Below are 58994 nucleotides of genomic sequence, written 5' to 3'. Positions count from 1 at the left end.
GTACCCTAGGATGTATTTATCTGAAACTGGAGTTCAGAACACATTAAAAGTTACTAGATGCTTTTACTTTTATTTTCCCAACTTTGATTTCTGTTACTTTTTAAAATGTATTTTATTCTTAATTTACAGAATAAAATAAGTATTTCCACAATACAGTATAATTTTTAAAAGATGGTTGCACATGGAACTGCAAATCTATTGCGTACAACTTGATATTCCTTTGAAATACACAATAAAGTTATCATGTAAATTTCTTTTTCTTTTCCTTATAAATTGTGTTTTTCAACCTCCCAAGTTTAAAGATTTGTTTCCCTGATGGAGAAATTTTAAAACAAAATAGAAATTAAGTACTTCTGCTTTTTGTTAATCTATTAATATAGTACAAACACCAGGCCTATCTATTCCTTATTTTTCTTGTTCTGGACATGCCTTAATTTTTTTTTTATCATCTTCACTGTGTTTCCAAAGATCCAGTTTATTCTAGACTTTTGCTTTCTGAATTTTTTCTTAAGAGACTGATGTTCCTATTTCATGTACATATGTTCATCCTTAACTTAAAAGTTCTCATATATAGATATAGATATATAGATATACACACACATATACAATATACACATATATATGTATATATATATTTTTAAAAAACATAATATATATATACATACACACATATATATATATATAAAAGTTTATATGTATACATTCATCAGAGGACTCTTCACGTATCTATATTAGTCTCTTTAGAAGCCTATTCCTTTTCTCCATCAGGATTATACATCATTAAGACTAGGAAATTCATTTTTAAGAATCAATTCCTCTTACTCATTCCTTCTCCTTTGAAAGCCATAGTGATAAGTAATTTCTATTTTTTTTTTTGAAAATTTATTTGCTCAAAGTCAAAGCTCCATACCATACTATCCCTCATGGTCTCTTCTTTGACCTCAAGATATGTCCTTTACCTCTGAGATTCCCATTGCTTTTTTATTCAATTCAAGTAATGAATGTTAATTGCCTATGATGTGCAAGACAGTACTTGTATACCCAAAGGTTCTTAATTTTTTGTGAGTCATGGGCTCTTTGGAGCCCTCACCCCTTCTCAGTTTTTTATCATATAAAATAAAAATACATGGTGTTAAAATAAAATACACAGGTTTACAAAGAAAAACAATTATATTAAAATATAATTATTGACATAAAGTAAGTTCACAAACCCTAGGTTAAGGATCCCTCCCTCCAAGGTCAGAAGGGAAGGAGGGAGGGAAGAAGGGAAAAACAAAGGGATAAGAAACAGAGAGGAAGAAAAGAGGGAAGGAAAGGAAGAGACACAAGGAGAGGGAGAGAAAGGGGAGAGGAAGAGAGAGAGAGAGACAGAGACAGAGAGACAGAGAGAGAAATCAAGGGATCTCTCAAATTATTCACATTTTCTCCATCATTTTCTTTAGTCTAAACAATCAGCAGCACAATAAATCAAGTCCTGATCTGTAGCAATTGCCAATTCCATTCAGCATAAATGCTGATACTGAAAATTTAAGAGTTTTCTCTAACAAGAGCTGGCTCCAAGAACTCACCACTTAATGTGAGGGTAAAAAGGAGAAACAGCATTTTCCAAAAATTTTCCTCCAGTCCTTGAAAATGATCCTGATCTGAGATTACAAAATCACCCAATCTGAATCTGGAATGTCAGTATATTCCAACTACCCACCCACTATTTTTGCCCCTCTGATAATAAGCTACATTGGTGAGTTAAAAGATTAACTTCTGGCTTTAAAGAAGGCATTCTGGACTAATGCTTTGGTATTTGACTTGAAGCTACAAGGAGAGTGGAAACACTGGACATAAATTTTGAAGAGGAAATAAGTCTTTCCAAATGCAAAATCGTGTTTTTTTTATTGTTGTCATTATTAGAAATAGGCACTTTAAAGCAAAGGCAGTTGATCATAAAATCACTGAGGAGCCCATCACACAAATCAGCAGAGTTCTGGATTTTTGCAATATGTCTTTTGTAATTCTTGGCAGAGGAGTCGTTCCACAAAAGAAAAATACATGACTCTACTGTATTTGGTCCATCCCCATCCGCAACAATACCTTCCATTTGACCTAAGTTGCATAGCCACTGCATTCAGCCATGAAGAAACAGCCCATCCACGCAAAGGACTGGGGAATAGCAGGCAGTACCTAATGGCAACATCTCCCCATTGGTGCTGATTGGCACTCTGGGTGCCCATAATACATCCAGTGGGTGGGACAATTCCACTGGCCAATGAAGAATGTTGAATGCTGCAAGAAACAAAACCTGAACACCAACAGCTTTGACATCTGTGACGTATGTGGCTTTCAGTCCCAACAAGGACAAGCATTGTCTGCACCCCACCCCCAGATCACTGCTCCATGTTTGATAGTGACTAACCCCAAGTGAGTCTCATCTTTTCCTGATCTGCTGTAGTGTTTCAGAGACTGAATGATATAATTTAGGGCTTACCTATTTGTTGTCTTATATCCTAGTGTCTGAATGAAGCCATGTGGAAGTTTGGGATTTGTTAAAGACCTAGATTCAAACGTGAACTGCGTCACCAAGGACAAATTAAAGCCTCAAGTTGGGTAGAGTAATACATTAAATATTAGGGATAATAGAGTTGTTGAGAGAATCAAATATTAACAATAACTAGCATTCTATTAAGGTGAGCAAAGTGCTTCACAAGTTAGCTCATTTACATACATATGTGTGTGTGTATATATATATATATATATAAATTATCTTAAAGGAGATTATGTCAACTGCTTTACAAACTTCATGTAAAGTATGAGTATTGCTTTATTTCATGCATAGATGGGTGTGTTTCCCACTATACTTGTGACTCCTAAGGGGCACAGACTGGACACAGATTTGTCCAGTATACTCTCAAAAGAAAATAATTCTGTAGTGATATCCAAGCAATGAACATTACCCGTGCTATTTCTAAATCCAACTTACATCAGGGGTTTTATAGCTGTGCTACCAGAATGCAACTTCTGGCTAAAAAAGCTCAAGACATAAATTACACGGTCAACTAGACTGTATGTATGGCTTATCTACGAGAACAGGAGCTCCTCCCGAGCTTTGTATACACATTTGCATGTCTTCTCTCTATATATCATAAGCTCCTCAAGGAGTACAGAGTGAATTCAGGGAAGGCTAGCACCTCTGGTGTGAGGGTCTGCCAAGCCCTTTTCAGGGCTGCTCCTCTACCTTTGGTGTCTAACCAGCACTTAACTCTCACCCATGGGTCCAAGATTTTATAACATGTATAGTGACCTCCAACCTGTAAAACTATCTCCACAGATGGGTAACTAATGGGCTTCAAACTCAGAATTGAGTTAGAGGATTGTCCACCCCAAACATGTGAGAGCTTCCCTGATGGAATGGGAGGTTGAGAATGGTCTGCTCCTATGGCCATGAAGGTGGTTGACTAGAGAACATAGAGCTTGGTCCAACATCAAAGAAGCCAAGGTCATCCACTGCATCCCAGGACAATGCCAGCATCTTCAATTTTGTCTTGCCACTGGATGTCTAAGAACAGAGCGAAGTTGACAACTTTATGCAACTTACTTAAATCCAATTCACACACAAGTCTCCATGATGTCCTTGTTCCTCTTCTAAAATGAAGGGCCAGCAACAAGAAGCAAAATAAGCCACACATTATCTTTAGCCTCTTTTTGTGACCCTGGCACTTAGCACAGTATCTGTGATATAGCATGTGCTTAATAAATGATTAATAATAAATTATTGAATGAATATTGAAAAGGTTTGTCTCAAATTGTTGGCTTTTTTCCAGTGGCAGGGGGAGAATTACCAACCCAATAAATTATTAACATCTGAAAGGGTTATATTTGCATAGGAGGAAAAAAAAAAAACATTCACACTAATGAAATCAAGAATCCTAGAATGTAAAAGGTTATATGTAAGTAAAAGGTTTATCAGTCTTTAAGTGATAGGAAAATGGGACTTCACCATGATGCTTTCCAGTTCCTTATAATACAGCACAGACTGCAGCATTATTACCAAGTCTCTCCTTGCTTCACTTTACATTTGCTGAAATAAGGCAGTGGATCATAGATTTAGAGGTGTGACAAGGACCTTAGAGCTTAGTTAGTCCAACATTCCCCTTCCACAGACTGTAAAACTGAGCCCCAAAGAAGTGATTTGCACAGAGTAACATGTCACATGTATCAGAGTTGTGACAGATCCAAAAACAGCAAAAATTCCAGGAGTGAAATCAAAGATGCAACTTTTTTGCAAACAGTAAAAGTATAATGTACAAAAAAACCATCTAGAAAATAAGGAGACCAAAAGAAACTAAGAAAAAAAGGACTTTGTACTGTCCATGTTCAAATCACATGAAAGCCAAAGAAACTGTTAGTTCACAAGAAGGGAAGGAAGGAAAGGCTCACAATGAGCTTGGAGCATGGACCAAAACCAAGAGAAACTTAACACATCACAGTGGAAGTTTTGAGTGCGAACTTTTAAACAGATGAACAAGTTGAGTGGTAGAAGCAGGAGGCATGAATGTCACGGTCCAGCAAACAACTGCTAATCAAATGACACTTCTCAGTCTCTGGCAATGTCAGCAGGCCAGCATGTGTCAGGAAGTGGAAAGACTTGTTCTCATAAAAGCCTCTGCCCTGCACGTTATTTAAGGATAAGATGACAGGGACCAGTGCCTCAAAAATCCTAGCTGTTTACCATTCTGTTAACTGCTAAGGACTTTATTGGGTGTTAAGCCCCTTTTCCTATTCAATCACATAATTTCATAATTGCTTGGGTTACCAGGCTTTCAGTAAATTAACGGATACTCCCAGGTTTCCCCATAGTGTTTTGGAAGTAGGGTAGTGTGAAGAAATAATACTGTATGTTCTTCTCACAAGGTTGGGAGAAAAGTATTTTGTTAAGTTGTTAATCAATACACATTGAAATTTTTAAAATTTATTTTTATATTTAGTGAAGAAAGGATCAGTTTGAATTTATCTTAGGTACTTTCCCTTTACTGTCTTTGAAACCACTGGACTCTGCTATTGACACATGAGAAATGCTTTTGCTGTGTTTAAACTTTTCTTCAAGAGTGAAGATCACTGGTTCCTTTTTCCCTTTCCAGCCTATGGAGAGTGATAAGAGCACCCAAAATTCACAGCTGTTTGAGGAGACTGCTGATCTGTGGAAGGAGCTCTTAGCACACACAACCTGGCCTGTTTACATGCAGTAGTGACAATTTCGTTCTCTCCTCAACAGAAGCCCCATGTGAATCATATTACCCTGGGAATGGATGAAAGCCCAGGAGATTCAGTACTGCTGAATTTGGGACTGATGTCGGGGAAAGGCGGGAAGAATGTATTGATAGATACAAAATTTGTATGTACACACATGTAATATATACATATGCATATTATGTGCTTATATATAAATATGCATTTAAATATATACATACACACATCTACCTATATATGCACACACACATATAGGACTAGCAGGATGCTAACCTAAATGACTAATAGAATATAATCCTTTAGAACAGGCAGGTGATGAGCCTGCTCTATTTTAAGACAATCTCAACCATTTCAGGTCTGGATGATAAAGGTAGCAGCCATTATCCTGTCAAAACTGTCAGTCAATACCTGGGCTTCAATTGATTTATTTTTCATTGAAGCACAGAGAGAAAAAACACTATAAGATGGGTGTGAATAAGTTTGTTGAAGTCTGCATTTCAGTCTATTTGTAAAATGGGATAATGGCTACACTGCCATACAAAGTTATATAAGGAGAAGAGTTAGAAAAATCACCATGCTTTTAAAAGTATTATAGAGAAAATCATGATAACAATTGACATGCACAAAGTGCTTTAAGGTAAGCAAAGACAGTGAGTGCCCTGGAGCCTGTTGTCTCATGTAATCAAGGCAAGGTATTATGGTGCTTTAAGCTTATACCTAAAAAGCTTTTCCTAAAAGCTTTTTCCTAAAAATGATTTGGGGGCCATGTATCAGGCCATCATCATGGATCAGAAGGAACTCAACTCCAGCTTATTATCTCCTATCGTTAGCAAGTCAGTTTGAAGGTGATAGTTGAAAATAATATTCCTATCTTCATATTAGTATGAGATGATTTGGAATAATGGCTTCAGGAAGTATGATGTCAGTTTCCAAAGGCCCTGAATTGCAAAAGGTTGGGAACAACATAAGGATTCGTTTTCTCCCTTATCTTGTGTCAATGAGATCTTTCAGGGAGTTTTTAACTCCCCAATATCAAGAATTCAGCCAAAAAACTAACAATGCAAGCTAAATTGGCCACTGGGTGAAAGTTGCTGATCAACACAGGTCAATAAGCTATCATCGTGTTCTACACAATGGTAAGAAAAGGGCCAACAAAAAAGTCAAAGAATTGGCTAGTCTCTGGAGAGGTCAAAATAGATGCACACAAAAGCTTTTTGTAGGGTAATGAGCAGGAGATCTCCTGCCAGGACCTAACTGGCTGGACATTGCAGCAGGTTTGCCAGTAACACTTATGTACCAGTATATAATGGTTAGTACTAGTTAACTAACATAGCATTCATCAACATAGGACTAGTTAACTAGCATAATACTAAACTAGTTACCAGGCAAAGTCTGAAAGTTTCTGCTGGCCAAAATATGAGGCATTCGAGATACAACACCTAGAATTTAAATATGATCCATAAAGCATAAACAGGTGATTCAGAATGACCAGAATGTGAAAGTGTTATTTATCCACAATAAAAATGCATAGTAATATTGTCCACTGTATTCACGTGAGTAAAAACACAATTGACAAAGTCTTTAAAATATATCTTTATTTCTCAATAAACTCAAAAGCTTATTTTTTTATAAAGTTTTAACACATTTTGCATTGACAAAAGAAAGTGATTTCATCCATATGACTGAGAAGGCTAGTGACCATTAACAAAGAAGTATTTCCATACATCTTGAATGGCTAACAAATCAAGAATTTCAATGGCTAGTCGCTACGCAAATTTAGAAAACTGAAAAGAATTTCCTATTTTGCCTAATAGTCAAAAGGTGGGTCTTTTTCCTCATCTATTTATATATTAATTTGGAAACAAAAATTAAAAAAAAAACACCTACTTTTAAAAAGTTAGGAGTTTTTTTTAATCTTTAAATAAAATAAGTTTCAGACAAAAAGAAAACCCACGAAAATTCACATCATTTAATTTATCTACTTCATTAGTAAATGGTCTTTTAACCTTCCCATACACACACAGGAGATGTCTGCTCTGTACCTTGTTCCAACTACCACATTTGGCATTTTTTAATATTACACTTAAATTATTAGAAAAATAAGTGATAAACAAGATTTAGGCACTTGAAATATCTGGTTTCAGCAATATTGGCCTTTCTTTTTTCTTAATTTGCTCTATAAACCACTCTGAAAAATTTTCGTAATATCTTCCCAGGCCTCCTTTGGTCCTCTTAATGTTAATTAGGAAAATTGGAATTTGTTCCACAACCAGCTATGACCAGAGTAGATACGATGTTCTGGTCTCTGCCGGCTTAAGGATATCTGGCTCTAAGCTTAGATATCTGAGTGTTTCTTCTCTCAACTTCTAAGAAAAGAATGTTTGTACCTAAGAAAGGTTGATACACACACCAGTGGATTCTCTCTGGTCCAGAGTTAATAGATAACCACTGAGAATGGTAATGGCTCATAGTAATATATGCTTTCTCCCACCCTGTGATAACGTTTTAATTATGTTTTAACATTACCTTATTATGGAAGAAAAGGTTTAAAGATTCTAACTTGGGTCCCAAATAAAGACTAGTCCATTGGGGGGGGGAGGGCGGGGGGGCGGGGGGGAGAAAAGGTACTAGCCAAAAGGGAATTATTGTGCTTAAAAGGAAGGGAATAACCTGACAACTTGAGTGGTACTTCTAACACAGTGAGGCTAGAGAAAATTCTATTCAACTACTGCTACTACAACTAACTACCACAATTACCATCACCACCACTAATGCTACTACTATGACTATTACTATACTATTACTACAAAGGTAAAGACTAGATGTGGGTGTGAGGGGGTTACCACAATGGAGAAGAAGAAATTCAATTCAGGTCTTTGACCATTGGATCATAGTAACCATAAGAAGCAAAAGATTCAGAAGAAAGCCAAGCTGAAAATTCATGCTCCAGTAGGAAGTTGCCCAACTGCTTCTGTACCAAGATCCAAGAAGCATTTCTTCTTTTCCTCAACCCTAGTGGAAATCTTCTACTTACAAGCTACCCAGTTTCCCCATAGATGCCTAATTTATATGAGCTATACTGATTGAGATGGTGTTCCTGTGAAATGTTTTAAGTGTTTACCAGTGAATTTGAAGGTGGGATACTATCTGCCAAAGATCATAAAGGAGATCTGAAAGTTTGAGGCCCAGGAATTTAATGCAGTTACCTCTGCCAGTATGAAGAAAAAGGTCCAATTCTTATCTCAGCTAACCACTCAAAGCTGATTCTGAGAAATAAGTTAAGAATACACTGCATGTTTGTAAAAAGAGGAGGGGGAAGAACATCTTAGGGACCCAACATAAATGAGGTACACTATTTAAATTTAGATTAGAATTCATACTTGAACTTTTAATTCCCTTCGTGAACACCAAAGCTTCCAATGTTACTCAACACTAGGAAAAAAAAAAAAAAAAAAAGAAGGAGGAACTCCCGGATTTGGTATAAATGCAGACCACAGTGACCACTTCCATGGTCTCCAAAGGCACATTTTTAAGTAGAATGTCCAGACATCTGAATTTAGACGTTACTTGGTATATCATTAAGCTGGTGAAGGACTCTCTTAGCAGGTAAACTATACAACCGAGCCAGGGATTAGGTTTTAGTGACCCAGTTTTGTTCTTTACTATCCAAACAGTCTATGCCATATGGCATGCTTAACTTGGAGGGGGGTAGGCAGTTTTACTAGCTCCTGAACAAGCTTCTACTTGCAAACTACAAAAAGTTTGACCAGAATAATCTTAGCTAAAATGATAATTCCACAAGGTGGGGCCCCCCAGTGTAAGTGAAGGTGTGTATGGGAGGTGATGAGCAAAGAGGAGCAAAAAGCTCCAGAAATGTTATCTGGGACCCTTGCTTGGATACTTTTCTGTCCCCTGTGGTCTCTCCAAGACTCCTATTTTGAGACAAAATAGAGCACAATAGTTAACTAGATTATCTAAAGTGGTACACCGCAAACATTCTTGAGGACCTAAAATACAAATCTAAAAATGTTGGTATTATTTAAGGAGATGAAATAAAAGCAAGTTTTTGCATATGGGAACAGAAGTGGTCCTCCTACCTCCTCCCCCACCTGCCCCCCCAGACCACCCTGTAATTAGGATATTAATACCAGAGAGAAACAAGAGGTATAAGCAGAATGAGCTTTCAAAAAGGACAAACTGGGAATTTAATTATTTAAGCTAAGGGTGTTGTCCTGAGGTTCCCCCACCACCCTCACCCCCAAACTTATCTGGCAAGCAAACAGAAACCAACCACCACAAGTGAATAATTTTAGTGCAAACATATTGCCATTATCCCTCCAAACACAGCTTATCATAAGTCACAGACAATCAAGTGGTTCGATAAATTCACATTCGGTCTGTGTCACACCTGAAATACTACTGAAGAACCTCAAACCAATCCCGTTCAGACCTAAGCCCAGCCGTATAACTTAGCTTAGATTTAAAAGCAAGGAGTTCAACATAATTTTCCAAGGTCTTCTAAAGAAGCAAATGCAAATTATACTGCTAAGGTGGCCTTTTATTCACCTTTCTGAAGTTAATACATTATGAGCAACACCCAAAGGGGAAAACAAAACCAAGCTCACCCATCTGTTTGACCTGAAAAGAGGGCCCCAAGACACAACATTCCAGACAGAGCACACCAAACATCTCTTAGCTTTCTCTTGGATAGAGAAGTCATTGATTTTCAAGTATTCTTTCATTAAGTGAGCTTTGCTAAGGCCCAGGATTTCTACGGCCAGAGCAGTGTCAAATTCAGGTCTTGGATTTGAAAAAATCCCTTTGAAATCTGCCAACTAGGCTATCATTTTTCTAGTCAACTAAAATTGTTTCTCTGAAGTGGGAGGCCCTATAAAAATCTGCAACATGAAATTCCTTCTCTGTAGGGAAGAATCTACATAACCCTGGAACTCTCAACCAGGCCAAGCAACAGAACACTCAGTAAAGATAAACACTGTCTTTCCCTAAAGTGCAGAATACAACACTAAGTACAACAAAACAGCTAAGGAAGATCCAGTAGCTCTTCATTCACTAGAATGAACTGGGAGAACTGGCAACTTCCTTTACAAAAAACATCATCCAAACGAGGAGCTTCGACTCCTTCCACGTCAGACTTTTTTCCTAAACCAAGCCTTCATCCAGACATGAGAAAGATTCAGAATAGCAGTCTAAATTCCTAGTGCAATTTCTTGAAGCCATAAGCACTCATTCAAGCAGCCTATTCCATTCAAAAAGATCTCTCCACACATCATTTAAAACTACAAATGAAGCTATCCTACTGACCCAAATTCCTATCCAAATAAGCATTCTGAATTCATTTGTTGTGAACAGAAAGTCAGGGAAGTAGTTACACTCCTGAAATCTTTTTGAGGAACAAAAAATAGAACAAAACGTTAGCACTCAACATATTTCAAATAGAGAAATTAAGTTGTCATATTTGGCAATGAGATCAAAAGGGGCATCGCATCTTACTACTACAAGACAGACATGAAGAAGTCTGCATAGGTCATCGTAATAAGAAAATGAAACAACTGCCCAACTTACATCTTAAAAACAGAACAACAAAAAACAAGTCATCCATGGGGGAAAAAAAGACTGAATGGGGAAAACCACCAAAAATTCCATTCATTAAGAATGCCTTAAAGAAAGTGTCATTTGAACATTAATTCTCTAGTCACAACCATCACCCACCACCACCAATTTTTTTCTACTTTAACATTGTCTTACATTTTATTTTGTTTTTGAGTTACATTTCCAAGAAACCTTTTAGGTCATGCTTTAGCAGTAACCTCTCAGAATTCTTTGGGATAGCACAGCATCTAAAGCCACATATGCCACTTCTAACCAGGCCTCAATTCTGAAGCTGTTGGCTTTGGTTTAATTGAGGAAGGAAACCTTCAGCTCTGCTGAAAGGGGATAAGTCAGCAAACATAAGCAATTTTGGCCTTTACTCAAAATCCCCTTGGAACAAGAACAAAAGCACCCAAGAAGACCCTCACACCTTTGTCATTCGGCATGGATTCAAGAAAAACGATTCTGCCCAAGCCTTAGCTGCTAAGGACTCTGGACAAGGGCTAAAACACAGCCTAGTTTAGATGCAAGATTGAAGTGAGAAGACAAGTTGGCTTAAGGCTTCTCATACACTGCCCAAGTTATTTCCCATTCTAAATAACTGCACTGCAACGGGGCTCAAATCCACAAGTTCGTAAGGTTCAGGACCATAAAGTGTTAAGTGTGTTTCGGACAGGTCAGTTTCCAAAGTGGCACTGTAATAAGGGTCCCTTTAAAAAGTTTTCTCATGCTAGACTGTAGACCCATTCGATGGGTACACAAAGAAAATAAGCAGAATCAGAGCTGAGTTCCCCTTTAAAAGCCAAACACCTGCATCTAGAAAGGCTCCCCTACCTCCTGAAAGCCCTTGCCCTTTTGAGGTTTCCTTTTCAGAAATCCTCAAGTCAAGAGATTAGTTAGTTACAGGGCAGCCAGGTGGGATATGGCTGGCTGTAGGGCATTGGAGTGTTAGCAACATAGTAGTTGTTGAAGTTGCCATCACTGACGTAGGGAGCAGGCTGGTAGTAACAAGTGACGTTGGTGGCGTTCGGGATGATGTTCTGCTCCGCCAGCACACGCAGGGCCAGGAGGGAGATGAGGTTGAGGGTCTGCCTCCGTTCGTGTCCCATGAGACACACAGTGCTCTCGTTCACGACCCGGCGAAGGATCATGAGGTAGTCGTACTTGCTTCTCTCCTCTTCAGCGAAGTGGTTCTGGAGGTAGGTCTCCAACTTCCTCTGTTGCTCCAGAATGTCTGGAAAGTCGATGAAGAACCTGGAACACATGTAACGCTCCAGGGTCTTGATTTCTTCTTGGTCTGTGGGTCTGAAATCCCGTACCAGAAGGTTACTATACTTCAGGAGTCCCCCGCCCCTGATTTCTTCTGGGTTCTTGGTAGCAATCAGTCTGTTCTGGAGGTGGTCAAAGGCTGCCTCAAAGTCGCCATACACACTCTCCCCAATCACAGTGGGGTGGAAGTGTTCAGACATGGGATTGCTTGAACAGTCATAGTACAAAAGCAAAGAGTCCAGAATGATTTGGAAGGAGTCCACGCTAAATTCAAACTGACGGCGAATGGAATCTACAAACTTGAGTTCCACATTCCTTCCATTCTTATTGGAGAGGGAGATCAGGCTCCAACGGTCAGTGTCCGTGCAGACCTTTACCAGCTTCTGGACATAGGCCTCCTTAAGAGTCACTGGACTGATTTTTAGCTTGTTGACTCCCTCTGGCAAGAAGTTCAGAAGAGAACACAGAACGACATCTCGAACAAGCTGAAACTCTGCCTCTGTTGGAAGAGCCACATGAAAAATTAGGTCCAGGTCTTTACAACCCAAGCCATTGTCTTTGACCAAGACGTGACCAGCTGCAGAGCCATTCAGTCGAACATCCTGCACCTTGATTCCTGCCTCCTCCAGCCTGCTGCGGACAGTCTGAACAATATCCTTCAGTGTGATCTTCAGGGTGGGGAAGTTGCCCCGTCCGTGGATTGGTACAACCTCAGTCAAAACTTCATTCAACCGACTGACCTGATCCCAGTTCAGCACACTGAAGGACATGCAATCCCTGGTGTTTGTCTCATCTGCCATCTTGGGGGTTTAGTCTTTCCAGGGAAACTGAAAGGAGGGGTAAGAAATGAAAGTTAGCATTTACTTCCATGCAGCAAAAAAAAAAAAGTTCAAATGCACTTATAATAGTTACTTATGACACATTCATTTCCTTCTAACATCACCTTAAATTAAGACTATTTTCTCAATGAGGGAGGAAGATCAGTGTGGAGAAAAGCCACCTAAATTACACATACATTATAATCAGTTAAGAGCTCAAAGCTCAGCAAAGACATCTTGTCATTCCTTCTTGCTTTACTCCATTCCCTAGAGTGACCCCTACATACTTCTCCCACTTAAAAAACAAATTCAGTCCCATAGTTACTCAACAGATCCTCATGTTCTTGTATTATGTTTTGAAACAGTAGGGGACTTGGCTACAATCTCTACAGATAATTTTAAAATATTAGAAAAATAAGGACCATACTCTTATCTTTATTTGGGCATAAGCATTAGATTTAGAGTCAGAATCTTAACCCTGCCATACTGCTCGACTGTGACAGCAAGTCCCTCCCTTTGACATCTTTCCCTACAACCCTCTAATCAACTTTTAAGTGAGGATGGGGGTGGTGTTGGGAAAAGTCTGCTGGCTCTTAGGGTCAAATCCTACTTGTGGCCCCAGCCACGTCACCACTTCCTTAGGTCCTAGTTCCTTGAGACAGACAGAGGGTGAGAGACCAAGGGACGGACAGAGGGCAAGAGATAGACAGAGGGCGAGAGACCATAGGCAAAAGAGGGCACAAGAGTAAGGGAGCATGTGAGAAAACACAAGAACACAGGAGTGTGCTGGACTAAATTGAAATCCCATCCAGAACTTAGATCCATGATCCATCATAGTTTGGGAATGGTGGTCTGTTCAACCAAATATTTATGTTAACAGTTGCTCCTCAATCCATGCATGAAGTTAAAACTTCCATATTGAGAATCCCTGACACAAAGGGAGGGATGCCTTTGGTGCTCCTGAGCTCAGTCTAGCTATACCTAAATGGTTTTCATTTGATCTTCCAAATACTATTTTAAGAAATAATAGAAAAGAATGTCTCTAGTGTTGTAGAATGGATCCAGAGAGAAAGCCAATGTTACTCTCCCCAAAGCTTTGCATAGAAAATTCTGCCATCCTGCCATCTAGGGGAGGGGGTGGGGGGGTAAGAGGTGAAAAATTGGAACAAGAGGTTTGGCAATTGTTAATGCTGTAAAGTTACCCATGCATATATCCTGTAAATAAAAGGCTATTAAATAAAAAAAAATAAGATATTTTTATCGAAATCAATGAAAAATAAATAAATAGAAATTTAAACTACAATAAAAAATAAAAAGCTAGATATAGTTCTGAAAACAACAGGGCACTACAAAGTACTTGGCAAAGTATTAAATTAGTGATTTTTTAAAAATAAATCTCATTTGGTCTCTATATCTCCCGAATAAATCTTGACTATTGAATCTACAGAAGAAGAAAACAGAAATGGAAAAGAAACAGGTTAAAGTATAGTGTATGTAGTTAATCTGACCAGCAATAACTTACAATGATTTTACGTATCTGCTGTGAACATGAGAAGTTTACCACCCAGCTAATTTAGGGCTCAATTGATATATGCAAAACCTTTCCAAGGTTTTTAGAGCATTTTTCTTTTCTTGAAAACCTACAATAAATAACAATCATTGGGCTAAGGTTATTCTCAGACTTTTCACCCTAACTATAGTGCCACTGATTTTGATTTTGAAAATGACCATGAAGTGAATGAAATTATGATTGCCAATCATTTCACAAATTTGTATTGACCACAAATTCTATTGACCAGAATGCTTATGTGCACCATGGTTTTAGGTATCCTGTGAATACAAATGTCTTAAAAAGAGGAGTCCTTTACTTCAAAGAACTTATGATAGGGGGCAGAAGACACATAATTATCAGCTATGAAACTATGTTTCATTATATATACACAGTATATATACTGTACCAGGAATAGTACAAAATTTCGGAGAGGAGAGAGAGAGAGAGAGAGGGAGAGGAGAGAGAGGGAGAGAGAGAGAGAGAGAGAGAGAGAGAGAGAGAGAGAGAGAGAGAGAGAGAGAGGGAGAGGAGGAGAGAGAGAGGGAGAGGGAGAGGAGAGAGGGAGCGAGAGAGAGAGGGAGAGGAGAGAGGGAGAGGAGAGAGGGAGAGGAGAGAGAGAGGGAGAGGAGAGAGAGAGGGAGAGGAGAGAGAGAGAGGGAGAGGAGAGAGAGAGAGGCAGAGGAGAGAGAGAGAGGCAGAGGAGAGAGGGAGAGGGAGAGGAGGGAGGGAGAGGGAGGAGAGAGGAGAGGGAGGGAGGAGGGAGAGGGAGGGAGAGGGAGGGAGGGAGAGGGAGGGAGAGAGGGGAGGGAGAGAGGGAGGAGAGGAGGGAGGGAGAGGGGAGAGGGGGGGAGGGGGGGAGGGAGGGGGGGAGAGAGGGGGAGTGGGGAGAGAGGGAGGGAGGGGGAGAGGGAGGGAGGGGAGAGAGGGAGGGAGTGGGGAGAGAGGGAGGGAGGGGGAGAGAGGAGGGAGGGGAGAGAGGGAGGGAGTGGGGAGAGAGGGAGGGAGTGGGGAGAGAGGGAGGGAGTGGGGAGAGAGGGAGGGAGTGGGGAGAGGGAGGGAGGGGGAGAGAGGAGGGAGGGAGGGGGAGAGAGGGAGGGAGGAGGGAGGAGAGAGGGAGGGGAGAGAGAGGGAGGGAGAGAGGAGGGAGGGAGAGAGAGGGAGGGAGAGAGAGGGAGAGGGAGGAGAGAGGAGGGAGAGAGGGAGGGGAGAGAGGGGAGGGAGAGAGGGAGGGGAGGAGAGGAGGGGAGGAGAGAGGAGGGGGAGAGAGGGAGGGGGAGAGGGAGGGGGGGAGAGGGGGGAGAGAGGGAGGGGGAGAGAGGGAGGGGAGAGGGAGGGGAGAGAGGGAGGGAGAGGAGGGAGGGAGAGAGGAGATAGTATAAGAGAGACTAGGGAGGAAGATGGAGAGAGTAGAGAGAGAGAAAAGCAATAGTCTATAAAGTCCAGATTCAGAGCAATGTAGATAAAGCATGAAAGATCTGCAAAATGTCAGCTAAATCATTTATTTCAGTAACAATGAGTGAGAAGAATTATAAGAGATTCCTGAACAAGGATAATAAGCAGATCAATAATCTATACTGTCAAGACCAATCTGACATAGAAGTATGATTTATAAAAGGAATTTCTAGAAAGGTTTTTTTTATTCTTTTAATAAGACATCTATACGATTTTCCAATTATTTTGACTGTCCTACCCAGATTTAAATAAATGTTATCAGTGATCCATGCATGTATTTAGCAATAGACAATTAAATTGTATTTTATATTTACTATAGGTACAATATTATAGATAATCAAGGTGACTACTACTTGTACTACTCTAATAAGACAATTATACTATTTTCCCGTTTCTATTTTTGACCTGTCTTATCTAAGATTTGAAATAAAGTTATCAGTGAGAAATCCAATGGCAGATTGCTAATTTCAAATGACATCATTCTACACTTTCCATTTCTTTCAACTCTTTCAGATTCCAAAAGTTTTCACCCCAATTCCTTGACATGTTTGTGCAAAGAACCAATGAAGAAATAAATCCAACCCAAACAGATCTTCCAGGTAAATATGCATTTGAGTTATTAGTTGTATAGATTTATTAAACTAATTCTTCCAATATCCATATAGTTTCAATGAAACTGGTTTACCTGTAATCTGATAGCTTCACCCACTAATCCATCTTGCTCAGAGTTAACAAAAAAAAAATAAGAGATTACACTGAAAAACACTAGAAATTAGTGAAGGAACTCAAGTAGAGACAAGTTTACAAATCTCCCAACGCTTTCTAAACAGAATTTAGTTTGTTCACCTCGGGTCAGAGATACCATAGAATAGCTATTGTCTTAATAAGATCTCTATCTTTCTAAAAATCCTAAATTCTTTCCAATATTACCATAATGCTTTTACAACTAAAGACATGGTATTATGGTCACATCATGGAATGAGGCCTTCACCCAACGTACAACCCACTTTCAGCATTTTAACATAGCAAGTTAAGGAGATTACACTTGGAAAAAACACTTGAGTAACAATTTTAGTGTAGAAACTAGTTAAAGAAGTTTAAAAAATTAATAAGCATTTACTAAACAGTAACTTCAAAGTTTAGATTCAAGACCTTTCCTTTCAGGATGTGATACCATAGAACAGCTCTTCCTCCTAATTCTCCTAAATTTCCATAAAAATTATCATACCAGCTCTGATAATGAGATAAGGAAAAAGAAAGAAATGAAAGCCCCCAAAAGCTCTCTCAGTCTTCTCCATGTACTCTCCCCCTACTTGCATAGTTTCCAGTTGTTACTACAGATGGCTCCCACATGTAGCTAAGACCTCCTTCCTCCTCCTTAGTAATATTTAACTGCTTGTTTGACATCTTTTTTCTTTTTAAAATATGCTTTATATGAGTATTAATTTTTCTTTTAAATTTTGAGTTCCAAATTCTCTTCTTCTCTCCAGTCTCTCTCCTACCCATTCATTGAGAAGGTTTGCTGAACTAAAATTAAAGATGTCAAATTAAACTTTTCTCCCAACTTGTTTGCTGATTATATATATATATATATATATATATAATTTCTTAAGTCACCCAAGTTTAAAGCCTCAAGTGTCATTCTGCCATTTTCTTTCACGTGCCTCACAACTAACCCCAGAATATCTTTAATCTGTCCCATCTTTTCAATTTGCTGCCATCAACTACCCCAGACTTGGCCTTCAACTCCTTGCTTAATGTAATCATCTCCTAATTTGTCTCTGCCTTCTGTCTATCCTAATACAAAGATCTCACTCTGTCAATTCTCTGAACAAAAGTCTTTATGCCTCCCTTTTGTCCATAAGATAAAATACTCTACTCCTCAGTCTGGCTTCTAAAGTCTGCTCTAATAGAGTACCAACCTACTTTTCCAGCCAGATTAGATTATGAGCTATTTCCTTATTTCATTCTGTACTAGATTACCCTTCTACTACTTGCCTCCCACCTCCACGTCTGGGCTGGGCGCTTTCTACACTTCTACTAGCTTCACTTCAAACCAACATAAGCATTTAATCAACAACATCCACAACTCAGTGCTGAATCTAAGGATGAAAAGGGAAAAATTTAAAAGTTTCCTTTCAATGGGCTCCTTAAAGTCCCTAGTCTGGTGTACTCATACAACCTTCACAAAGCCTTTCTAGCCTCTTTGGTGTCTCCCTCCCCTCACTCCACACCAGTCCAAAGTTTCATATGATGCCTTCTGAGCCACCTCCCTGTGTCCTCATGCATTCTCCTGTATTAGTCTGGGTACACATGTATCTCCTTTACCACCTAGCTCATAGTCTAGAAAGGATTGTAACCATTAATGTCTAAATGTTTTGTACTAAGTTATTACCTCTAAAAGATAATTTATCTTTGCATTCCTGACATGGAACCTAACACACAGCTTGAGCCATACTTTTGAGGGATTGAATTTTCTACTTCCATGCTTCACAACAAATAGATTGCATGACTTTCACAGACAGTTCCCACCACCAACAAACATTAATTTTTTTTAATCATCATCCTAGGTATGTTGGAGATCAAAATTCTTTTTTCCCAGGATGATCTTTGGTCAAGTCTACCCATTGTTATCCTAATTCCATTCTCTATTTATTATTAAATGCTCTGTATTCCTGAGAACCTTTGCAGTTTTACTTGATTGCTAATCCTCATTCTGAGATATAGATATTAGCCAGTTCTTGAATAAATGTACCCCCCCCAGTTTATTTTTTTAAGTAATGTTCTAAGCATTGTCCTCTCTCTGAAATATAGTATCTTTGTGACTTTTTGGGCAGGTCACTTTACCAGAGTACTCCAAGCAGCTAAATTTAAGTTAGAGAAAAGGTGTCCAATGGTACTAGTAGAAGAAATTTCCTCATATGAGAAGCCACAGGTCTATCCTCTGTCTCTATCTCTATTTTGTTAGTTAGAAGATGATTTAGAGAGAGTAATATGCTGAACAACTCTTAGGTTGCCTCAATATTCATCCTAGAAAATAATTATCCATGCTTATATTTATATTTATAATTACATAATATGTTTATCATAAAGTTTTTCAAAGGATCTTGTCTTGCAGTTACTAATAATAAGCAGTAGTATCAAGAGGCAGCTAGGTGATACAGTGGATAGAGGACTGAGCTGAATTCAAATCTTACATATTTACTAGCTATGTGATCTTCTAAGTCTTTTAAACCTATTTGCCCCAGTTTCCTTAATTGTAAAAATGGATGTGATAACAGCACCTACTTCTCAGGGTTGGTTTGAAGCTCAAATGAGATTAACTTGCCAAGCACTTAGCATATACTGCCTGGCACATAATAGGCACTATGTATTTCACAATAGGCATTACTGTGAATATAATCATGTTATTAATGATACTGTTCAAATTAAATTCCACTTATTAGAGGCTCAAAGGTTCTAAGACAACTTCTTTTGAGTCCCAAAGAGTGATTTTCCAGGTCATATCTAGCCTTTCATAACTACATTCCTACAAGAGTATAAATAATTTCTAACCATTGTCAGGTTATATTTCCCATTTTTCATCATTCTCACAACAAAATATTTAAAATACAAAAGCTGCTCAAGAAAAAAAGATTAATTTCACACTAAGCCATAGTACAATCAACAATTACTACTCCTTGTTAGATGAAAAATAACTTCTCTTAATACCCATCCTTTCCCTTACTATCACAGTAACATTTTGCATACTTAAATCAACTTAAATAAAATAAAAATTACAACTTAAATCAATCAACAATGATAATATTAGGGTAGATTTCAGAGAATATGCCAAAAAAATGAACTCAGCTAAGAGTTTTGGTTCTAACTACTTTGGGTCAACAGTAAGATAATCCCTGACTAAATGAGTCATGTGAAACACTCCAATACTCCCAGCTCACTAACAGGAGAATTCCAATTAACAGGATTAATATTTGAAATAGTGACCAGATTTAAGAGTCTGAAGTCAAGTAGATTCACATGAACTAAAACTTAGTTCACTGCTATTTCCATACTGCTTAAAGAACCCCTATAATCAAATTAAATCAAATTAAACATTTACTCACAATGAGGTGAGAAGCCAACTATTTTAATCAACTCATGCATGGATCCTTATCAGATACATTATCTTTCTTTATCATAAAATTAGAGGGTAACCAAGCTGCAGCTTAATTGCCAAGCAACATAGATCCTATCTACAGTTGATACAACTCTGTGTAAATCTGTTCAGCCAATAACCAAGTTTAAATCCAGCCTCAAGATACTTAACAGCTACACAATCCTTTAAAAGTTAATAACCTCTGTGCCTCAGTTTCCTCAATGGTAATAATAAAGCACCTACTTCCAAGGGTTATATAGACTAAATGATACATAGTAGGTATTTAATTAATGCTTATTTCCTTAATTTCTTCCAGATTTCTTTACATATCTGTACCCTCCTTTTCCCTCACCCCCATTTACTAGCACCATCTTGCATTGGTAAGGGAAATGATCATGTAAGAGACTGAGCCACAAGAAAGTAGGTTCAGGCTCTAGACCCTACTAAGACATTTTACTAAGGATTACTAAGACATTTTTCCCCAATTTCTAACTCGTCAAAATCTGAAACACTTTAGAAGTTGTAAGAGCCCAAAAGGACTGAAAAAACAGAACATGGCAAGTATAAGGATGGATAAATACTTCAATCAGGGGACTAAGTCTAGTCAATGATTTATTGAGTAATATCTACTATCAATCCTTTGGGTGATTTTTTTTTAAATGAGAGATATGGTCTTTGTAGTCAAAGAGTCTACAAAAAATAAGAAAATCCATCTGTGTACATGAAATGAAGAGGAGTATATAAACTAAACACTTGATTTCATGAATTACAATATATACTACAGGAATTTAGTCTGTGATTATAACTCTCAGATGATGACAAGTTCATACTGGAAGTAAAGCTTCCAGTTTGAAAATATTTAGTTCCATCAGCAACTAAAGGATTCAATCAATCTTTTACTCTTTTTACATTTTTAACTCATGTCAACAAACACAATATATATATATATATATATATATATTATATATATATACATTCAACTGTATTAGATGCTTTATAGGATTTAGAGGGAAGACCTAAACCTTATTAAAAGAATTTTTAATAGAGAAGACTAACATGAGTATAGAACATTTAAGAGTAGCTTAAAAGGCAAGATCACAATATCAAGTCTATTACTGATCAAAAAAGACATACTGAAAAAAATAGGATTCCAGAGCAAGCCAGTGAGAGCTCTGGAGAGGCAGAGGAAGACATTCTAGCTTTAGGTGGAAACCAATTAGAATAGAGTTGAAACTAGACAGGAGTATAAGGATGAGAAAGTATTTTCTGAAATCTCTATGTAAACTGATATATCATAAAGAGAATAATGATAATAATAGTAAAATGAAGAGACAACCCTGACTATAAGAGAGTTTATACGTGGAAAGAATGGAGGAAACAGTTAAGCAAGGATACTAAGGGTCATACACAGAGGGTTTTAAAAGCCAGGCAAAGCAGCAGAGATTTAATAGTGTAGGTAACAGGAAGCTATTGAAAGTTTCAAAGAGCTCCTTTTCCCAAGTAGTTAAAAAAAATCCCTCTTAAGAACAAAACAAAACAAAACACTAGATTCAGGGGCATATTCAGCCTAGCTGGAGCCAGAAAATTTAACTATAATTAGAAATAAAGATGTGAGTGTTTCTATTCTTCATTTAAAGAAACAATGACTAAGAGATGAAGTCTGAAAACCGGAGTTCCTTTAAGAGGGAATATGACAAATCCTAACAGGAGCATCAAATAATTCAGGGAAGATCAGCTGAGGGACTTCAAGAAATGCAGAAAGAGGCAAGAATCCAGATGACCAGATAATAAAGGGGCTGGGATAATATGCCTCCTAAGAAGACAATAAGAAAGTAGACAAACACTGCTCAGAGAAATATGGGAATTAAGAGGAAAGGATTAGGTTAATTTGTAGAAAATCAGTAAGGTGTTATAAATTCTAAGCAAGAAAATTAGAATTTATATGGGTGGAATCATCAGGATAGCCAATACCAACTGAATTGGAATTTCATATAACTTTGATAAGAGTATTTTTTTGTCTGAGGCCAAGGCATTAGACCTAGATTCCCAGAAAAATAACATGACCCTAAGTTTGAGGCAAGAAGAAAGGGTTTTTACTACCTCTTTTTGAAAATTCTATTTAATGACTACCAAAAATTATCCACAAAGAAGTGACAACAGAAAAAAAAAATATCTCTCCTTTTTGGAAACTCCTGTGGGAATGCTCCCTACCTGATGGCCTTAGCACCATATCACACCAAACTCCCCCAACCATACAGGTCTCTCCAAAAACATCTTGTTGTTTTGCATAAGCTACATAAAATTGTGCTCTTAGTACTTGATAGGTTAAGGCTCATTTAGTATTTTATTCAATTTCTTATTCCTGCCTATCCCCAGGAGAGACAGGAATGTGAGTTTCCCCACTTGATTAAGTTTTAATTTAAATAAATAAAAAAGTTTACCTACTAATCTACATACACACTTGGAAAAACATGTTTGCAAGACAAGGGGAATAATTCATCCCATTTTCATATTTCAGGCATTGCTCCCAAAGATCTCACTAGTGAAGTTCATTAATTTTCCCTCCCTTTCCCTATTCTTTTTAAATCTAAAAAGGCAATTAAGAGGGACAAGGGCAGAGAAAAATCAGGAGTCTTCCTCCCAAGACGGTTTACTGTGTCCTCCAGTCCCACTTCTGTGAGGATTACGCTACCCCTTGCAAATATATTAGTAATTCTCAATGAAAGCCCAACGAAACAAAGGAAATAGAAGCAGGATGGGGAAAATTTGCACCCAAAGGACTGGTGATGCAGATAGGCAAAGAAGATATTAACAAAAAAAAAAAAAACAAGTAATAGTGACCCAAGGGTTAATTTAACCCCCAAAGTTCAAAATTCTGGCATTTAAGCATTCAATCTGAAAAACAGTGTAGCTGGTGTTATGGTTTTAAATTAGCTCAGGCTGTGGGCAAGTGTAGGCAGAGCACAAAAGTTCACAATTGCTACTTGGGCTGAGGTCTACCCAGTCTGTGGTGGGGAGAGCAGGGTGATCTTTACAAAACAGTGAGAGAATGCTATTACTAGGAGAGGAAGTAAGGAACAAGGAAGAGAAGGGGGATCTTGATTTCCCTATTCTGTTTGTGTGGGGAGGTGGAGTTTAAAGGGAAGGGAGAGTTGGCAAAACATTTTTTCCAAAGCATATCTCCTTGATCCCTCCCCTCCTTCCCAACCTCCACCAGCTCTATATAGAACATACTTTTTATACCTCAAATTCCCAACTTCTCTGACTTTTCTTTATACTTATGTTGCCTTTTTTCTGTAGCAGAAATTAGTAACAATAATAATAGCTAACATTTGCATAGCATTTATAAGTGTCCAGCACTGCACTAAATACTTTACAGCTATCTCATTTGAGATTATTTACCTTTAATAAGAGTAGATTTCTTCCCAAAAGTTTAAAAAAATTTCCTTTTAGTATGTTATTTTATTTAGATTACTTTTAAGCTATCAGTTTAATGGGGGGGGGGTTTCCCCTTTCAGAGAACTAATTTTAGGGAGTGTAGTCCAATTTGGTATCTAATCTATAGCCCCCACCCAGATACTCACTTTCAAATTTTTAATATAAGTGACTTGTGACATATGATACTCATTTTTTATAAGACAAATTATTTTGATTATTGGGAATGAAGAAGCAAAAAGAACACACTTTGCATTCCCTCTAGTCTCCCTCTTTAAAAACTAAGTTAGTTGACCCATTCTGACTGAATGTTTCTCACCACTTTTCCAGGAAGCTCATGTTCCACAATTACCCACCTAAATGCCCCAAACTCATGTTCCACATTCCCAAGAAGCAGTTCCCCATATAATAAAGCAATGCATTGTGGGGAAAAAAGGTCTGCCTAAGTACTAGTTCACAGATGGTCTTTTCACACAAACTTTTTATAAAATTCAGTCATCAGCAAATTTTCTCAGACTTATCAGTGTTTATTCCACCATTTAACATCAATGTGTACTCAAAAGTCAAAAAAAATCAGTTACATTCCCACAGCAATTGAGATATACTGCCTATATTAATGGAGAATCCTACTTGAGAAAGAAATCCAGTGAGCTAGACCCAAAAGTAGTATAATTTCATGAGTTCCAAGTTAAAGAAAGTTGCCCGAGTCAAATATAGTAAACAAAAAGGGTGTGAACATAAGTGTTCCAAGCAAACTGTTGGGCTTTTTAAAAAATTATGTTGGAAACCATACCTCACAGAGAGATACCTTCTCTTGGAGACTGCAAGCCAACTTAAGAGATATGTTCCAGTAAATTCTAAAATGTCACGGCAGCAAAAATAGTATCTAGCCAGTCCCTCAAAATATCATGCCCAAAGGAATATGGCTAAAGAGATAAGACCGGAAGAAACTGCAACCTGTTACTGCAGGATATTGATTTGGGGTTGTGAAGATTGAAAACAGAATCAGCAACAAACCCAACAACATAATTGGTTCACTACAGAAATTAGGAACCAGAACCAAGAGATCATTATAGACTGCAACAAGGCTATATAACAATCAATTCTGATGGACATGGCTGCTAGTCAGTCAATACACTTTTATTAAGCATTTACTCTGTTGCCAGGCACTGTGCTAAGCACTGAGCAAACAAAAGAAAGGTAAAGGGCACAGAGAGAAACACAGTCCCTGCCCATGAGGAGTTCACCATCTAATGGAGGAAATCACATGCAAACAACTATGTATAAACTAATAATATACAGGATAAATTAGAAATAATTAACAGGCCCTAAGAAAGAAGGAATATCAGGAAAAGGTTCCTGTAGAAGGTGGGGTTTTAGCTAGAAACTAGGGAAAGGCAAGAGGTGGAGATGAGGAAGAGCAATACAAGTGTGAAGGACAACCAGAGAAAATGACCAATGTTGGAGACAAGAGTGTCTTGCTCAAAAAGCAAAGCATTTTGGGTATTTCTATGAGAAGAGATACCAACATCTAAAAGATTCTCAAGAAATTTCGTTAAGAGTTCTAGCATTAACATTTATTAACATGGACTATGTTCATATGAGATATTGAGATATTTAGAAATAATATCTCCATGTGCTTATTTAGTAAAGGAAAAAGCTGTTCTTTCTAATCAAGGATAATTGGCTTTTAAAAGTATATTAATAAAATTATATAGTGGCACTATTTTCTCAAGAATTTGACTATCCTGAGAAAATATAAGAGGATCTGGAGGATATTACTATAATAATGTTCTCCATTTTGTGAGAAAGAGATGGGCATTTGGTTTTCAGAGTTATGAAAATTAATTTGGAGAAATGAAACTTAAATTAGAAAATGAAACCCACAAGGACATCGAATAATGATCAAGGATGGAGGTGGTTTCAGATTTGAACAGGAGTACTCTGAACTTTGCCTCCATTAAGAATATAATGGACTGACTAACGAGGGGTGGAGATCCACATCTATAACTTCTGTGACATACAATTAATGGAGAAAGAGGGGAGGGGACTTGCACTTCTACTTCCTTTGGGTTTCAAAAGTGTGTCTACTAACCTAGGTACCTGTAAGAAATAGGATTGTTTTGCTCATTTTGCTTCCACAGATATTCTTGAGAAAGGATAAATACCCCTGGGAACATGATAAATTGGGGAAATTTACCTTTTGGACAAGGAAGTATTGGGAAAGTAGAGATTTGACTAACAATAGCTCAAAGAACCAAAAGAACTGCTCTGGTCACATTAGGCTTAAAATTGGGTATATATCATATATATTACATACACATATACAATTTTCATACCTTATAAGGGAGAATGGTAACCTGAAAATGACCATGACCAATCAGTATCCTGAAGGAAGAAGGAGGACTAACTAAACCCCAGAGAAAGGCTTGACTGTCCCTCTTTAGGTGTGTTCCCATTCTTTGGAATTGGGTACACCCATTCTTGCAAGAATGTTAAAATAAATTTTTCTTACATTCATCAGTGAGTCAGTGAAGTTCTAGGTAAGATATTTTGCTTCTTACAATCTCTTGCTTCAAGTGTATAAAAGCAGTGCACACACACAAGTTTCTAGAACAGCATGCCAATTTTTATATTTGAATTAATTCTCTTTTTTAGAATCACTCACTTAACAGGAAGCAGTTTAGACTTTGAGGTTCACCTAAGGTCTTCAGTACAGTCTCTAAGGATGACCATTCATTCAATCAAACATTTTATATTCAAGGGTATCTTATCTCAAGCATCTCATTAATGTTTCCCCCTCACTATAATTTTCTCAAAAATAAAAACACATATTGTTTGAAAGATAAAAGAATTTCAGAGTCCTGTATCAGTGCCATCAAATGCCATTTCTGTGCTTTATAAAAGTCAAGACTACCATCTGAGTTTATGCTGTGATCATTTCTCTCCTGTAGTTCTTCATTATTGCAAAGCATAAGACACTGAAGCAAATAAGGCTGTGATTGACTGGGAGGGGGGTGGGAAGGTAAAGTAACTTGCTGGCACAGAAGACAGCACTAGGCCTGCATTTAAATCTGGCCTTAGGATAACCCTACTAGATGAAGTATCCTGGATAAGTCCCTTAAACTTTGTCTACCTTGTTTCCTCAACTATAAAAAGCAGATTGAAATTACCTCACAAGTTAATTGTACTGATTCAAATATGAAAATATGTGTAAAGATTTTGGCACAGTTCCTGGAATGTAATAGGTGCTTTATTAAACATTTTCTTCCTTCTCTTCCCCTTCCTATTGTATTCTTTCATTGGACTAATAACTATTAATATAAATTCAATTCTAACATTTTAAAAACAATGACAAAGATAACCCAAAAGAAGGCACCAAAGATAGTGAGGAATTTAGTTCCATTCCAAGGGAATTACGGTATTAAGGGTAGAAAAGAAAGAACTTGGGAGGAAGTAGAATTGCTGTCCTGTACTTAAAGGGTTGTCATATTGAAGGCCCATCAAGGGCTTAAGACCCGGCACAGAAGTGCATTGAATTGTTCAATGGAGCCTCAGAAAGGATACATGGATAGCAGTTAAAGAAGAAAATCTGGGTTCTACAAAAAGAACTACAGCTATCTAACTGGTTTGAAAAGACTGGTTTTTTTGTTTTTTTTTTAAGAAACACATTCATTACTGCAGGTATCCCAGAAAAGATTGGATGATACACTGTTGTCATACAACAGAAAAAACCTCTCCATTTTGTGTCCTGGATTAAGCTAAAATTCTATGGTTTACAAACAACTGCAAGATGGGGAAAACTACTCAAGTCATAGAGCCACAGAATTTGGGGAAAGAAGGGCCCTTTTACTCCAAAGGAACAAAAAAGGAAGGCAAAGATAAGAGTGAAGAATGAGGCAAATATGAGTTGGAGAGGTGAATGCTGACAAGCTACTCCAATCCCCACCCTGGCCATGGCAAGCTCCCAACAGCTCTTTTGATAACCCTTTGTCTACCCTGGCCAGGCACAAGCATGTTCTGTTTAGAGAAGACTATTGGCACAATAATTGCTGTTTCAAGGCAAGGGAGAAAGTAGTGTATGGATGGGAGGATATCATGTGGAACAAAGTTCCATTTTCTTCTTAAAATGTTAGGGAGAAGGATCAAATATGTTAATGTGGAATCCCTCTCCTCCCCTTTACAGTGGGGACAAGAATACAAACCTATAGGATGAACTAGAGAATCATAAACAATAAAAAAGAACATTAACCAATGGAGGGACACATGGAATAAGGAAAGTATTAAGGGAAAGACATTTCAAAAGATCTTGGCTTTGAGCTAAATTTTGGAATAAAAAAAAAGAAAAGGGATTATTAGAATGAAATATGATATGTTAGCAAAAATTAGTAAGATGTCTTCAAGGGATGGCAGATGGATTAAAGAAGATAATCACCTGCAATAGAGAGTCGATTGAGATGAATTGGGGTTGATTGAGATTAATTAAGCAGTTTTCCATTAAAAAAATTATAAAAGCAGGAACAGTTTAAGGGAGAGTCTAAGATAAATGAAAGGCAAGAACAATTAGGAGGGGTCACATTCTAGAAGACACAGAGAAGAGTTAATAATAAAAATAGCCAGCCTTTGTATACTATTTTCAAGGTGAACAAAATGCTTTATATAATAAAATCTAAAACTGCAGATTCTTCCAGCAACTCAAGGTAGATGTTTTTATTATCCCCATTTTGGGGATGAGGGAAATAAGTCTGAAAGTGATCAAGTGACTTGCCCAGTGTCAAATAGCTAATTAATAGGCACCTAAGGTAGTAGTTGAACTTGAAGTCAAGTCCAATGCTTTATTTAGTGTCAACTAATGGAAAAAGTCCAGAACAAAGAAAAAAGTTCAGAAACAAACTCAATAAAGGAGAAAAGCTGAATGACATAAGAACCTAAGGAAGGAACAGTATCTTTAATAACCAGCTATACAAAAGGGACAGTGGCAAGCTTAGCAATGGAAATCAAGAAAGGGTAAGAATAAAACCGCAAAGTAATAATGATTATAACATTATCCAACAACTCAGACTGCAGGCCAGTCAGAATAAATTCAATATCCTCACTACTGGCCTTCAATGTGTCACTTTTGTCTTAACACCCAGCACTGCGTTACAATAATAACCACTATCCCAAGAAATAAATGATCTATGAAATATGAATGGCCCTGAATCTTGCTCCCAAGAATCACAAAGGTAAAGATAAGCTGTGAACAAGAGATAAGGTTCCAAATGCTTTCTTTTATATATATTCACATGCCATAAATGCAAACTATTACATCATTAACAAAAATCATTACCCCTTCATATAAAAATTAATTAGCACCTTAGGTCGAATTTCGTTTTTAGAAGGTTTTTTCAAAAACCAGTTCAACTTAAGTACTTTTCTCACCATTGCCTTCTCTCCTTTCTACAAAGCTTTACAAATATATATATCTAAATCTAGTACTTAGTCTACAAAGGCTGCTCCTATTAAGTCAATAGGTTTATCTGTGTGATACAACACCGATAAAAGTTGAGCATGCTTTATTTTTTTTTAAAAGCCCTCAGGTTTCTTTTAAAGTCCTTCCTAAAGATGTTTACTTCAAGTTAGCTTATTTAAATTCCAAATATAAGAGCAATTCTATGCGTGCCAGATAAAATAACTTGGAGTACTTCTGAAGAAATTTGATTGACAAGATTCTTACTGTTGCCTCATCCAAATTCATGGCAATTTAAAAAGCCTTTTTGACATCTCATGGTAGCATACTGATGTGTTTGATTCATCTTAAAAAACCTTCTCCAAAACAATATACTTGTCTCCTAGATACAGTATAATTCTTTTCTAGTGTCTTATAAGTTATCTTTGTTATCTATCATCCCAGAACCCAGACTTACAACCAAATGTAGACTTCTTAGGCACTTACTAAAGTCAAAACACAATGCCAGGTTTGTGAGGATTAAAAAGAAAAAAAAAAGTCCAGAAACTATTACATAATTCTTCCTTGTTAGCTTTACACAGGCAGAGCTCAGAAAAGACCCAGAAAACAATATAAACATTCCCTCAGTAAATCAAATAATATCCAAAAATTGGAGTGTTTCATATACAAATCTATCACAAAAGCAGACCCGTAGAGGTAAGCAGGAAGTTTAAACTTAAGCCTTGATAAGAGAACCTTGCCTTACCCAAAATCAAAACTGCAACGTATAATATTTAAATTGGCAACTATTTTTAACTTATGTAGGAACTTCTTTTCTTGTTATTTATGGTTTTAATTAGGAAATGGTTAACACATCAGCAGCCGATCATTTCAAAGCATTTAGGCTATGATTTCACTAGTGTTAAATTCAAGGAAACTAAAACTTAAAGAAGTGATGAATAGTTCCAGCAAGACCTCACTGAATCTACTTTATTTTGATGATTATATAGTAGTATCTACATCTACATCAAAAGTCAGTTCAACCTTAGTAATTTTCCCACCACTGCCTTCTTCCTTTTTACAAAACTTTACAAATATATCTAAATCTAGTAGTCTACAAAAGCTGCTCTATTTAAGTCAATAGGTTTATCTGTGTGATACAACACCAACAAGAAAAGTTAATTTTCTTTGATTGCTATACTGAATATCTGGGATTTTTAGAAATAACAAAAGGGATTTTGTTGTTAGATCAACATTTGACACATTACATAATGTAAATGGACTTCCAGGATTTAGTCTGGCATATATCACTTTCCCCACCACAAACACATCCCAATCCCACCTACACGTATAACATAACTAGGGTTTCTGTAGTTTGGGATAAACTCTTCCAGTCATGTGACCATGATTGTGAAGAACCACACACACCAACAAAATGACAAAATACTTGTACCCTTGAACACAGTATTAGAAATCTCCAAAAACTATTCAGAGTCTAAACACTTCACAAACTCCTGGAAACCAAAGATCGTATCACCTTAGTGTCCTCTCATCTAGTTCATAAATTACTCTTAAAAAATTACAATTGCTTTGTTAGTGTTCTCAAGTGGCAAATAATTTGAAGACTAATCATTCTATAGAGACTCAATAGAATTTTGTTAGGATTATAGATTCTATAATATATCTATAATATTAAATTTTGAGTCATTCTGAACCATATTTGCAATAATACTTAGGGGCTCTACTAATGGGAAATAATTCAGCACTTTAAAAACTCAGCTTGGTATATTCACCAAATTATTATAATCCAACCCCCTTATTTTACAGATTTTAAATGTTAAGTGGGGAAGTGAAGTGATTTTCCTCCCATACTTCATATTGGAAAAAAAAAAAAAAAAGATGGCACCATTCCAGCAACTGAACAACATATACTGAAACCACATTACTTAAATACTTATAATCCAGTGCTAATTTTATGCCAGAAGGTAGGGGTGGGTTTAGGGTTTTTTCTCTTATTCCCCAAAATGTATTTGATGCCAAGCTGGGATAATGCAAAACAGTCACATTTAAGATTAAACATTACTAAAATAAAACACTTTTATAAGAAATTCTTGTCTATTATATTTGAGTTGAAATGGATCAGTGCCCTAACTTATAAGATCTAGTCCCTTCATTTGAAAGAAGAGGTTGAGAAGATGATAGATCTCTAGTTCCTTCCAGCTCTAACTCTGTGGTTCTCTGAGGAGAGGGTAAGACACTACCTTTTAGTAAAGAAAAAAGGCCTTTTCTCTAGAGGATTAAATAACATTGTTTCCTAAAATGTATCTTCAGTTTTAAATTCTTTGGTTTCTTCATATAGATTCGTAAATCAAAAACATTCCTCGAGGTAACTTTGGGGTTTTGATCTGTTACCATTATGTGTTTTTTACTAAGTTTTTTTTTTTTTCCTTACTCTCCACACACCCATATACGATGCTATCTATACACCTCTCTCCCTGAACTACTAAACTTAGATCTAAATGTAAACAGAACTATTATCTAACTACATCAAGGTGGAAACTGTGACTTAAGGGAAAAAATATCTTAATGGATTCAATTCCAACAGGTTCCTAACCAAGTTCGGTTTGTGCTGTATTTGATGAGCCTACGGTAGCTACAGCTGACAGCGCCGTATTCACAAGACAAAAAAAGTTCATGTCAAAGAGAAGAAAAAAAAAATTTTAGGGAGGTCTCAATCCTCCCAATATCGTTTCCACAGAAGCAGAGACCAACTTCAGGTAAAAAGCGCTATTCTATTGCTGAGCTGTTTCTGTATTTTCGAGTCCCGCACAGTACTCAAACCACAATGGACTGGAGTCTGCATTTCTTTCTTTTCCTTGTTTTCTTTCTCCGCGCCTCCCCCCCCCCCTTTTGGTGGCCCCCGAACTGCAATTTCGGTTTAGGGAACTCTCAGTGAGGAAATTCCATCCACCAACGCAGAAAGATAACTGCTCAACAGCTAGTAATCTTAAATTGGCTGGAAGTACGGAGAAGTGAAGTCACTTGCTCACAAGTCCCCCAGCCAAGAAAGTCGGAGAAAAAACTATGAAAAGCCAGATCTTTTTGATTCGAGGCCGGCTGGATTCAATTCTCTCATCTATCTATCAGTCTGGGGAAGGGAGGTGACCGTGCCGCCTCCGACTGCCTAGGAGCAGGATGTCTTGGGACTAAGGAAAGGTCAGGGGAAGGGAGAACAGGGGTGGGAGGAGGCGGCGACGCCAAGCTAAAGGGAAGGCAGCAGTAAAATCCCTGGAAATTTGGAGCCGCTCACTCTTCGAAAGCGCCGAAAGGCTTTTTTTTTTTTTTTTTTGTTCCAAAGCGCTTTCCCTAAAGCGCCCCAGGAAGACGTTAGTAATCTCCCTCCCCTGAGCGCCCAACCCGGTGCAAAGCACTCATGTGCCCGGTGGTTTAAAAGTTTGCCAAGTCGGAGGCGCAGCTCAGTCTAAGTAAGTTTCAGAGTATCAAAGCTTCTCGGTTTCAGAGAGATGCAACCTGCCCAATTAGAGGTAAGTGGGTGGAGGCCCCCTCCTCCAAGGGGTCGCACCAACCCCAAAAGCCCTGCCTTTCCCCGGGGCCCTGCACCTGTCCCCCTCTGCCACCGCCCCCCAACGCCACCGTCCCCCCTGTGACGCGCAGCAGCTAGCCGCGTATCCCAGATGCTAGCAGTCCCCTCCGGGCACTTTTTCAACCCCAACCCGGCCAGGGAGCAAAGCAGAGGTGGGGGAAATAAGAATGGGAGGCACTTGGCACCCCAAAACTCGCTCACCTGGGCGGTGGGTGGAGTTGTTGTTAGGAGGAGGAGGAGGGCGAGGAGGAGACGGCGATGATGGTATTAGCACGTCTTAGCCGTCGGTAGCCCCGGCGGGAGGGGCTCGGTCACTACAAACCCCGGGCACCGGCACCGAGTGAGCCGCTCCGCCGCCGCCCCCTCCGCTCTTATACCGGTCACAGCACGCCCCGCCCCGCCACTGCTGCCTCCGCCCCCAACTCGGCCTTTCCGAAGATAGCCAGAGGCGGGACTAGGGCGGAGCTGTCCAAAAAGGGATCCTTCCGCAAGGGTACTGACGAAGTAGGGGCACAGAGATAATCCCCTCTCTGATTGGCTGCACGAGATCAATGGTTGCCCAGAAACGAGTAAATTAACGGGGAGGACAGGAGAAATAGGGCTGCGCAGGCGTGGTGATAACTAAAAGTGGTCTTGGGGAGAGGTGTCAATTGAGGAAAACCATATCCTGAGCTCTAGAGCTAAACTACAACCCTTTCTCCTCATTTGGCCCCAGTGAAATCTATTATATACTAACTCATCTAACTTAGAATTTAGTTCTCTTTTTTTCTATTCCTCCTTTCTTTTGCCCCTTCCCTATGTCTTAACTCAAACCCTCCTCTCCCTCTCAATCCAAATGCACTTTGTCTCTCAAATCATAGTATCATAGATTATGAGTAGAGATCACAGTGGCTTAAGTATTTTAAGTTAAAAAGGAATCATATAAATCTAGTATCATTCCCTCTTTTTTAAAAAAAATTAAAAAGTACTAGAAGCTGCCTCTAAATACTCAATGATTGAGGAAATATATAATAAAAAAATGCTACAAATTTAGTAACTTTTAAAAGTTTATTTTATTTGCTGCTGATAAATTGTGATTGAACACAGCTGACAAATATAATCACACAAGCCACAGCCCAAATGTACTTTTTCCCAAAACCTCTAACACAAAAGACAGTTCTTTGGAATTTACAGTTTGTGGGAAAGATTGCACCTTGACTCAATTTTTAAGGCTAATAATTGTTTTTTACAGAAATCACTCTTCAAAGCCATCCCCACTCATAAAATCCACCCTCATAATAAAGACAAACAGTAATGTAAATAGTTCTTAGACCTACTAAAAGTGTATTCATTGTTGAGAAAAAGAAAAATACTCATTCTTCATCAATTCATACACATCTTCACATAATTCTTTGAGTTTTATATTTATTTTATCCAAAATAATATTTCATTATGCTCATATAACATGATTTATTCAGGTCTTCCCCAAGTATTGCTAAACAATTGTTTCCAAATGTTTCCTAAACAAATTTGCTACATGTATTTTTATAAAGCTCAACATTTCTTCATGGTGTTGAAAGTGGTTAACAAGGTGATTGGTTACCTTGTTTCCTTTCATTTTATAAAAAAAGAGAAAAGGCCCCAGAGATTGGAGACTTATATAAAGGAGAAGGAACCTTTTAAAGGACTTCTTTCTTCTTTTGGATAGCTATAATTGTGAAGTTTTTCCCTAATTCCAAACTAAACCTTTCTTAAATGTCTATCTCCTCGTACTACTAGTAGTTGTGTCATCTGGGGGCAAGTTCATATAACAAAATTATTTTCTCTTCCACATGACAATCCTACAAATACTTGAAGACACTTAATATGTCCCTCCTAAGTCTTCACAGATATTTTGGGGGGAGGCGTTGGGTTAAATGATGTGCCTAGCTAGTAACTGTCTGAAGTTAGATTTGAAGCCAGATCCTCTTGACTCCAGAGTCCATGTTCTATCTTTCCACAGATCTTTCCAACATCTTATCTGTTATTATCTTGAAAACTCATTCTTGCCATGGGAGCTTTCAGTATGCAAGTTTCACAACTTAAGAGGAAGGCATATTAACAAGACTCTTTAATTTGCATTATTAACATTTAGTTGTGTAGATGGAGTATCATAGGATACAATGGATAGAGCACCAGGTCTAGAATGAGGAAAACCTGAATGCAAATTAAATCTCAGATACTTATTAAGCTGTATGATTCTGGGCAAATCACTTAACCCTATTTGCTTCAGTTGCCTCATCTGTAAAGTGAGCTGGAGAAAGAAGTCACTCCAGTATCTTTGCCAAGAAAACCCCAAATAGGGTCATGAAGAGTCAGACAGGACTGAAATGCCTGACCAATAATAAAAATTCTAGACAACCAATAAAACAATAAATCAAGGCCTGATATATAGCATTTGCAGATTTCTAAAGTGCTCACCTTAAAAAATTAATAATTGAAGAGTGAAATGAGCAGAACCAAGTGAATGTTTATAAAGTAACAGTAGTATTATTTGGAGAATAACTATGATAATGTCTGAAATTATAATCAAATCAACCGCAAAGGACCTGTGAAGAAAGATGCTACCCACCTCTCAAACAAGAAATGATAAATAGAAGTTTGCATAGAATACTTTTACATATACATAACTATAAATATATATCATGCACACACATATATTCATAGCTGTGTGAAATGATAAGGAGAAGGGAGGGAGACTGTTCAAAACTTAAAATGCAAGAAAAATATATTAATAGGGGTGGGGGAGAAAATCTAATAATTGGCTCATTGAAGCCTGTCTGGATTCATCTTCCCTCCTCTGCTCTCCAGTCATTGTTCTACCTAAAATGTGGTACCAAAAATTGAACAGAGTATGATTATTTCTCTTAATCAATATAAACTGTAATACACTGAAGTAATAATCATAGGCTAAAATCACATTTGCCTTTTTGACTACCATATGACGTTGTTTACTTATTTTTAAGTTACAAACCATTAAAAGCTACAGATTTCTGTCAAAAATAACATATTTCCTCCATCTTGTTCTTCTGAAGTTGATCCCATGATTCTTTAAGTTGACTTTCTGACCCCAAGTCTGACTTTAATCTCTATTAAATTTCATCTTATTAGATTTGGCCCCAAGTTTTAATCTGTCAAGATCTTTCTGGATCCTGATTGTTACCCAATGTACTAACTGTTCCCCTTAGCTTTGTGCCATCTGCAAATTTAATAAGCAGGAAATCTATGTCATTTTTCCAAGTCATTGATACAAATGTTTGACAACATTGCTAATCCTTAGCAATCCTTCTTCAGTTCTGTCCAGTAGTATCATATGTCTTCAGAGGAATCACCTTAATAATTATGTAGGATTTTTTAGGATGACATTTCTCAGGATTTCTTCTTCCTATCCAGGAAGTCTAGATGACCCTTTATTGAGTATATATATATATATATATATATATATATATATATATATATATATATACAGAGAGAGAGAGAGAGAGAGAGAGAGAGAGAGAGAGAGAGAGAGAGAGAGAGAGAGGGATTCTTGTTTCTATATGAATCATATATGAGCTCATATTTGAGTCATATATGAGTCAAATTCAAATAGCAAGAGATTCCTATAGGCTGCATGTTGACTAAGAAGACACAAAGTAAAATTATCTACGTTGAATTACATTTTTATTTATTTTGTTAAAACTTTTTCCAATAACCTTTTAATCTAGTCTAGGCCACACCCAGGAGTCTGCATTATCTGATGATCTCCAAGGTCCTCTTCAGCTCTGAGATTCTATCATTCTGAAGCTAAATGACGAATCCAAAATCATAGATCGAGTTTTTGGCAGGTACAGGGATTCAAATCCAGGTTATCCCATGTCTTTTGACACCAAATTGATTTTTCCACTATATTTCATAGTTGTCCCAAAGAAGGGATGTGACTTTCCCCAGAACAATACTTATTCATTAGATAAATTAATGTTATCCATGCTCATATCATAGTCTAGATCAATAGTTATTCAATACATTTTTGTTGCTTGTGTAAAAGGAAGAGAATAAAATGCAGGCTTCATTTTATATAAGGTACAGACAAGTTGAAAGCAAATAGATTCCTATCTTAACAGACTTGAAAAAAGTTTTTGATATGTTGGACAAAGAATTATTCCCAAGCTTATTATTTTTTTAAAGATTGGATTTTTTTTAATATATTGGATTTCCTAAAGCTGGTATCCCCATGTATAAAAAACCTCTCCAGAAATATTTTAAGAAGGGTAGGATATAACAAAACCTTCCCAAAGAATTCCTTGTCTTTTTGTAAATAGCTTTCTGGCATCATAAAAGCACAGCAAAGCTGTCTTTCATTATCCCCATTTTATAGGTGGAACACAGGAAGTACAGAGATTCAGCAAAGCAGGCTAGCAAGTCATTGGCAGTGACTGGGCTGGACCCTGCGCCTGGGGATTACTACCCAGATAGAGGTATCTCGTGTATCTATGATGCTGCCTCTCATGCCTCTTCAAGCTAGGACCCACCCCATTTCCTTATTCTCTAACACCTCCAAGGAGATCCAAACACCTTTCTGCTGAATTTACAATAAAAACAAATATTCACTGAGCACAGCATACCACTTGCTCCATAACTGGTGATACAATGAACATATGACATGGTCCCTAAAGGGTTTAAGAGTATTCTTGGAGAAACAAGGCATAAATCTAGACAGATTAAAAACAAGCATAGGTTAAATGTAATGAATAGTGTTATTGTTCACTCCTGTCTGATTATTCATGACTCTGTGGACCATACAGCCTATAGGTTTTTCTTGGTAAAGATACTAGAGTGGTTGGCCATTTTCTTTTCCACTGGATTAAGGCAGACTGAGATTAAGTGGTTTGCCAAAGATCACATAGTTAGTAAGGGTCTGAGGCTAGATTTAATTCAGATCTTTCTGACTCCAGGGCCAATCTCTATTCACTAAACTGCTGTGGGTGAATGGAATAAGCCATAAATATTGCAGAAACTCAAAGGAAAGAAGGTGTGATTATTGGAGACTCGGGAAATAAGAGTAGGCATTATAAAATAATAGTCACTTCACTGAACTGGAAGAAGCCTGGTGTTGGTAGCAATAATAGTCCAACCATTCCCAGAATTATACAACATACCCCGACAATGATTAGAGGAAGTTAGATAACTCAATAGATAGAGCACAGACTTAAAGAGTCAGGAAGCTCTGAGTTCAAATCCAGCCTCTGACACTTACTACCTGTGTGATTCTGGGTAAGCTACTTAACCTATGCTTGCTTCAGTTTCCTTATCTCTAAAAAGGGAATGATAATAGCACTTACTTTTCAAAATTCTTGTGAGGATCAAATGAGATAGTACTTGTTGGTTTGGTGGGTTTTTTTAATTAATTTTTTAGGTTATGCTTGTACATTCATTTTTTGCATATTTCCATGAGTTATGTTGGGAGGGAAAAATCAGAACAAAAGGAAAAAGACATGAGGAAAAAATCAGAAAAAAGGATGAAAATACTATCCATTGATCACATTTAGTCTTCTTAGTTCTCTGGATATAAATGGCATTTTCCATCCAAAGTTTATTGTAATTGCCTTGGATTGCCAAATTGCTAAAAAGAACCAAGTCTATCATAGATGAGTTAGTTTATAAACTACATCATTGTAGGTGTGAATCTTATAGAACTACATTAGCACAGTACCTAGCACATCATAAGCACTTGTGAATTTTAGTTATTATTATGAAATGTTATATTGTTATTAGCTATTAATATAGTCTTCTTGAAGACTTTCATTAAGGATAAACTTATAATCACTGCAGGTAATTCATTCCACTTAAGATAGGTCTAAATCAGATAGCTAAGATCAATCTTTTTTTGTGTTATTGTCCCCTTTTAAAGTCTGGTAAAATTTATGGGCCCATTCTCAAAATAATTATATGGTTTAGGGAAACAATGATATATCTATCGTGCATCCTTCCCAGAATGCCCACGATCCAATTCTAGATCAGTGAAGATTAGGGCCAGTCATTTCTTCTTACTTTTCTAGATTGCATTTTACTCATTGATAAAATGAAAGTGTTAGACCGGATATGATGTTTCATCTCCAACATCCTATGATTGATAGCATCTTCATTATTATTTCTTTGGCAATTTATCAGATTATCAGAAGACTCCTGAAACTAGAGATAATTTAACTAGGATTTCATCTCCTGATTCAAAGGAGAAAGACCTGACCAATCTATCACCCCCAACTGTCCAACCTCTGGGAATTGGAAGGGATATAATCATGGGGAAAAATGATTCCTAGGAAAAGAATGCCCCATAGCTCATGGCTTGGTGAAGGTATTACTATAGTGAAGAAGTCCTGTTCCTGGATCCTTGAAGCCACAGACCCTCAAAATCTATATCTAGGATGTGGGAACCATGGAAATCTTTTTTTGACTCTAGACCTACCCCCCAAGAACACCCAGAAAATAGCAAGGTTACTAGAACTTTTTGAGGGCTCTTTAGTAGCTAAGGCAGAAATGCTTCATGCTGCTATAAGTAATGACAAGCAAGATGATTTTAGAAAAATTTGGAAAGACTTACATGAGCCGATGTAAAATTAAATGAACAAAACCAGAAGAATGTTGTACAATGAAGAACTGTGAATGACAGCTATTCTCAACAATGCAAAGATCCAAAGCAATCCCAAAGAGCTAATGATGAAACATGCTACTCACTTCTGGAGAAAAAAAAATTGTTATTGTTTGAATACAGGCTAAAGCATGCTATTTTTCACTTTATTTCTTTCATTCTTTTTCTTTGATTTGAATCTTCTTGTACAAAATGTCTAATATAGAAATGTTTTACATTGCTTATCATCTCAGAGAGAGGAGAGGACAGAGTGGGAAGAAGGGATAGCATTTGAAACTCAAAACTTTTTTAAAAAATGTTTAACATCCAATTGGGGAGGGAAAACAAATTATTTTTTTAAAAAGAAATGCTCTGCACTGATCGTTTCTTCATTAGTTACCCAGTTTGACCTAGGTGACAAGATGAATGAAGCTGTAAACGTTGAAGAAGAATCTTTAGGCAGCTTACTAAATAAGACTGAACTGACCAATAATAGACAATTCAGGTAGCATGCTTCTAAAAACCCTCTAGAAATTTCTGGAGACACTAAAGACATTGTGTAATTGCTTGATCCTTTTGAGAATGATAAATTTCTTGGCTGTTTTGAGTCACGTGGTGCCTCAATGCTGAAAAAACTTGGCATTTTTGATTGCATTGTAGATGATCATGGACCAAAGTCTACCTTTCCCCTCAAGATGACAACAATGGGGATTGGGAAGAAGGGGAAAGGATTTTGCAGTTGTCTAAAGAAAGTTTCTGCTCAATGCCTTTGGATTTGATTGGCATCTTCCTTGGGAAAGAATGGATCACTTCTTTAGCCATGATCAACCCGAAAATATTTCCCCTATGGAAATCATAACTAGATGAGTTTTCTCCTAGTACCCTGGCTACCATTGCCCCTTTTCTGATCTTAAGTAAATTAGAATTCCAGAGTATGTGTGTCCAGGATTAGAGGTAGTCTTTTCCTCTTAAGTTTAAAAGATGGAGAGGCCCTGGGTTGGAACTAGCTGGAGGCAAGAGAAGCTTAAGCATTGGAGAGTTCAACCAGCAAGAAAAAGGAATGGCTCAAGCACAGCTGTTCATTTGATTGGACATTGACAAGTCAAGGTAAAATAGAAAATGATATTCACAGGTTTGAAAAATTGCTTTGTGTTCCAAGAGGCTTAAATATGAGCATTGTCTAGGATGTTAACAATGGTTATAAATTAAATTACTGAATCTTATTGATTCATTTAGTCCTGTTACTATTTTGTTATTCTTTATGATTATAATTCTTTTTTGTACATGGAGGAATAAACTTAGTTCCCAATAGCCAATTTATATTGTACATTGAATACTTTTTTATACCATCCTTTTGGGAAATCCCTTAGACTTATAGATCATGGGTTATTATAGATTATAATCTAATTTACCATCATTAAAACTGCCCCCAGAATGCTGGAGTAGAAAACTTAATGAGCCACTGAGTGCAAGAAGATCAACAACGTCACCAATGGCAATTGGTACTAAACTAAGACCAATTCATATGACCTATTTAAGGACAGAAGGAAGCACAGATTCTCAGATACTATAAGTTTATTGATAAGAATCATTCAATGAATAAATTAACAAATAGGTGTTAAGTTCCAGCTGTGTATCAGGCACTGTGCTTGGCATTTAGAGAAAAAGGACAAGAAATGCCCTGTCCTAAGTAGTTTACATTGTAAAGGAGAGTAGTCAACAGGAATATGTGTGTGTGTGTGTGTGTGTGTGTGTGTGTGTGTGTGTGTATGTATTTAAAACTACAAAGTAGTTAAAGGGATAGTAGCAACCAAGAGGTTTGGGTCAGGCTTTGCATAGATAATATTTACATTGAGTTTTAACAGAAACAAACAATCCTAAGATGCAAAAGGGAGAAATATGTAATTTGGGCCCAGAGGACAGCTATTGCAAAAACATTCATGTGGAAGATAGTGAAGTGTGTGTAAAGAACCAAGAGGGCAATCTGAGAAAGGGATGAATATAGCAAGGCTGAAAAAGATATTGGGACCAGTTTGTGAATAACTTTAAAAGTCGGAAAAGTTTATATTTGATCTTGAAGTCAATCAGAGCCATGGAAGTTTATTGAAGAAGGGAGTGTCATGTTCAGATTTACATTTTAGGAACAATTTTGTAAATTAAATTTCCTGAAATTTTGACTCCAATTCATGGAAATTGGAATAGCTTAGAATAATAGTTGTCTGTAAATAGATTTAAAAAAAAAAACTGTTAGGCAATGTGAGAGCAACTAGACTGTGCAGTGAATACAGTGTTCCTGGCTTGGATCTGATTTTAAATTTGGCCCCAGTCACTTACTATCTGTGTGACCCTCTGTAAGTCACTTAATTCTGTTTGCCTCAGTTTCCTCATCTGTACAATGAGCTAGAGAAGAAAATAGAAAACCTGTATCTCTTCCAAGAAAATCCCAAATGGACTCACAAAAAATCTGACATGACCAAACAAGAACAAAAACCTAAGCATTATGTTTGCAAGTACAAGCAAGGAAAACAGTTCCTCTCCTCATGTAACTTACAATCTGCTGGGGAATTAGTACAAATTATATTGTCCACTACAGACTGTAAGTGCTATCAGAATTCAGAGAAAAGAAATTACATTGGTTGGAGTAGCTAAAAAAGGACACTTCATATAGGACAGGGGAAAGGCTTATATCTTAAGTATGGGTAGGTAGGATATTGATAGAGGGCAGAAGGGAGGGAGGTCATTCTAGAAAAGAAAAGCAAAATTAGAGAAGGAACAGAAATGGGATATTCATGAAAGTGAAAAACATGACCTTAGGAAGGTTGAAGATAGAAGAATGTGTCCTGAGGATTGGTTATATCTAAGGGAAAACTGAGAGGTTAAACAGTCAGTTCAGACCCTTCACAAGATCATTCCAACCTAACAGTCAAGATGATTCCACATTATTCTTGGGCTCCAACTCTGCATTCAAGCTAGAATAACCTCCTGTTTGTTCTGCAATATATAATCTTCCACTTCCTATTTCTTCAGACTATTTCCCAGGTCCCAAATTTACTCCTTTCTTACTTCCCTTTGAGGAATTCTAAACTCCCTTCATGATTCAGTGAAAGTGCCACCCCCTTCTCTTCTAATTTCCTCCCATTCTTGTTCATGTGCTTCAAACGCAACTGAAAACTGGAAATAAGGACAGAAGCTATCTCCCAGGGTTGTTTGAGGATCAAATAAGAGAATATTTTTAAAATGCTTGGCACAATTGTTGATACATAGTAGGTGCTTAATAAATGCTTGCTTTCTTTTTTCCTCTTTTCTTTTTTCCTTTCCTTCCTTCCTCCCTTGAAGTCTTCTTTTCTCTTTCTCTTCCTTCTTCTCTTCTCTTCCCTTCCCTTCCTTCCTTTTTTTTCCTTCCTTCTTTCCTTCCACCTTCCTTCTTTCCTTTTGTTCCTTTCTTCCTTCTTTCCTTCCATCTTTCCTTCTTTCCTTTTGTTCCTTCTTTCCTTCCTTTCTTCTTTTCTTTTTTCTTCCCTCCCTACTTTCCTTCCTTCCTTCTGAACCCACCTGAAATTACTTTATATATATACAAAAAGTGGAGGTTTTCTTAGTCTTTTGACCTTTATTTCTACATATTTTACCCAATACTATAATGAAAGTTTCTTGAAGACAGAGACTACTCCATTTTAGAGATTTTCTCTTGTTTTATCACCTGTGCCTACTAGTACATAGCAAGCACTTAAATAAATGTTTGTTAAATTGAATAAAATTTAATATTAAGGGGAAAATCCAGGAAGAATTTAAACTTAATGTGGTAGGCAATAAGGACACCTACCATACATTAGCATAGATTAGTTCTTCATATATTTATCAAGGACTTTGTGTCTCACAAAAACCCCATCATATAGATAATGCATGTGTGATTATCCTTATTACAGAGGAAGAAACTAAATAAATCTAAGGGAGATCATGTGGCTTACCTGGGGTCATGGTAAATGGGAATAGAAATAGGTAAATGAAATAGAATTGGTTAAATCTGCATAGGCTCCCAGTCTCTTAGGTTTACAACCCAGAAGTCACCCTTGACTCCTCATTCTCTCTCAACCCCATATCCAAGCTGTTGTCAAGGCCTAATGATTTCTTCCTCTACAACATCTCTCAAATATACCCCTTTCTCTTCTCTGACAGAATCTCCACTCTAATGCAAACCCTGATCACCTCATGCCTGGATTATTGCTACATCCTGCTGGGTCTAAGTATCAAGTCTCTCCTCAACTTCTAAAGTCATTTTCCCCGGACCCAAGGCTGATCATCAGTTGCACCTCATCCACCCCTTCCAGTAGTTCCCTGTTGCTTCTGAGAGCAAATTCAAAATCTTCTGACATTCAAAGTCTTTCATAATCTAGCCCTGAATGACCTTTCCAATCTTTTTATACCTTATTCCCTGATTCATATTTCTCAGTCCAATAACACTAATGGCCTGGCTGTTACAAGAACAGAATACCCCAACTTTCAGCTCCCAACTTGATCTCTGGACATGTTCTGTGACACTGTTCCACATTTTTGTTATGCTCTCCTCCTTCCTCTGCTCTGACTATTGACAATTCTGGCTTCCTTTTAAAATCCCAACTAAAATCTCACTTTCTACAGGAATCCTACCCCTCTTAATACTTGTGCCTTCTCTCTGTTAATTATTACCTATTTATCCTGTATGTAACTCATTTTGTATATATTTGTGGACATGTTGTCTGCTCCATTAGATTGTATGCTCCTTGAAGACAGGGATTGTCTTTTGCTTTTTTCTGCATCCTTAGCATTTAACACTGGGATGCTTAATGTAGATGCTTAATGAATGTTTGTTGATTGATTGAATATCAAATAATCTATGCTCTTCTGTCAACACTACAAATTGCCTCATTACAAATTGGCCAGCCATTATACAACACAGAATAAGGTCAGATGAAGATGAAGCAAAGGTCAGCTGGCTTTAATGTGGGTAAAGAAAGACTTAGTGAATTTGATTAATATTCATAACATTAACAAAGCTATTAACTAATAAGTGTCTAGAAGAGATACAAGTTATTGTTCTTAAGAAATTGTACTTAATGGGGCAGCTAGCTGGTGTAGTAGATAGAGCACCAGTCTGAAGTCAGGAGGACCTGTGTTCAAATCTGACCTCAGATACTTTAACACTTGCTGACTGTGTGATCTTGGACAGGTCACTTAACCCCAATTGCCTCAGCCCCCCCCAAAAAAAATTGTACTTTAGTGCCAATGGTCAGGAATGTAAATAAAATAATAGAATATAATTGTAAACATTTTTTGTATTGTAAATGATACTTGTTATTGCATGACCATTGGCAGATTATTCCCCTTTCCAATCTCAGTTTGCTTATCTTTAAAAGAATATTTGCACTGTCTTTCTTTAGAAGCTGTTATATAAAACAAAGTGCTGGCTGAATTGTTTGTTGTTTAATGGAAAAATATAGTGATATGAGCTCAGATAAAAGAAAGTTCACTTCCAGATGGGAAGATCACATGATGGACAGGCAATATGAAAGCATCAAACATTTCTTCCCCCTGCCAAAAGGTGAATAGGTTGAATACTGCCTTGCATTTAGTAGTTGCCCAGTAAGTATCTGTTTATTTGGCAAGATCCAAAGTGACATCACTGGGAGGGAGAAATGTCCAAAGACAAAGTCTTATAACGTAATCATCCTCCCCCAAGTCCCCAGTGATTCTCCCTCCAACTCCAAAATCATAGTATGCCAAGAATAGGACTCCTTCTGCCAATTCCCCTCACCTTTCATTCCCTTACTTCCAGTAACACTGAAAGAGGTAGGGCAAGTAAGCTTTTGTCACTGGCTATGGCTAACTTAACTCCTTTGATCCTTCATGTTCCCATTCTGAGGATTAATGGTTTTCAAATCCTCCTGCTGAGGAGGGAGATGTTATGGCAGTAGAAGCTATAAGGCAAGATGATTGTTTGTTCATTTCATATCTCATGAATGGTAGCTGTGGCCGTTCTGGAAGAGTCTGACATCTACCCAGTACTTAATAGAGTGCTTATCACACAGGAGGCAATGAATAAATGTTTGTTCAATTGAATTACATTTGGGTCCCCAAACAACCCTCCAACTCGCCTGCCACAGAGCCTGGAATTTCTATGATTCTCTAATGTTGAGAAAATACCCATAGGAGTACCATGATTCAAGTACCTATAAGAAATCTTTATGTCATTTTGCAGAGGAAGAATGAAAGATTCAAAGACTTGGCAGAGATTGGCCAAAGTCATACAGATATAGATGGTAGCCAAACTGGACGCTAGACTTCAGGTCTGAGAAGACACTATAGCATAGTATAAAGAGTGTTGTCTCTGAACTCATGTCACAGGACCTGGGTTCAAATCTTGCCTCTAATAATTATTTAGCTATCTGACTTTGGACAAATTCCTTAATCTCCCTAACCCTGTTTCCTCATTTATAAAATGAGGCAGTTGAACTAGATCCTAACCTTGTGCTTTCCCCTACTTTAGAGTACAGGCAGCTAGCTCCTTATTCTAGTATTTTTCCCCTTTACACCAACCTAGTTCAGCATACAATCAGCTAGCTGATGAAGTGGATATAGTGCCAGGCCTAGTGACAGGAAGGCTCATCTTCCCGAGTACAAATCTGACCTCAGACACTTCTCAATTGTATGATCAGGGGCCTCACTTAATCCTCAGTTTCCTCATCTGTAAAATAAGCTGGAGAAGGAAATGTCAAACCACTCCACTATCTCTGCCATGAAAACACCAAATGGAGTCACAAAGAGTTGGACACAGCGGAAAATAAATGAACAATGAAATTCTAATGTGCCAGCTGTGATTTCGTTGTTCAGATTTGAGAATGACTAGGCATCTTGTGAATCTGTGAGAGAAGGGACATAAGCCTAAGTGTTGAGGAAAGATCGGGAAAGGTCTTTAAGTTGAGAGGCTTACCGTGGTCAGATTCAGTGGGTACAAGAGTAAAGAGGAGGGCTCTGGTATGTCAGGGGCTAATGTGATGGCACTAAGTGCCTACATTTCTATAGTACTTTAAAGTTTACAGAATGTTTTACATAAACACTCTTATTATAGCCTCACAATAACCCTGTGAAGTAGGCATTATGATTATTACATCCATTTTGTAGACAAGAAAAGAGATTCTCAGAGAAGTTAGGTGGCTTGCCTGTAGATTTTCAGCTAATTAATGTCAGAGACAAAATTCACGTCTGTATCTTACTCGAGTCTGACAAGCGTCCACTTGAGGTATCCATCTTCATGTCTCTCTTAGTGGCCCTAAAAGGAAAGGCTGGAGTTCTACCTGTTTTAAAATTTTGCTAAGAACTGGCCCTCCGACTCCTTTGGATCTCTGAATAGAGATGGGGATTGGTCTGGTGATTTCACTGGAACTGGGAACTTCTGGACTAGGTAATTGCCTCTACTAATATAGGTTGATGCCTTCTCAGAGTGCTGAGAGCTTAGTGATTCATCATCAGCCAGTATGACAGACCGGAGCCTCGTCCAATTTCAAGATGCCCCTCAGCCTGGGACCTTTCCCTATGGCATCCTCTTTCCTTAATACCTCTCAAAATACTTAGCTAGCTCTAATATGATAAACTAAGAGGTAAAAGTCCAGATCTTCTTGACTCTGAATTCCTCTCTTGAATCCATTATGTGATACTGCCTCTTGCTGAACTACAAGAAACTAAAAGCCATAATCCTCATTCTAAACTATTTGACTATTTGTATTTCTTTCAACCTTCTAGGTAGCACCCACGTATTCCTCAAAGAGATAGAACGATAAGAAAAAATTAACACTAGACTAAAATTTGGACTCTATCCTTTATCAATCCTCTTTTATTGTTTTTGTTTTTCAGTCTTGTCTGATTCTTGACCCCATTTGGAATTTTCTTGGCAAAGTTTTTTTTTTTACAGATGAGGAAACTGAGGCAAACAGGGTTAAGTGACTTACCCAGGATCATACAGCTAGCATCTAAAATTAGATTTGACCTCAGGAAGTTGAGTCTTCCTGACTTCAGGACTGGCACTCTATCTACTTTACCACCTAACCACCCCTCTTTCCTTTATTTTAGTTCCTTAAGTGCTCTGTGTCTCTACTTTCTCAGTTGTAAAATGAGGCTTGAACTAGAAGAACATAAAGGACAGGAGATCCAAGGTCTAGTTCTTATTGTTCTATTTACTGTGGGACCCTGGATGAATCACTTTACCTATCTGCCTCAGTTTTCTCATCTGTTCAATCGAAATACAAACTTAAGACAGTTTTGAGGAGTGTTATATAAACTTGAAAGCCCTATAAAAATGTGGGGTTTTATTATTTTAAGTTTCCTTCCCCTCTGATATTCTGGGAGCTGAATTGAGCACTGGTGCCCTCCCTTGGTACATTATAAAATCATTCTCTGTCTGTATCATGACAAAGTCTCAAAGAAGGGTTTTGCATAATAAGCAGACTTAGCAAAAGAGGATAGCTGCTTGCTAAGTTAGAGAGAAGTCTATAATTAGGCTGTCACAACATCAGCAAAAGTATATAATAAACGTAACAGGAGAAGAACATGGAAAATTATATTGCATCTGCTAGGACCTCCGGTGGGGACTAGTGGGTTCCTGGGCACTAATCACCACAGTTGAGGTTCACTGTTTTGCTTGTGTGTTTCCTTCTCTTGTGATAAAGCAGCCAGCCAGAGAGAGTAGGCCTTCCTGTTTTCCCCTCTTCCTCTTTTCTCCCTCCCTCCACAAGTGACCCTTTGGTTTTCTTCCATGATTCTGTCATTGGGCCTTACAGGTCATGGTTCAAAGGAGAAGGGATTTACCCAAGAAGCAGATTATATTAACCAACCAGTATCAGCTCCCTCCTCTTCTTCTATCTGAGCTGTCTCAGCCTTGGATTATTATTTCTTTCTTTCCTATGTTACAATCCATGTGATCATAATGTAAACAGGCACTGAGATCTAGGAGAATAGTTCCTTTAATCATTCCCCAAACATTTATTAAATGCTACTATCTCTCTCTCACACGCTAATAATAAACACACATACATAAAGAAAAAGTGTCCCTGCCTTAAAGGATCTTATACTCTAGCAGAGGAAGGGGAGTTGGAAGGAAGGTGATGAGTTGTAGAGCCTCTGCGAAAATCTGGATCCCAGAAAGATAAGGCAAAAGTTAGCCCATCAGAATCCAGGGACCCAGAGGTATGGTACCATATTACATGTTGCCTTACAACTCTTTCTCTTTCCTCAAGAAAAAGTGCTTTAAGGATAGGGACTTCTTTTCCACTTTTCTTTCCATCCCTCACACCTGTGAGGGTGCAAGGCACATATTAGGTATTTAGGAAATGGTTAAAATGTTTCTTTAAAGTCAGACCATGATAACATATTTCTTCCTTTTTCTTTAATCTCTTTAAGAATTCAGAGAAGTCGTAGGTGTTTATTTCATTAATCCTCCTAACATTTGAGCCAGGTGTTGGGCGTATCTCTGGTCCTATTTTACCAATGGGGAATGAGACACAGATTTACCCATTGAGCATTGAGGGTGTTGGATCAGGAAGTGTTCTGGTTTTGTCTCTCCCCTGAATCAGTTTTTTTTCTCTATTTTCCAAACAATTGGCTTTTAATCATTTTGAAACTAGAGGATTCCAGGGGATCAAATCTGACTCAGCTTCTTTCTGGAAATTCACAAACTTAAGCAGTGATTATGCTACTCTTTAAGTTGTAGTTACAAGAGACTTTGTTTTTGGAATAAATAATTTAATGACTTTTTTTCATTTTAGACCTTGTTCAATCAATAACACTTTTTCCTTTAATACTTTTACAGGATGTTGTGAAGCTTATCATACAATGGGAAGAGCATGACATTTTAAGACATATTGAGAAAATGTCCTCTTCAACCCCTTATCTTTAGAGAGTAATGTGCTTAAAGCTTTGGAAAAATGACTGGTTACCAGGGCATTTCCTCAAAGCTGTCTTCCTGGATTGTAGATGGCCAAATTAGTCCATTTTGGCTCGATCCAACCCAGAGCCAAATCACTGTTCATGTGAATCTTTTAACATCCAAAGGATTTTCATCATCTTTGTCCAACTACAGACTCAGACACAGGTTATGCTAGTGAAGAGATGCTTAGTTGGAAGTTGGAAAACTGGTCTAAAATTACTTACAATTATAAATGGAACATGAGACATGGAAAGGATTTTAGAAATCATCCAGTCCAACCATGTCATTTTATAGAGGAGGAAATTGACGCCCAGAGAATTTGTCAAATCAGCTGTGAGGGTAGGGTGAAAGGGAGATTATAGACTTTGGATTTTTCTAGAAAGGTACCCTATAATTAGCAATAATAGCTCAAATGTATACAACATTCTACATTCGCATGATTTATCTCATCTAATCTTCACAACAGCCCTATGAAGTAGGGAGTATAAGTATTACTATCCCCATTTTACAGATCAGGAAGCTGAGACTGAACAAGATGAAATGATTTGACTCTTAAGTGGGAGAAGCAGGTTTTCTGAGCACCCTCCCCACCCCCAATCAGTGCTCTTTCTTATGCACCATACTCCCCATCAAGCAAATGGGATTAAGATGCACTGTCAGGAGTTGTAAGATTTATTTTCAATGTGTTTTGATTTTTCTATTCCTTACATAGTGATAATATCACCTTCTTTTTTAAAATACACATTAGAAACTTAGCAAAAATGCCTAAAGGCATGAAGAAAAATTAAGAATTTAACCGATGGATATGTAATATATTAGAAAGGAAACTATTGGATTTAAATCTGAAATTATAGGATTACAAAGTAATTCTTCCAAAGCAAGCACTTCTTTACTCCGTTATTAAATAAATCAAAGTATGCCTTTGGTGAAGTGAAAAGAGAATTGGATTTGAAGTCCAAGGACTTGGATTCAAATTCTATGTGACTTTAGGAAAGTTGCTTCATAGCTTTTAGATATTAGTTTCTTCATCTGTAAAAAGAGGGGAAGGGTATTTGATTAGATATTCTCTGAGATACTGTTCAGCTCTGCATCCTCTATATCAACTTCTCCTCTGTGTACCTCATTTTCCTCATATATAAAATGGGAGTGGGGTGAGCTAAATGATTTCTAAGGACCCTTCAAACTTTAAGCCTATGGATCTCGTATTAAGAACCAGACAAGTGTCAAGTTTGAGATTTCAAGGCTAAAACTGGTTTTGATTTTAGAGTGCTACATATTTAAGTAATAGATCCACATAAGGGTTTAAGTGACATGAAGTATTCTCTCCTATCAATTTTTTGCACTGCTCCCTGTCTCACCATAGACACACTTAAGTAATTGAAGCATAGAAAATGGCTTTATTTTTGTTTTCAAAACAGACAAGTGTGATCTAAGATCAAGCAAAGAATTCATGGAAACTTGTGTCCAAATGGATTCAGTATTTTGTTGTTGTTGTTGTTGTTGTTATAAATAAATGGCCTCTTTCCTAATTTGATTCACTCGGTAAAAAGACTGTGCTTTACCTCCACCCTCTTTGCTCCCTAGCAATTGAGGCTACTCCTAACTCTTAAAGCCCCTTCCCTCCTTTATGTTGTGCATGAGCTTCAGCTGTGGACAGCTCCCACCAGCTACAGCTAGTGATTCTCACTTTGTAAATAACTAATTTCACAAGACAGAAGACAGAAAGAAATGGACTTTGAAAAAGACAAGATAAGGGGCAGGAAGATCTAGACCTGGCTCAATGGACTCTGAAATGACTCACAGTTACAGAAACGTAGTGTTTTGTCTTCCTTCTGAAACATAATCCTTTGATGTACATCTGTAAAGTGCTTGAAAGCCATTTCTCTCAGCTGGGAGTGGGGGTGGGGATAGACAAAAGAGAGACAGGAAACTAGTGCTTTTTTTAATGTCAAAATTTGGCAAAGAAATTAGGAGAAAGAGATAGAGACAGAGTGAGAGAAACAGAGATGGAGAGAAACAGAGAGAGAGACTGAGACAGAGACACACATATACGATTTTAATCTATTTCTTGTTTTTTTTTCCTCATGGTTTTCCCTTTTTGCTCTCATTTTTCACTTTCAACATTTCTCAACATATATTAAAATTTTTCTCAACATGATTCATGTACATGGATAACATTAAAATTTTGCGTGTGTGTTTTTTTTTTAAAAGAAGCAATAGTAGTTATATTTCTTGTTCCTTACTGTCCCTTTCAGTTCCTCTGTCTTCTGTCACTATTTGACAATATCTCCTGCTTTGAGTTTTACTTCATCCTATACCTTCATTCACATACCCCCATCACACACACTCATCCTTAGTTATAAATACCTTCTGGACCCCAAGTTATTTTCTTTTTTTTCTCAAAGAAAAGGGAAAGAAATATGCATTTATATAGTGCTTAATATTTAACAGCTGGCATAAGTGCTTTTATAAATATTATCTCATTTGATCCTCATAACAATCCTGTGAAGTAAGTGCTATTATTATCCCTTTTACAGCTGAGGAAACAGAGGCAAACAGTGATGAAGTAGCTTGCCCAGAGTCAAACAGACAGTAATAGACAGGCCTGAAGCTGGATTTGAACTCAGTTCTTCATAACTCCAACCCTTCATTCCAGCTACTTCCTTTCTTCCCTGATCACTCACTTATCCTTGGGGACTTTATTAAGGAATTTGATATCCCCTCAAATGGCCTACCAGTTCATCAGCCTCCTCAACTTCCATGACTTTCACTCCAACCTAGTCATCTCAAAGATACACTGAACTCGCCATCTCTTATAGGTATTTTACTTCCATGATTCTTTCTTGCCTTTTTTTTTTAATCTTCACTACAATGTCCAATTAATCTCTCCTTCCATACTCTTCCAGTCCTTTCTCTGACCTCATATTCTTTCTTTTTTTGGTCTTGATGCTTTAGCTAGTCAATCCTCTGATCTTGATCACCTTTCTACCTTCCCCTACTACCAGTCATTCTTTCCCAAACCTGTCTTTGTATGCCCCAGAGTACACTGATACCCTGAATGCTTGTTGAACTAATACTTCTACTGCCTCCTTCACAAGATGGTCATAACAATAAAGCATAATATAAATGCCAGTCATTACTATTTTTATTCAGAGTAAAGGGAAGTTCACTGGGAAAAGGAGGTAAGACATTAGATTAGGAACAGAACTATATATAATATCTATTATCCCTGCTCTGATGTTCCCTTGGTGGAGGGAGGGTGTTGACTTTTGGTGCCACATTTTCACACCTAGGTAAAAGATGCAGCAGGTTTTTTTATTTAATTTCAAAAATAGCTGTGATATAGAGGAAAGAATGCTAATTTGAAGCCAAAAGACAAGTTCAAATCCAAGCTCTGACATTTTTTACCTTTATGGTTTTGGATGAGTCACTTATCCTGCTGGTTGGTCAGGGTTGATCTCTGTAAAATGAGGAGCTTGGGTAATGACCTCTGAGGTTCCTTCTACTTCTAATTGATGCCTTTGCATCCATCCTTGACAAGAAATCCCCTTCAGTGCCCAAGTACCAGCACCATAATCTTTATACCCATCACAAATTCTCTCTCAAAGGCAACAAGATGTCTAAAAGAATGAAGGGAGTGGTGCATGAGACTGCCCACTCAAGCACACATCTCTACCATGTTAGCTTGCTCAAGAATAGGACAAGACATCAATCATTAGCATGTGCTCAAGTTCCCTTCAACAGTATTGAGCCATGCCTATCTCTGGACTGCTTCCCCTATGACCATGAAATTTGCATCTGCTATCCACTCACCATCATTAAAATGGGACTGGGGTGTATGGGGTGTAGGGAAGATGAGCTCCTCTGGTGCGAGGGCTTACTCAGCCCTTTTCAGGGTTGCTCACCCACCTTTGGTGTCTACCTTCACCCAACTCTTACCTGTAGCTCCACGAAGCTATGATATGTACAGTGGTACAATCCAGTAATCATCTAAGCACATAGGTTAAACCAAATTGAGTATAACTGATGGGTGTCAACCTAGCCAGTGAGTTAGGGAGGTGTCTACCCCAAGCCTGTGAAGACTTCCTGGGAAAATGGGCAGATGAATACAATATGCTCCAACAGTCATGAAAGCAGCTGAAGCAGAACCTGGTCAAACATCAGCGATGACAAGGCCATTTATTATATCCCAGGTCATCACCAATTGTTCTGACTTTTGTCTTGCCAATGGATTTCTATGACACTGGAGGAGAATGTGAACCTGATGATTTTTATGACTCTGCCTCACTTAAATCCAGTTCACCCACAAGTCAGAACATCACTTGCAATGTCATTAGTCCTCATCGAAAACAAGGGAAGAACAACAATAACAAGGCTGGGAGAGCTAAGGTCCAAAGAAGATACAAAGGTTTTACTTTAAGATATGGTTTCAAATGGCAGTCTCTTAACTTATCTAGAATAGTAACAATTTGCATTGCCTTCAGATTACAGAACACATTTACACACATTCTCATATGATTTCTTTTTTTTAAAGCTTCTTATTTTCAAAACATATGTATAAATAATTTTCAACATTCACCCTTGCAAAACTTTGTGTTCCAAAATTTTTCCTCCCTTCCCCACAGCACCCTCCCTTAGAGGGCAAGTAATCTAATATATATTAAATATACCATAGGTTTTGGTTTTTTGTTTTTGTTTTCCTGAGACAATTGCAGTTAAGTGACTTACCCAGTATCACATAGCTAGGAAGAGTTAAGTGTCTGAGACCACATTTAAACTCAGGTTCTCCTGACTTCAGGGCTGGTACTCTATCCATTGCACCAATTAGCTGCCCCCATCTTATATGATTGTCAAGAAAACCTTATGGGATGGGCAGTACAATTATTTCTCCCACTTTGTAAATAAGAAAACTGAGATTCATAGAACTTAATTAAAAATGCAAGTTGATGCAATAAAAGTAAGGCTGGACTCCTTTGCAAAAACAAGGAATATTGCTTGTATTTTCAGATTTTTGAAAAATATACTGATTTTTTTGGCAAATATTTTGTTATATAAGATGCTCTATATAGAGCCATATAATGGCTTTATGGAACTGGGAGGAATCCATGGAGAAATTTAGGTAACAAAAATGCAAAAGATATCAATAAAAATAAAACAAATGCTACAAGTCATTTTACATGTAGGGGTAAGATTTTTTTAATTAAGAAAGAAAAGAGGAGCTGGAATTCTAACATCTGGTCCAGTGTTCTTTCCATCATGGCTTATAGTAAAATGGATTAATTTCCTTTATAAATAATTCACATTTGCCTGCTGCTTCAAAATTTACAAATTCTTTTTCTCCCAACCATCCTAGCTGACAGTTTTCCTTCTCAACCTACCTTCTATTTAATTGCTTTGTATTTATTAGTATTTTTCTATTTGTATTTTTTAATGCATATGCTTATATGTACCCCATTATCTCTTCTATTACTATGTAAACTCTTGTAGAATAGAGATTGTCTCAATCTTGCATTTTTATCCACATGCAAAAAGTCCAGTGCCTTGAACCTAGTAGGGACTTAATACTTGTTAATTAATTGAAATGTTCTGTGAGATAGCAGAGATGGTACATCCCCATTTTACAGAGGGAGAAACCAAGGCTTAGAAGATGACACTATTTACCAATAGTCACATAGCTGATAATAATCAGAATTCTGACTCAGACTTAGGCCTTTGGCTATAATTTGCTGCCTTTTTCACTCAAGAATCCTAGATCCAAAACTGACAACAAAAAATTTAGATTAACTCTTTCATTTTACAGGTAGAGATGAGGCCAAGGAACCTGAAGTCATTTTCCTAAAATGTACAGGAAAAAAACACCAGGGGGAGAATTTGAATCCAGATCTTCTGACTCCAGAGACTATATTTTTTCCAATAAACTAATTTATTTCCTCAGCAGAATCCCAAACTGCTTCACCCTTTCTTTTTCCCCCATCTGCTCTCCCAATAGACATGTCACAAAATGTTTCTCAGAGAGAAAAATGCCGGGTGATCTGGAGTAAAGAATCATCTACTGAATGACCAATGACCACAACAATATTGTGCATTTAAATAGCCCTTACTATATGCCTTCACTCTATATGTTCTATTCACTGAACTACTTAGCCAAGAAGTGAAGACCACAAACTCAAAGTCCACGAATGTGCTTTTGATTCCTCCTTTTGGTCCAATGCCATTTTCTTTCATTATCAGCATATTTATGCAAGGGGCGTGTTTATTTGGATAACTGGGATGGGATGCCCTGGCAAGAATTAGTCCATCATATGTGTTCTGGGACAGTGGACCACCCCATTGTGCCTCACAGATCTAGATGGTGAGTACGGTCTCCCCCATCTTTTTTATTTTGTGGAGACAAAAAACCAGGTTGACAAGCTGACAAGATCCTAAAGCTAAAAGTAACTCTAAGGGTTCACCTAATTATAAACTTAATGGGTTTAATGTCAGAAGGAGATTAAGAACTCATCCAGTCCACCTACCCCCTCATCTTATAAATAAAATGAAGCCCTGAGACCTGCCCAACGTTTATGGCCAGGTCCCCAGGCTCCAAACAGAACACTCTTAACCACTTCCCCCCAGCAAACTCAGGGATGGTAGAGTGGGAGGTGTACAGGAAATGAGACTCCAAGCTCGGCTCTAGTCCCAGTGCTATTAGTGACCTTGGGCAAACAATTTAGCCGCTGTAAATCTGTTTCTTCATCTGTGAAATGGAGATAATCATACCTGCCTTTATTACCTTATTGATACCTCAGGATCAAATGAAATGGTATACATGAAAACCTTTGAAAAGTACACGCAAATATGGTGAATTATTGTGCAAGATATTCCACACCCCCTTGGGATCTCTTTTCAATGTTTCACAATCACTATTGTCAAAAAAAAAAAAAAAAAAAAAACTTTCTGTCTAATCTTAATCATTTCTGTTAAAAAAAAAAAATAAAGTCTGTGTTTTCCTGTTTGCTCAGGAGAACAAAACAATTGAAATGAAAACTAGCTAACTGCTATTCCTGTATTTTTTTTCCTTTGATCTAGATCTGTATTTTTATCTACTTAGGGAAAACCCTAGAGTTTCCACCAATGTAGATAGATGGCTCATTTGGAGTTTTATATAACATAAGGAGGTTGGTAGAGGCCTCGAGGAATTAAGTGACTTATCTATCCTCACATAGCAAGTACCTATAGAGGATGGAAAGAAGGAAGGAGGGAGGAAGGGAGGGAAGGAGGAATAGGGAAGAGAAGGGAAGGGCAGAGGAGGGGAGAGGAAGAGGAGGGGAGGGGGAGAGGAGAGGAAAGGGAGAGGAGGGAAGGGGGAGAGGAGGGAGGAGAGGTGAAGGGGAGAGGAGAAGAAGGGGAGAGGAAGGAGGGGAAGAGAGGGGAAGGGAAGGGGAGGAGGAGGAAAGTAGGGAAGGGGAGAAAAGGGAAGGTGAGAGCAGGGGAGGGGAAGAGGAGGGGAAAGGGAGGGGAAGAGGAAGGAGGGAGAGGAGAGAAGGAAAGGGAGGGAGGGAAGGAAGGAGGGAGGAAGAGAGGGAGGGAGAAAGGAAGGAAGGAATTTAATCTGGAAGAGAGAAGATTTGAGGATGGAGGTGGGAGATAATAAGAGATAATAAATGTTTTCAAATATCTAAGTAAAGAAAAATCAGTCCCCAGAAGAGAGAACCAGGCTCAGTGAGTAGAAGCACAAAGAGAGATTTCAATTCAATATAAGGAAGAATTTTCTAATAATTACGACTGCCCAAAGACTGAAATACGTTTATTGATATAGGGGAGGCCCCCGTCACTGGTGTCCTTCATTTATTGAGGACATTGCAGAAGGAGTTCATGATCAGGTAGAGTTTAGACTAAATAACCTCCACATTCATTGTAGCCTTGCATTTATTTATCCTTGTACATGTTTTTTTCCCTCCATAAAAGGTAAGCTTTGCATTCCCAGAATGCAGAATGGGGGCCTTGCAATAAACAGATAGGTTACAAGCATTAAAGATACTAATGCAAGCAAAAATAAAGACAGCCCCTGCCCTTAAGGAGATAACATTCTAATGAGGGAAAATAATACCTAAAAGGGAACTAAAAAACAGAGGGAGAAGGTGCTCCACTGAGGAAAGGTGATGAAATTCATGGTACTTAATTAAAATATGCTGATTTAGTGGATTAAATAAGATTCTAAGACTTTACTATAACTCTGTTCTCTAAATTTCATAATCATGATTCTTAGCACTTTGTAAGCCTTATTTCCCAATCTTTTATTAACCTTCAAGTAGTTGCCAGATCTTGTGGATATACAGTGGAATCTGTGAGTACCAGATCTATGAATTAACATCAATCTGAGTCACATTTTCCCCCATTAGTCCAGATGTGGTATTCCCAAAGCATATCAAGAACACATATGTGAGCAGCCCAGGGGATTATTCCACTTATGGGAAAGTTTGAAATGCCCATTTTCTGAAAAAGCTCTTCCCTCAAAAACAAAATAATTCTCTATCATCTGTGTATTGGGGTGTGTGGAGTTGGATTCCAGCTCAGTAGTCAATTCAAACACCTTTATCCCCACATAGTAAATAATGACAACAAAACTTGCACTGCTGCCCCGACGGGTTGCTGAGAGAAAAACACTTCTTAAACCATAAAACACTGTAAATGTGGGCTAATCTTAATATTATTGTTTCTATTGATGCATAATTAGCTTGTGATCCACAGTAGTGCCTAGATCTTTTTTTATTCCATACACAAAGAAGCTAATCTGTACAAAGAACAAAAGAAATGACATTGGGGAGGGAAAGCTTCATCATCATCGTCATCATAGATAAGATAATGCTTGAAAATGTAGTGAGTTCCTCAGACCTGGATGTATTCAAGCAGACAGACTAGGAGGAAAAATCATTATTCATGGATAGTAAAAAGGACTTTTCTACACTAGGAGGGATATTAAGAGTATGTGAGCTTTGCATTTCAATTCTAACTATTTCCAGAGTAATTAATTTTTTTTCTTTGAAGATTCAGAAGGCACCCCAGAATCTTATTGTTGTGAACATCAGTCATCATTGTATGAATAAAGCTCAATACAGAAATTGAGATTTCAAGACTATAGCTTTTCAGACATGACTTGACTAAGCCATCAATAAACACTTATGAGGTGGCCGCCTATATACCAGACACTATGCTAAAGCACTGGGGATTCAACAAAAGGCAAAATAATGCCAGTGCCCTCAAGGAGTTGCAATTCAGTTGTCACTGTTCCAAGGTTAAACCACAAAGAATACAGGTTCTTCTCCTGATAATAATTATATCCCACAATTAGCTCTCTAGGCAGTTGACTTTGGTTTTCTCTTGGTGGGTCAAAACATCCTTGGAAGAGGCAGCTAGTTGGCTCAGTGGATAGAGTACCAGCCCTGAGGTCAGGAGGATGTCAGTTCAAATCTGGGCTCAGACATTTAACACTTCCTAGCTGTGGGTGCCTGGGCAAGTCACTTAACCCCAATTGCCTCAGGGGAATGGGAAAAACAAAAAACAAAAAAACGATCATTGAAGACAGACCTCATACAGATGAACAAAGGAGAACTTCTTTTCATTTCTTTTGCCTGAAGGAAATACCTAGGGCAAACTAATGAACTAAGACTATGAACTAAAGTATAATTTTCTCATTCTATTTTAGTTTTTCTTTTTTGTTGATATAGCTAATATGGAAATACATTTTGCATGATTTCATATATATAACATTGATATCATTTTGTTTGCCTTAGTGGAGAAGGTGGGGTAAGAGGAAGGGAGAAAAACCTCAAAATTTAAAAAGAAATGAACATTGTAAAAATAAATATTTTAAAAGGAAAATCAAATATCAAA

At 37.7% G+C, this 58994-nt stretch overlaps 1 protein-coding gene and 1 long non-coding RNA gene across 3 annotated transcripts; one reads left to right on the top strand and one right to left on the bottom strand.

Annotated features, from left to right (window-relative positions):
• Positions 1-6818: 6818 nt before the first annotated feature.
• Positions 6819-46150, bottom strand: TENT5C (terminal nucleotidyltransferase 5C). 2 transcript variants are annotated; one of them, XM_031967378.1, is made up of 2 exons: positions 46134-46150; positions 6819-12944 (listed from the first exon to the last, which is right to left on the bottom strand). In XM_031967378.1, exon 2 carries the CDS (start codon positions 12915-12917, stop codon positions 11745-11747), a length of 1173 nt encoding a protein of 390 aa, XP_031823238.1. In that variant the 5' UTR covers positions 12918-12944; positions 46134-46150; the 3' UTR covers positions 6819-11744. The 2 variants fall into 2 exon arrangements, with proteins under 2 accessions (XP_031823238.1, XP_003769893.1); XM_003769845.4 differs by lacking the exon at positions 46134-46150 and adding an exon at positions 32746-32979.
• LOC116423417 lies at positions 31752-54969 on the top strand. Its single transcript, XR_004234028.1, has 2 exons — positions 31752-32485; positions 54922-54969. It is a non-coding gene; the product is annotated as an uncharacterized LOC116423417 (long non-coding RNA).
• The last annotated feature ends 4025 nt before the right edge of the window (positions 54970-58994 follow it).

Source organism: Sarcophilus harrisii, chromosome 4 (assembly GCF_902635505.1).
Source record: "Sarcophilus harrisii chromosome 4, mSarHar1.11, whole genome shotgun sequence".
NCBI lineage: Eukaryota > Metazoa > Chordata > Mammalia > Dasyuromorphia > Dasyuridae > Sarcophilus > Sarcophilus harrisii.
Note: the sequence above shows the minus strand (reverse complement) of the source record. Positions and strands in the feature narration are given on the sequence as shown.

What these genes read in the sequence shown, in the direction of transcription:
- TENT5C (XM_031967378.1), bottom strand. Translation starts at nt 12,917, where the DNA reads ATGGCAGATGAGACAAACACCAGGGATTGCATGTCCTTCAGTGTGCTG.